The sequence below is a fragment of the Impatiens glandulifera genome, chromosome 1 (genome assembly GCF_907164915.1).
Source record: "Impatiens glandulifera chromosome 1, dImpGla2.1, whole genome shotgun sequence".
In the NCBI taxonomy this organism is placed as follows: Eukaryota; Viridiplantae; Streptophyta; class Magnoliopsida; order Ericales; family Balsaminaceae; genus Impatiens; species Impatiens glandulifera.
The window spans coordinates 2,341,115-2,413,203 of record NC_061862.1 but is presented as its reverse complement, the minus strand read 5'-3'; the positions used below and the strand labels follow the sequence as shown (position 1 = coordinate 2,413,203).

Genomic DNA, 72,089 nt, shown 5'->3' with positions numbered 1-72,089 from the left:
CCAGTTGTAGTTCTTGACCGTTCCTGCACAGTTCCTGCACAGTAAGTTCTTTTTGTTAAGTTCTTATTAACCGGTCAATTTTATCTAATAAATGGTTCTACTTGGTTTTAAGTATGGTAGACAAGTTCTAAGCATGCTTTAGGAATATAGAGTGCACCTGAAAAGTAGTCAAAGTTTGTTATTTTTAAAAAAAAAATCATACTTTGACTTGTTAAAATGTGCTCTGTTTGGTGTTCTTAATATTCTAGAAAAATCTTGATGATGATGGTTAAAATGTGCTCAGTTTGGTGTTCTTGATATTCTAGAAAAATCAGGTTTTTATATTTGAGATCTTGATGATTATGTTTGGATTGTATATGCTTAGAGTCACTAGAAAGTTGTAACCCCAAAAAAAGTCTTAAATTTCGGTTTCGCAGAAAGCTTGAGGTTCGAGAATTTCAACATTGTTTTGCGTGTCAGGAGTCTTTTAAAATAAAACATTATTTTAAAAGATTTAAATAATTCCTAATAGCTTTCGAAATTATTTTTAAAAATAATTCATTTTTTTCAAATTTGAATAATTAAGAGGATTTGCATTTAATCAAATGATAATTTGATTTTTTAAAAATTCGTTGCTTAACTTCATTAAAATAATTAATTTAGAAGATTATTTATTTAAAAATATAGGCACCAATTAATTGTTGAAATTCAATAAAAATGACATACATGTATAAACGTATTGTTTAGAGTTTCTTTTAGTTCGTAGTTTGATGATACTCGAGAAAGGGCTTTCGTGTTTCATTTTCTATACTCGTTTTAAAAACGGTCTCTACTTTATAAATTTGGCTTTTAAAAATCAATTGTATAACATTTTATTTTAACCAATTATTTTTCCAATCTTAGGCATGCATATATTTTAGCGTTATTTATTGTAACAACAATAATGAAATGTTAATACATGTTGCTAATGACAATTAGGGAAAAATACCTGAAGAATATCAGTCATTTAATGAAATTACGGTTTAAACATAAATCCAAAACAAGCCTTTATCAAAAATATTATTTGTGGAAATATCCCAAAAATATTTTGAAATCATTTTCTAATTTTTCGGAATTTTTAGAAAATGTTTTGATGTTCCAAAATTACAAAAATAATTTTGAATTTTAAAATGGGAACCAAACAGGCCTTAGAACCAATGTCCTAGGTCCTGTGTTCTTTTTATTGGTCGAGAGTCGCTCGGTTAGGGCTCAGGATACTCGGTCGGACCTATCAGTTTTAGCTGAAAAGCCTTGGTCTAAGTGCTAAGGATTCTCGGTCCTGATCTAGAACTCTTAGTCGGGTGTCAGAATTCTTGGTCCTAGGTGGAAGTCATCAATCTTGGGTTTTGGAGTTCTTGGTCTTGTGCGAGACTCATCGGTCCTAGGTCTATCTTCTCAGTCGAATGTAAAAATTAACGGCCAGACCTCTCAGTCCTACTTGAAATACATCAGTCGGACTTCTCGATCTTCGATGAAGAACATCAGTCGGACCTCTCCATCCTAGCTAAAAAAACCTCGGTCAGACCTCTCAGTCCTATGTTAAGTTTTCTCGATCGGACCTACTGGTCCTCAAGAACATCAAAATTGCAGGTTTTGCAATTTTCATGGGGGCATAGATTCTTTGATCCAAGGGCCTGGATAGCTTCACAAAGCTCTTAGGAACATTTAGAATATCATCTCAAGGTATCAATCAACATGGGTGATGATCAATACGTTCAAATCAGTTTGTAGCCAAAAATTGGGTTTCTAGCTTTAAAGTTGTTTTGAAGTAAAAGGTGCTTGCAAATAGCTTCATTATACTTCATATACTTGATTGGTACCAAAACAAGATCACTAGATATTCCTTTGCATCAATTCAAAAACTCAAAATTTTCATTTGTTTTGAAAATTTTGATTTTGGTCAAACATGATTGGGATAGATCAAACATGATCCAAATAATTTCCCAACATCATTAAAAACATGTTGGGATGCTTTCTGGGCAACTGTGCTTGATGATTAAACCAAGAACAACAAACTTGATTTTTGGATTTTCAAAAAATTAGAAGTTTTGAGCTTCAATGACGGATTTTCGATTTCTTCCGATTTGAGGCTTGAGATGTTTTGTCTTAACTTCCGATTAGTTCAAGAAGGCTATTTATAGCCTCCCGAAGTCAGTTGAGGAGCTCAAGTGGATCGAATCAACTAAAATTCATTAATTGAGTTTTGGTTGTTCTTTATCCAACTTGCTTATATAGGTCATGATTATGATCCTATATGTAGGGGAAATGATCACCGTGGTAGGGTGATCATTTCACCTTTTGAACGGAATCAATCCGTCCAGAAACGACGGAATTCAATCTTTGAAAAGTAAAAGACGGCTGTAGATGGTTATCCATCCGGCATCGCGATGAACACGATTATCGTAGAACAAAATGACGGTGTTTTGGGTATAAACGAGGACACAGAGCGTTCGATCCTCGTTTTGTCAGCCTTCCGTCGCGATCTGCGTGTTTAATTAGATTCTCAGCAAATAAGCATTAGCTGATCTAGTGCGGCGCGAGCGCACATTCCCTTTGTTGTAGCAGGCTACAGTGGCAGTCTATGACAATCCAATGCTCATCCGAAGGTTCTTGTCATTGCTGTAGTCGATTTCTATAATTTTGGCCGCACAAGATTACAGATTTAATTTTATTTTTAAAACCTTAAGGGTTTGTTTGAAATTTATTTTTTCTTTTACTCTTTTAACTTTAATTTTGATACTTTTAAATACACAAAATATTAAAATAAATATGACAAATATTTTTTCGATTTATTTTGTATATTTTTGGGTTAAATAAATAATTTTTAGGATCCAATCCTCACTCTAATCCAACCACCTTGACACTCCTCCACCAAGATCAAGTTTCCGAACTTCAAGTCTTTGTCTGTGAGTCTTTGTTTTTATTTTATATATGTTTAAATGACCTTTCAATTTATTAACCCATGCAATATCCTATATTTTAGATACAATTTCATATAATACACATAAAGATGTATATTCTGTTGGGTGAGAATTCTGTCTTTTCCCCATATAGGAAAAAAAAAAGCAAAAGTAGTAGATAATAAGTTTTTCCTTTATGATTCTAATTCCTTTCCTTCAAAATTCGTATGGCCGAGCACAAGAAGGGATCAAGTTATTTCTCAAGAGCCGCTCAAGCAGCCTATGGTTGACCTAGATGGCTACTTCAAAAGTGATGAAGAAGCGGTTGGAATTTTTAAACTAATTCTATAAATTCCATTAATAAATGAAAATTAGAATGTGGGTAATAAAATTAAATTAAATTCACATGAAATTCAAACATGAATTAAATGGTGAAATTTGATCCAAATGTTTGAATTAATTAATTTAAATTAATTAATTAAAATGCCTTGATGACCAATTAACAATATGTTGTTAATTTGTAGCGTGACTCACATGAGTTTGGTATTATTATTAATTGTTATGATAATTTAATATTATTATTAACAGATTAAAAAACCATGTAACGTGAGTATTGAAAAATAAATGTCTTCATTAATTTTGGCAAACAATTACCCTTCATTAAGAAGAAATATTAAGGAAAATTAAGAGGGAAGCAATGCCAACCGTTGGATCAATTGATGATTTAATTAACTGTTTATTATTTCAACAATCTAAATAGCCATTCTATCCCACACCATCCAATGGACAAAAAAAATACACATCACTTCATCCTTAATTTTTCTCACTCTATAATTTCAAAAGCCCTCTTCTTATTTTGTGAGTGTTCTTCGAGTTCTTCGCTCGACATTTTTCCGTTGAAACCCAGTGATAGTTCAGGTACACTGATCAAGCTCGACGAGTAGTGATTTCAGTGCAAAATCACTACTGGATTCGTTGTACCCTGGGAGACAGCCATCTACGATATGCTCCAGCACAAACGGGAGATGATGGAACTGTTTTAAGGGAAATGTGTCTAACACATGTTTCGAATCAACATCTCAATCGGTGATTTCGTTCTTCATATATTTTATTTGTTTCATTTATTTGTACATCATTTTATATATATTTTTTAATTTATTTCAAGACAAGATTTCTAACAATCTTAAAACATTTCCATGTGCTAAGTTATTTAGTAGTTTGTGCCATCGAAATTTTTGTCTTTCATATTTCAGGAATACGAGTTATGATGTTATAAACCAAATGAACGATTATTTCGACAAGATAATGTTGTTAATCTAAAAGAATAGAAGAATCTACAAATAAAAATAAGTCTTTATTGTATATATATATATAATGTTAATTATTATTAATATTATTTGTATGAAAGTTTACATTTATAAGCTAATATTCTAAAAAAATGACGTATATTTATTATACAAACGTTTTTTTAGAAAATAAATTAGAAAATAATAATTTATATTATTTTTAAATAAAATGTTTGTTGGTTATTAAAATTATTAATAATAATGAATAAAAATAAGAAAGTAACTAATATGTTAGCTTTCAATTTTCAGAAAATTAATGGTGTTAAAATTAATTATAATTGAAACATATGTTTCAGTTTTAAAATAATTAATTATTATATATATACGTTCTTAAATTAATTAAGTTTGATAATTAAAAGAATGTGATATTAAAATTAATAACTGAGAAGAGATAATATATTTATTTATATAAGTATATATATTGTCTTATATATTATATTTTGATTATGATGTTAAGTTAAATGTGTAATATATTTATTTGTTGACAGAGTTTAGTCAAATATAAAATATAATTTGTCTCCGAAAAGAAGACAAATTGTTGTAAAAGTGCTAGAATGATGAAAGGGCGTATTGACACAGTGATTCAAAATTCAGACGCAATTGTGTGTGGCGGAAGGGAGGACGCAGTGGTTCAAAGTTCAGACGCAATTGTGTGTGGCGGAAGGGAGGTCTCATGTTCGAATCCAGTTAATGAGATGATTTCTTTTGTAGAAATCAGATTTGCTAAAATGACTATGGTCATTGTTGTTAAAAACTATTCCAATTTTTTGTGTAGAAATTATGAGTTGAATAGGGGTAGTCAATGATTTCTTTAAATCAGACTAGCTAAAATGACTTTAGCAACCATTCCAAGTCATTGATGTGAAAATCATTATAATTTCTTGTGTAGAAATTATGAGATTAATGGGATCGATAATAACGATTTCTTATAAGAAATCTGATTTGTCAAAATAATATTAATCATTATTGTTGACATAATTATAATTTCTCATGTAAAAAAAAAATTATGAAATGAATTGGGGATCCTAACGATTTCTTATGTAGAAATTTAATTTGCTAAAATGACTTTGTCATTTATATTTTGAAGTATTTTAATTTCTTTTATAGAAATTATGTGATTAATAATGACAGAAAATGAAGGTCATATGTATAATAAGATTAAATAAGTTGTTTGTGCTAGAACTTATTCTAATCATGTATTTAAAGAGACTCGACTATGTTAGTCAAAATTGTCTTCGCCAAAATGTGTCTCGGTGAGAACAATTTTCCCAGATTTATTTTGAGCATGCATAATCGCTTCACGCCAATTATTGTTCAAAACATGGCAATGTAAGTGCTTCGATTAAGACATAAAATATATTTGTAGTTATATTTAATTTTATTATGTTGCTAAGTGATTATTAATATAAATCATGCATATTAGCTAATAATATGATGATTCATGTTCATTCATAATAAGTATGATCATCTAGAAATTTATATACATATATAAATAAAGATTTATTTTCTATCCAGTTTATTTTAACAGATAATTTTGAAATTTGCCACAAATTATGTATTCTTTGATGGACAAAGATTTCTTATAGAATGTTAAAGGTCATCTAATTAATTAAGAAACGAATAATTGATGACATGAATATTTATTTTTATAATTAGTTAGTTTTATATTCGATTAAAGATAAATGATCAACATTCTAATTAAGTGTAATAATTAATATTCTAATTAATTATTATGTATTTTTTAAACGGTATTTTTAATGATAAATGAAGATGTATATATATTTGTTTAATAATATATATGACATATTATTTATCTGATTACGTTTCTATGTTATTGACTATATATATTATAGTTGTTTTGTCATCGTGGTGACTAAAATGAAAGAAGCAATAATATATAATATCATATATATGGATATATTAATTTTGGTTTAATATAATATATTTGATATACATTGTTCAATTGCATCATTAAGACTTACTTAATTTGATAATTTTGAAATCAAATAATTACAAGCAAAGTCTTGTTTAATTTGAGAATAATGTGGCAAACGTGTTGATATTACGGGATGCAAACGTGCAACCGAAAATAAATGTTTAAGCGACTTCGGTCAAAGATGCTTGAAACATTATGATTTCTTTTGTAAAAATCATGTGATATGGTGAATATTTATTTGATTAAATATTCTAATTTCTTTTATAGAAATTAAGTATTGAAATAAATATTTTAATTGATTAAATATTTTTAATTTCTTATGTAGAGATTATGCGAAAATGATTTATATATGAATAAACATTCTAATCTCTTGTATAGAAATTATATTTTATTCAATCAAATATTTATGATATATTTATCTTATTCATTGTATAATAAGAATAACAAAAGAAATCTGTAAAAGAACTGTGTGAAAATTTCTTGATTAGAAAATCATTGATTTAAATCATACAAATGTGTGTGATTTAAAAAAAGATACCGACACGAATGTGGGGGCAAATATTTTTATTGATTATAACACAAAAAAATAATTGTGTATATTATGATAAATAAAAAGATAATTTATTGTTAGAGAAATATGTTCTCTATAAAAGATAAAGTTGCGCAACTTTACAAAAAGAAAGAAAATAACAAGAAAATGTCTTGTTTATATTTGCTGAATTGATGCTCAAATCGATATTTAAAATTTGAGGATTTTGAAATTAAGAAACGTGTCATATTTTGACATTACTTTCATAAATTTTTTGAAGAATCAATGTCTTCAAAAAGATTTTATGAAATAAATGAAAAGGAAAGTTTATAAAGTCTTGATATGACTTATAATAAATTTTATAATAATAATATGAAAATTTGATCATACTTTTATTAAAAAGTGGATGTGACAATTATATATATCATGAAGACAATGGAAATCATTTCATTGCGTATCTTTTGTACGATATTTTATCGTTGAAAATTACGATAAAAATGATAAAATCCATTAAGGATATGAATTGCACTAAACGAAATATCATGTTGTTATCAAATGATATATTGATATTATTAAATGAAAGAATTTACGTCTAAAAGTGAATATGTTTACACTTAGAAGTGCAATCCACGTATGGAAATTTTCTAAGAAACTAATGATGGATAGATTAAACGTTATAATCTATATTTTTTACTTATGTCGAAAAATAAAATATTTTTATGTAAAATATATAATCGTTTACACAAAGGCAGAATAGTTCAAAGACATTTTGTCTACTAGTTAGCCAAGTAAATAATATTTTCATAAAAAAATTAAATGATAAGCTTGTACGAATGACTATGCTTCTTATTAGAAGATGTTCCAAGGTTAACTAAGAATGTACCAATATAAATTTCTAATTATTGTGATAGTAATTTGAAATTGGACAAGCTTAGAGTCAATGACAAGTCTAGACATACACGTCTTAGACATAATGTTATTAGACTATACTCTCTAATGGAGTTATTAAATTTGACTATGTAAGTCAAAGATAACATTGTGGATCCACTAATCAAATTATTGAATAGAGAGATAGTTTGAAGTCTTTTGAGACATTAGCCTACTATAAGTTGGTATGAAGGAAAACCCAACCTATGCAGACTGGAGATCCCAAGAACTAGGTTCAATGGGACAACCTAATTGTACTGACTTGGAAAGTTATTGTTGAGGATTAATTCTATAACGAAACAATATATATTTTGACGAGGATAAGCATATCGCATTTAATGATTCTTTGTGAGCAAAGAGATCACCTATGTGAGGGAGAAGTGAGGCCGCTTCGAAAGAATTGCACGCTCAATTCTAAAACCTCTCACAGAACCAGACGCGTGTTCCATGGCCAAAATGGACACAACCATGAGAGCTTGACATGTATCAGGGATAATTTTATGTGAAAGTGTGTAATCGTTTACACAAATGGAAGAATAGTTCAAGGACATTGAGTCTACTAATCAGCTAGTAAAGTTATATATTTTCATAAGGAAAGGTTCAAAGGGTTACACCTACCTATCCTATGTACAATTCAACTGTTGAACCTTTCACCGAGTTAATCTTTTAATTTCCATTAATGTGGGGGATTGTTGAAAATTTTAAACTAATTCTATAAATTCCATTAATGAATGAAAATTAGAATGTGGGTAATAAAATTAAATCAAATTCACATGAAATTCAAACGTGAATTAAAGGGTGAAATTTGATCCAAATGTTTGAATTAATTAATTTAAATTAATTAATTAAAATGCCTTGATGACCAATTAACAAAATATTGTTAATTTGTAGCGTGACTTAAATGAGTTTGTTATTATTATTAATTGTTATGATAATTTAATATTATTATTAACAGATTAAAAAACCATGTAACGTGAGTATTGCAAAATAAATGTCTTCATTAATTTTGGCAAACAATTACCCTTCATTAAAAGAAATATTAAGGCAAATGAAGAGGCAAGCAATGCCAACCGTTGGATCAATTGATGATTTAATTAACTGTTTATTATTTTCTACAATCTAAATAGCCATTCTATCCCACACCATCTAATGGACAAAAAAATACACATCATTTCATCCTTAATTTTTCTCACTCTAGAATTCTAAAAGCCCTCTTCTTATTTTGTGAGTGTTCTTCGAGTTTTCGCTCGACATTTTTCCATTGAAACATGGTGATAGTTCAGGTACATTGATCAAACTCGACGAGTAGTAATTTCAGTGCAGAATCACTACTAGATTCGTGGTACCCTGGGAGACAGCCATCTACGATAAACTCCAGCACAAACGGGAGACGATGGAACTGTTTTAAGGGAAATGTGTCAAACACATGATTCGAATCAACATCTCAATCGGTGATTTCGTTCTTCATATATTTTATTTGTTTCATTTATTTGTACATCATTTTATATATATTTCTGCAATTTATTTCAAGACAAAATTTCTAACAGAAACAACCAAGGAATGTGTTAGTCTTATCACAGATGCTTGTATCATTGTATGTCTTAGCCATGGCCTCTTCCAAGTGATCAACCATGGAATTGATGCTAGTCTAATTAAATCTGCCCAGAAATTATATGGGATCCCGGATACTTATGCCCCATTATAACAATTTAGAAAAATTATCAGAGCAATGTTTCGATTCTGGGACAGGTCCATCATGCTTCCACTGCATATCGTCATCAAGGGCTACATCACGCAAAACAATTATGGGATAGATGGAGATGTCAATGGAAAACATAATACGTTAAAGCACATGATGGTGAAGAGGTAGCTATTAGGGCCAATCCCCCTCTGGAGATCGCCCTTAGTGATTGGCATTATCTTCTTGAACGTCATTTTTTCACTCCGGAATTCAAGGTAAGTTTATTTTTTTAACAATCCCTTACATTAATAATTTATTAAATACAAATCTTTTTTTATTTGCAGAAAACAAGTAATGTGAATTCGAGTAATAGGTCGCATGTTGTGTACAAGAATCATGTGGGCAGTGTCTCATTTTCTCAAGTCGAGGGGCAAATTGTGCGTTTTATATGAAGTTTCTAATGTTATTACGTTTTTTTTTATAATGTCAATTATTAAATTTGTTCAGGAGTGCGTTTTATATGAAGTTTCTAATGTTATTACGTTTTTTTTATAATGTCAATTATTAAATTTGTTCAGGAGAAGACTACCGGAACCTCGCCAAATTTTGCTGACTTATTTCTCCTCACTCATACAAAGAAACCAACTCTGCAAGATCCAACTCTGGAGGTCCCCCTATTATTTAAGAAAAAGTGGTAGGTCATGTTTATTATTTAATTTATTTTATATTTGTAATCAAATGTAATTTGTGTTAGTAGACTGCATTGCGAACTGCTATAGAAGAAGACCCGAGTAGGAATGAGCTTCAGTTGACTGAGTACGCGTTCGGGTCAAAGGGACATGGACGAGTCGTCGGTATGGGCTCCGGTGTCACGCTTACATCTTTTAGAGCAGATGCTCATAGGGGGTTCTTTTAGCACTCCGTGTAGTGACACGCAACAGATCCGTGAGGAAAATCGAGTTTCACTTGAGGAGATGTAGAAAATGCGAGAGGAGCGTGAAGAAGCACAAAGGGAGAGACAACAATCAATACAAGAGCGTGATCAAATGCGGAATGAGATGACCGAGATGAGTGAGCCTTCATCAAGATCAAGTTTCCGAACTTCAAGTCTTTGTCTGTGAGTTATTGTTTTGATAGATTTGTTTGATATATAATGCTACAGGTATTGACGAATGGGAAATACGAGAGCTGCGTCTGAGTCTGAGTCTCTGGTTTTCTTCTCATCTCCTAGAGAATATGAGGTGGTGAGGCCACAAGAGGAGCTCCTCTTTGTGAATGGTGATAACAATGATAATTTAGAAAAAGATGCACAAAAAAAAATCAAAGAATGTGCTGCAGTAGTAAGAAGAGGAAATACCCAGATTTCACATGGTCCGATTTGTTAGCTTTTACCCAAAATCATTACAGAGCTGATTGTTCTACTCTTCACAATTTCTTCGTCCATTTATATATATGCGTGTGTTTTAACTAATAAATTTAGTTAAAATATCTTAATTTTTAACTTTTTTTCAATTTAATTACTGAATAATGTCTTAACATTTTCAACATAAATCTTATTTATTTTCAAATTCATTTCAAAAATTTTAAGCCCACCATAACTTCAAATATTGGATACATTCTTTATTGTTGCAACATGTTTATAAAATTTTGGTTAAATCCTTATTTATAACATGAGAAGAGTGTTTTCTAATGTATGAATTATTGAAAAGATATATAATAGAAAAGAGATTTAAATTAATGTTTTTTTTTTTATCTTCTTTTAATAATAAATAATTATTTAATATAAATTATAAAAATATAAAATACATTTTAAAATTAACCGGACATAAAAATGAATTAATCGGACTTCAAATAAACTTAATAATGAATAACGGTCACACGCGGTTCAACTTAAAAAAAGTATAAATACAGTAGTCCGCCCATCTCTCTTTTCGGCCGATCGAAGAGGAGCTCTGCGTCAGGTTTACGCTAGTTAGAGGAAAAGCGAAGAATGATCCGTTCCTTCTAGATTATCCTCAGGTCAGTCTTCTCATTTCATTTCTTCGACAAACCCTAATTTCCCAAAACTTTCTTAGTTTGAACAATTTGTATTCGTCAATAATCATGATTCTTGATGAAACGCTAATCTGGGTTAGTAACCCCTGTCTGTCTGTCTGTACTCCATTAAATGATCTGTAGTAACCCATATATCAGCTTTTCCCTCCCGAATTAGTTCTACCAAACTCTTGTACTAGCCCATTAAATTCGTCAAGGGCCTTTTATGATCGCTCTCGATTTCGCTGCCGTTTTCTTAAAATGAATTTCCTTGATTTTGTTAGAAATATTCTGACTCGATGTCTGTCTGTATGCATATGCGTTCATCAATTTAATTATCCCCACCATGTCTGTATGTATAGCTGAAGAATTGATGAGGAATTCTGCTCATCAATTCTAGGATTCTTTAAAATAAACTTCATGTTCCTGTTGTTTGAAGTTATACTTATATAAGTCTTCAATTGTGAAATTCCCAAAATTTGAATTTGCTTTTTTTGACCCAACCTCTCGGATTAGTTACTTCAAAATTGTCCATGATAAAGCTTCTTGTTGTTTGTTTGTAGTCACATTAATTTTAATGCTTGTGAAACATTTGTTTTTGTTGGTTGTTACTTGTCAGGTTCGCATATGGTTGGATAAATATTTCATCTCCAACAACTTTCTCTTTTTTGACCGGCTGAAGTGAATGATCGATGATGATGATCATGATCCTTTGTGTTCTTCCTCTATTTTGTTGACAGGTATTGATTCAAGTTTTGCTTCTAGATTTTCCACAAACAGTGACTACATGACTACATTGCGAGACTTGTTGTTCTTTCATTTTTTTGGTAAGAAATGTGACATAGATTTCTTGAATATCTTGATGTAACACGTCAATTTGATTTGCATTGTTGCTTCTAATTTATTTGGCAGAGATCCTTTCAAGGTTTTTTTTTGCTCCCCAGTTTCTGAATGCTTTCATCGATGGTTTGACATTTCGACATCAAACTCTAATTTGGTAAGTAACATATCTCGAATAAAATTAAATTGGCGAGAACGAGATAGTCTAGGTAAGGAAGAAAAAGACCTGAGAGTCAATGCTCATGGTAGTTTTATTAAATGAGGAAAAATAATGTTTGAACATTCATAAATCATGATGGAAGAGTTTTATGATCTAGTCATTTAATGTTTTTAAAATTCAAAACTCATGATCTAACATTAAAAAATTGTAATCTAAGAGTTATACTTATCTAGTTATTTATACCTAGAGTAATGTTCAAGGTTGTGTTATTATTTTCCTCAATTAAAAAGTGTGGTTTTAATTTACTTTTTTCTCATTTCTCTAGTATATTTACGTGAGTGGATATTCTTGGTTGAACCATTCCCAATAAACAATTTATAAACCGGATCATTGTTAATTCTAAAAATAAAAAATTCGGTATGTTTTAATCTTTTTTCTTTGAGAAATCTTTTATTTTAATGTTACAGGCGTTGTTGTATATTAAATCAAAACTATGTGATATTGTTGTTGTGGAGTAGGGTTTTTGCGATGAAACTATAGAAATTGTACATGGACCGGCTGTGAACCAATGCTCAAAGCCTAAATAAATTTGATTCCTCACTTGGTAAGTTCGTTTTTTTGTTTTCTGTAATGTACTATAACCATTTAGATAACATAAAATTTAATTTTAATGGATAACTGCCATCACTTGATTACAATTTATTTGAATTAAGTACAAGTGATCAATTAAGGTAGAAAAAAAAAATTAAGTTCATAATGTAATAGTAATTCTTGGAGAGGGAAAAACTTCATGACTAATTAATCTGTTTGGATGTCTGAAACTTCTGTTACAATAATTCTTTCTAACAAAAAAAAAAGTCTTACCTAATTTGTTAAACACATATAATATATCTAAATAAATTTTAAGATTAGTATTATAAGAATGCATAAGAAGAAACTATAGATATAGATAATTAGTTAGACTAAAGTAGGTACATAGACATTAAATACAAGACAAAAATCTCCTATTCTATATATTTATTTTAAATTAAGTTTGATAATTATTTGAATATCTAACTCAATACATTCAATATTTTTCAATATTTTTTGAATTATTAAGAGCAATATCACTTAACTTTTGATTTTGAATTTGATAAATATTAATTATTAAATAATTAAATCATAAAGGTTAAAAATACATAAGTTTTGCCTATTCATTTTCTTAGTTTCTTTAGTTTTCTTTTTAAAAAAAATAATATATACTAAAATTATATTGTTGTCCACATGAATAAAACCCCAAACTTCTAAAAGATTAGGAACAATATCACTTAACTTAAGTGATTTTGAATTTAAGAGTATTAATTATTACATGATTAAATTACTACGGTTGATGATACTTCATTTATGTATATTTTCTTACGTACTTAGTTAATTTAACCTTAAAAATAATATATTTTTACCCGCGTGTATGAAAACACAAAATTTTAAAACGATTGTGAACAATATCTCTGGTTTTATAGTGATTGTGATTTAATGACTTATTAAATGACTTATAATTTGGGACGTATAATTATATTTGGTTTGAAAATATAAAAATTTTGTGTATTAGAATAATTCAGTTTTGTATATTTTCTACTTAGTTGGTTTATTCTTACAAATAATATGATAGGACAATATTATTGTCGCGTGGATAGAATCACAAAATTTTTAAAAGATTGAAAACAATCTTTACTAATGTAGATTTTATAGTGATGGTGATTTGGTGCTTTAAATTTGAATGATTTATGATTAGGACATCTAATTATATTCAGTTTGAAATTATAAAAAACTCTGTGTATGAGAATACTTCATTTTTGAATATTCTCATACTCAATTGGTTTAGTCTTACAAATAATATGATAAGACTATTGTTACCGCATAGATAGAAACACAAAAATTCTAAAAGATTAAGAGCGGTCATTTCCCATTATTGATTTATAGTAATTGTGATTTTGTGACTTGAGATTTGTGAAGTAAAATTATATTATGTTTGAATGATAAAAACTCCGTGTATTAGAATACTTCATTTCTGCATATTCTCATACTTAGTCGATTTAGTCTTACAAATAATATGATAAGACTATATTGTTTCTACATTGATAGAAACACACAAAAATTTAAAAGATTGAGAACGATCAATTATCGATGTTAGTTTTATAGTAATTGAGATTTGGTGACTTGTGATTTGAGTTGGGACGTAAAACTATATTCAGTTTGAAATTATAAAACTATGTGTATGAGAATACTTCAATTCTGCATATTCTCATACTTAGTTGGTTTAGTCTTACAAATAATATGATAAAACGCTATTATTGCGTTGTGGATCAAAATACCAAAATTTAAAAGATTGAGAATGATCACTCGCTAATGTTAGTTGTATAGTGATTTTGATTTGGTGGCTTTAGATTTGAATGACTTGTGATTTGGACGTATAATTATATTCAGTTTGATATTAAAAAACTATGTGTATGAGAATACTTCATTTCTGCATATTCTCCTACCTTGTTGGTTAATTGATCTTAAAAGTAATATGATAAAACTATATTGTTTTTGAGTGAATAGAAACACAAAAATTCTAAAAGATTGAGAAAGATCACTTAATAATGGTTGTTTTATAATGATTATGATTTAGTGACTTGTGATTTGAATGATTTTTGATTTGAGAGGTATAATTATATTAGTTTTAAAATTATAAAAACTCTATATATGAGAATGATAATTTAGTAATTTACCAATGCCGGTTTTATATTTATTGTAATTTGGTGACTTATGATTTGGGACATATAAATTATATTTGGTTTGAAATAATAAAAACTTCGTGTATGAGAATACTTCATTTTTATATATTCTTCTAATTAATTGGTTTAGTCTTACAAATAATATGATAAGACTCTATTGTTACCGCGTTGATAGAAACACAAAAATTATAAAAGATTAAGAATGATCACTTACTAAGTTTGGTTTATAGTGATTGTGATTAGGTGACTTTAGATTTGAATGTCTTGTGATTTGGGATGTATAATTATATTCGGTTTGGATTATAAAATTATGTGTATGAGAATATTTCATTTCTGCATATTATCTTATTTAGTTGGTTTATTTTTACAAATAATACGATAAGACTATATTGTTGTCGCGTAGATAGAAACACAAAAACTCTAAAAGATTGAAAACAATCACTTACTAATGTTGGTTTATAGAGATTATGATTTGGTGACTTGTGATATGAACGACTTGTGATTTGTGACGTAAAAATAAATTCGTTTTGAATTATAAAAAATAAGTGGATGAGAATGTTTCATTTTTGCAAAATTCTCCTATTTAGTTGATTTAGTCTTACAAATAATATGATAAGGCTATATTATTGTCGTGTGAATAAAAACACAAAATTTCTAAAATATTGAGGACGATCATTTACCAATGTTGATTTTATAATAATTGTGATTTGGTGACTTGTGATTTGAGACGTATAATTATATTCAGTTTAATCTTAAAATAATATTATAAGAATATAATGTTGCCTCGTGGATAGAATCACAATAATTCTAAAAGATTGAGAACGAATAAATTGATTGTGATTTGGTGACTTGTGATTTGAATGACTTGTGATTTGAGACTTTTTAAAATTATAAAAATTCTGTATACGAAAATACTTTATTTCTGCATATTCTATTAGTTAGTTGATTTAGTCTTACAAATAATAAGATAAGGCTATATATTAGACGCGTAGATAAAAACACAAAAAAATTAATAGATTGAGAACGATCACTTATTAATGTCGATTTATATTGATTGTGATTTGGTGACTTGTGATTTGAATGATTTGTGACGTAAAATTATATTCCGTTTAGATTATAAAACTATTTGTATGAGAATACTTCATTTTTGCATATTCTCTTACTTAGTTGATTTAGTTTTATAAAAAATATGCTAAGACTATATTGTTAACGCGTGGATAAAAACACAAAATTTTAAATTATTGTTAACGATCATTACAAATGTTGGTTTTATAGTGATTGTGATTTGAATGACTAGTGATTTGAGACGTGTAATTATATTCAGTTTAAAATTATAAATATTTAGAATACTTTATTTCTACATATTCTCCGACTTAGTTGGTCTAGTTTTACAAATAATATTACAAGACTATATTATTGTCACGTGAATAGAAACAAAAAAAAATCTAAAAGATTGTGCACAGTCACTTACTAATGTTAGTTTTATAGTGATTGTGATTTGTTGACTTGTGATTTTAATGACTTATTATTTAAGATATATAATTATATTCGGTTTGAAATTATAAAAACTCTATGTATGAGAATACTTTATTTCTACATATTCTTCTACTTAGTTGGTTTAGTCTTACAAATAATATGTAAGACTATATTGTTACCGCGTTGATAGGAACACAATAATTATAAAAGATTGATCGGGTTAACGACTATGTATGAAATGAATTTCCTTGATCTTGGTTAGAAATATTCTGACCACTCTGTGTAATCTTGAGAGGGATCTTATGATATGTTTAAAGAAGAATTATACTGATGTTTGTCTGTATGCATAGCTGAAAAGAGACCGATGGGTCATTAATTTAATTATCCACATTTTGTATGTATAGCTATGTTTGTATGTATAGCTGAAGAATTGATGAATAATTCTGCTATCAATTCTAGGATTCTTTAAAATAAGTTTCCTGTTGTTTGAAGTTATACTTAGGTCTTCAATTGTGAAATTTCCAAAAATCTAGATTTGCTTTTTTGACCCAACCTCTTGGATTAGTTCTTCAAAATTGTACAAACACAATTCTAGGATTCTTTAATGATAAAGTTTGTTGTTGTTTGTTTGTAATCACATTAATTTTATGCTTGTGAAACATCTGTCTTTAATCATCGTTGGTTGTTATTGTCAGGTTCGCATATGGTCGAATAAATATTTCATCTCCAACAACTTTCTCTTTTTAGACTAACTGAATTCGATGATGATGATGCTCCTTGTGTTCTTCCTCGATTTTGTTGATGGGTATTGCATTCAAGTTTTGCTTTTAGATTCGCCACAAACAGTGACTACATTGCGAGTCTTGTCGTTCTCTCGTTTTTCTTGCTACGAAATTTGACACATTCAGTTAGATTTTTTGAATATCTTGATATAACACACGTTAATTTGTTTTGCAATTGTTGCTTCTAATTTCTTTGGCAGAGATGTTTTCATCGCTTAAATTCTGAATGCTTTCATTGGTAGTTTTGGGATTTCGTCATCAAATTCTAAATGGGTAAGTAACATAACTTGAATATTTCGTTTTATTAGATGAGGAAAAATAATGTTTGAACATTCAAAACTCGTAATTGAAGAGTTTTATGATCTAGTCAATTTAATGTTTTTAAATTTCAAAACTCATTATCTAACTTTAAATAATCGCAATTTAAGAGTTGCTTATCTAGTTATTTATACCTAGAGTAATGTTCCAGGTTGTGTTTATTATTTTCCTCAATTAAAAAGTATGGTTTTAATTTACTTTTTTTCTCATTTCTCTAGTACATTTATGTGAGTGGATATTCTGGGTTAATCCATTCATGGGAAAGTTGACAACAACAATTTATAAACCGGATCATTGTTAATTCTAAGTGTAAAAAATTCGGTCAGTTTAATCTTTTTTCTTTGAACAATATTTTTTTTCATGTTACCAGCGTTATTATTCCTAGCCGGGATTATTGCGTTGGATTGATCAGCGAAGTAGTATATATTAAATCAAAACTATGTAATGTTGTTGTTGTGTAGTAGTGTTTTTGCGATGAAACTATAGAAATTGTACATGGACCGACTTGGAACCAATTCTCGAAGCTTAAACAAAATTGATTCCTCAGTTGGTAAGTTCGTTTATTTATTTTCTGTAATGTACTATAACCATTTAGATAACATAAACTTTAATTTTAAAAGATATCTGCCATTACTTGGTTACAATTTATTTGAATTAAGTACAAGTGATCCATTAAGGTAGATAAAAAAATATATTAAGTTCATAATGCAAATAGTAATTCTTGGAGAGGGAAAACTTAATGACTAATTAATCTGTTTGGATGATTGAAACTTATGTTACCTAATTTGTTAAACACATAATTATCTATGAGTTTAATATCAGTATTATAAGAATACATAAGAAGAAACTATAGATAATTAGTTAGACTAAATTAGGTAACAATAAATACAAGACAAAACTTTCATATTCTATATATTTTAAATTAGGTTTGATAATTATTTGAATATTTAAATCTATATATTCAATATTATTTTGACTTATTAAGAGTCAATATCACTTCAATTGTGATTTTGAAAAATATTAAGTATTAAATGATTAAATCATAAAGGTTGAAAATACATCAGTTTTATATTCATTTTCTTAGTTGTTTTAGTTTTAAAAGAATTAATAATATATAATAAAACTATATTGTTGTCACATGAATAAAAACACATAACTTCTAAAAGATTGGGAACAATATCACTCAACTTGTGATTTTGAATTTTCAACTTGTGATTTTGAATTTAAGAGTATTAAGTATTACATGATTAAATCACTACGATCGATGATACTTCATTTCTGTATATTTTCTTAGTTAATTTAGTCTTAACAATATTACGTACATGTTGTTACTTGCATGGATAAAAACACTAAATTTTAAAATGATAAGGAATAATATCACTTACTAATGTTGGTTTTATAGTGATTGTGATTTGGTGACTTATGATTTGAATAACTTATAATTTTAGACGTATAATTATATTAAATTTGAAAATATAAAATTTTTGTGTATGAGAATACTTCATTTTTGTATATTCTTTTATTTAGTTGGTTTAGATTTACAAATAATATACTAAGACTATATTGTTCTTGCGTGGATAGAAATACAAAAATTCTAAAAGATTGAGAACGATCACTTACTAATGTTATTTTTATAGTGATTGTTATTTTGTGGCTTTAGATTTGAATGACTTGTGATTTGAGATGTATAATTATATTCAGTTTGAGAACGATCACTTTATTTCTGCATATTCTCTTACTTTGTTGGTTTAATCTTACAAATAATATATATTAGACTATATTGTTACCGCGTGTATAGAAACACAAAAATTTTAAAAGATTGATAACAATTATTTACCAATGTTAATTTTATATTGATTGTGATTTGGGACGTGTAATTATATTCGAATTTAAATTATAAAATTTCTTTCTGAATATTTTTCTACTTAGTTGTTTTATTATTCTATCAAATAATATGATAAAACTATATTATTGGCATGTTGATAGAATCATAAAAATTCTAAAAGATTGAGAAAAATCACTTCATAATGTTGGTTTATAGTGATTGTGATTTGGTGAGTTGTGATTTTAATTACTTGTGATTCGTGACGTAAAATTATATTTTGTTTGGATTATAAAAATTATGTGTATGAGAATATTCTATTTCTGCATATTCTCTTACTGAGTTGGTTTACTCTTACACAAAATTTAATTAGACTATATTGTTGCTGCGTGGATAAAAAACAAAAGTTTCTGCGATGATAGAAACAAAAAAATTCTAAGAGATTGAGAATGATCATTATCAATGTTGGTTTTAGGGTGATTGTGATTTGGTGACTTGTGATTTGGGACATATAATTATATTTAGTTTAAATTATAAAAACTATGTATTAGAATACTTCATTTCTGCATATTCTCCTACTTAGTTGGTTTATTATTACAAATAATATAATAATACTATATTGTTACCGCGTAGATAGAATCACAAAAATTCTAAAATATTAAGAACAATCACTTACTATTGTTGGTTTTATTTTGATTGTGATTGGGTAGTTTTAGATTTTAATGACATGTGATTTTGGACGATTAATTATATTTGGTTAAAATTAGAAAAAAAAAATTGTATGAGAATACTTCATTTTTGCAATATTCTCATATTACTTGGTATATTATTACAAATAATATCATAATACTATATTGTTGTTGTGTGGATAGAAACACAAAAATTCTAAAAGATTGAGAACGACCACTTCCTATTTTGGTTTATAGTGATTGTGATTTGGTGACTTGTGATTTGAATTACTTGTGATTTTTTATGTATAATTATATTTGGTTTGAAAATATAAAACTGTGTATGAGAATACTTCGTTTTTGCATATTTATTTAGATGGTTTAGTCTTATAAATAATATTAAAAATTAAAAATTGAGAACGATCACTTCCTAATGTTGGTTTATAATAATTGTGATTTGGTGACTTGTGATTTGAATAACTTGTGATTTGTGATGTAAAATTATATTATGTTTGGATTATAAAAACTATGTGTATAGAATATTTCATTTCAACATATTCTCTTATTTAGTTGATTTAGGCTATATTTTTGACACTTGGATTGAAACAAAAAAAAAAAAATCTAAAGATTGTGATCATTTGCCAATGTTGGTTTTATAGTGATTGTGATATGAATTGGGACGTAAAATTTTATTCGGTTTGAAATTATAAACGTTATTTGTATAAAATACTTCATTTCTGCATATTATCATATTATCCTATTTATTGTTACGGCGTGAATAGAAACACAAAAAATTTAAATGATTGAGAACAATCACTTACTAATGTTAGTTTTTTAGTGATTGTGATTTGGTTGGTTAAGATTTGAATGAATTGTGATTAGAACATATAATTATATTCGGGTTGACATTAAAGCTATGTGTATGAGAATACTTAAATTCTGCATATTTTCATACTTAGTATGTTTATTAATCTTACAAATAATATAATTAGACTATATTGTAGTGTCATGGATAGAAACACAAAAATTCTAAAAGATTGAGAAAAATCACTTCCGAAGGTTGGTTTGTTGTGATTTGGGACGTATAATTATATCTAGTTTGAAATTATAAAAACTATGTGAATGAGAAAATACTTTATTTCTACATATTCTTCTAAATAGTTAGTTTATTCATACAAATAATGTGACAAGACTATATTGTTGTCGCGTGAATAGAATCACAAAAATTATAAAAGATTGAGAACAATCATTTACTAATCTTGGTTTTATACTGATTGTGATTTGGTGGCTTTAGATATGAATGACTTGTGATTCGGGACCTATAATTATATTTGGTATGAAATTATAAAAACTCTTTGTAAGAGAGTATTTATGATAAGACTATATTGTTGTCGCGTAGATAAAAACACAAAAATTCTAAAAGATTGAGATCGATCACTTCCTAAGTTTGGTTTATAGTGATTGTGATTTAGTGACTTGTGAATTGGAACGTATAGCTATATTCAGGATAAATTATAAAACCTCTATGTAAGAAAATATTGTATCCGCGTGAATAGAAACACAAAATTTCTACAAGATTGAGAACGATCACATATTAATGTTGGTTTTATAGTGATTGTGATTTGGTGACTTGATTTGAATACGTATATTCGGTTTGAAATTATAAAATTTTGTTTAGGAGAATACTTCATTTCTGCATATTCTCGTACTTAGATGATTTAATTTTTTAAAAATAATATGATAATAATATATATTGTTGCCGCGTGGATAGAATTACAATAATTCTAAAAGATTGAGAACGAAATTTTTTTTATAGTGATTTGGTGACTTGTGATTTGAGTTATTTGTGATTTGTGAAGTAAACTTATATTCGGTTTGGATTATAAAACTATGTGTACGAGAATACTTCATTTTTGTATATTCTCTTACTTAGTTGATTTAGTCTTACAAATAATATGATAAGACTATATTGTTTCCGCGTAGATAGAAACACAAAAATTCTAAAAGATTGAAAACAGTCATTTACCAATGTTGGTTTTATAGTGATGGTAATTTGGTGACTTGTGATTTGAATGACTAGTGATTTGAGACGTATAATTATATTCGATTAGAAATTATAAATCTCTGTGTATTAGAATACTTCATTTCTACATATTTTTCGACTTGGTTTAATTTTACAAATAATTTGATAATACTATATTGTTTCCGCGTAGATATAAACTCAAAAATTCTAAAAGATTGAGAACGACCACTTTTTATTGTTGGTTTATAGTGATTGTGATTTGGTGACGTAAAATTATATTCAATTTGAAATTAAAAAACTCTATGTATGAGAATATTTTATTTCTGCATATTTTCCTACTTAGTTGCCTTAGTCTTACAAAAATATGATTATACTATTGTTAGGATCTAGATCGCCGCTGGTGGACCGGGGGTTGGACCGGTTAGCGGTTCTCACTCGTAGGGTGGTGATTAATCCGGTTAGAGATTAACACCGGGGTTTCAATACTACACAACCTGTCACAAACCCTTGAACTAGGTTCAAGCGCGGAAGAGGTTTGCTTTCAAGTTGAAGCGGTACATGTGTATGATAGGCGGAATCGGTTTCGGATGATGGAGATTTGAAGAATGGTGGGTCGGTTTCGGTTATCTGGATATTCGGTATGGTCAGTATGGAGTCGGTTTGGAGCGGTATGGATAAATTAGTCGGTTATGTAATGAAGCCAACAGAAAGTAAATAACACAACAGATTTTATGGATGTTCGGAGATAAAACTCCTACGTCACCCCTTCCTCTCGAAACCGCGAGAAGGATATTCACTAAGGAATACAAATACAAGCCGATCGAGACTTATTCTCTGCTCGATAACACTCTTACAATTCACACCGAAATTGTAACACACACTTAGAATTTAGCACTTAGGCTTTCTTAGAATACCACACTGTTATCACTTGTAGTAAATGCACTTAATGTTTGTCTCACTTAGTAACTGCTCAATATCTGCTTTTTGTCCCGCATTTACTCTTCTGCAACTGCCTCCTTTTATAGGTGAAATATGCCAACGGTCATATTTTGAAGCCTTGAATCTGATTGGCTGATCAGAGATGCAGTGATTCAGTGTCTCAGACCTGCGGTCTTCTCCTCAGACCTGACGGTCAATCTCAGACCTGGCATCCTGTTTCAGACCTGCCGGTCTGTAAAGCAAACCTGCCGGGTTTGTCTTTTACTCAATGTAGGCACTGTCTGCTTGGACAGTTGTCTGTACTTTGAAGATTTCCTTTCTGGCTTATCCCGAAGTAGAAGGATCCGGTAGTACTGTCTTCTGCAGCTTACAGGCTTTCCTCAGACTTGCATGGATATGGAAGTATTCAGTCTGTTCCTTTGGTATCATTCTCAACAGATACCCAAAGTGTCTTCTTGTGCAGGTCGGCCTCTTGACTTGGCCTAGGTTGGCCGCTTGACTTGGCCGAATATCTTTTGATAGTGAAGTGACCGGGCTTATTCCGGTTATGTTTGTCTTGAGGGTTGATCGGCTATTTGATGGATCTGGCTTTTAGGCTTTGGCCGATCCTTCCTCTGTGCGGTCACGTACCGAATATTCTTGATCGGTTTGATAGCTTGACCGGTTCGGTTTCTTCAGTTGGTTTTCTTTTGTTCATCCGGTCCGGTTCCTTGTTCCTGCGTAGGAAGTTTGTTTAAGTTAGGTTTATTTGAACCGGTATGAATTTATCTAACAATTTCTCCCTTTTTGATTATTTTATTTAAAATTATCAAAATTATGTAAGTTTGCAACCGTAGGCCGGTTGTTTTATTTGGCCGGATTTTGACTTGGGAGAATTTTCGAAAAATTTTGGGAGAGAAGTTTTGGATGAATCTCTATCTTTTATCTAACAATATCTCTATCTTTTATCTAACAATTTCTCCCTTTTTGATTATTTTATTTAAAATTATCAAAATCATGTAGAAATGCAAAATAAGGCCGGTATTCAAAAATAACTTTATATATTCATAGATAACCGGAAAGTACTAAGCAAAAATACTACGGTAAGTAAGAAAAAGAAGGATAGTCCCTATTCTGAGTCCGTGAATTCGTAGGCACTCTTCTTTCTCTTTGGTGGTGGTGGCGGTTGCGGTTGGGAAGATCGTGGCCTTTTTGATCGGGACCGCAACTGTTCTACGACTTCCTCCTCGATTAGGTCGGCTTGCTGCGAGGGGCCCGTTTCTGCCGGTTCAGAGATCGTGTTGAGCGTCTCGAGAATTCGAACTTTCTTACTAGCCGGCCTCTTTCTTTTCTTTGATGCCGAAGCTGAGGCTGCCGGTGCTGAAACGGAAGTTGCTGGTGCTGAAACGGAAGCGGCTGCCTTCTTCTTTTTCTCATTTTCCTTTGCAAAGCCGGCCAGCGTTCGTGCTTCCCGTTCCAGTCGTGCGGCATCGTCCGCAGCCAGTCTGGCCGCTTTCTCAGCATATCCTGGGAATAAGGCCTCGCCACTTCTTACTCTTTCGGCCTCTATTTCTTCGTCGGTCATCTGAGATACTCGCTGCGGCTCTTTGTCCTTGCTGGCTTCGGCGTCCAGCCTTTCTTGGACCCTCTTTGCAACTAGAGCATCGGCCTCTATGGCCGCGGCATCTGCGTTTTCCTTGGCCTTCAGAATTTCGGCCATCTGCTCAGTTAGCGCCTTTACTTCGGCCACGAGATCATCGTTTTTCTTTTCCAATACCGAGACTCGTTCAATTGTCGGATCAACCCGTTCGAAATCCTTCTGTAATTTCGAAGTGAGACTCTCCAGAGCTAAAATATGATGAGCACAATTTTCTCGCTCACCGGCCTCTTCCCATAGTCCGGTGCTAAGTTGCTCCAGGCGCGTTTGATGGTAATCCACAACGTTCTTTGTCACATCGGCGAACTGCATGGCCGAATCGAAAACGGTCTCGCATCTATCCTTGAGCGGTTGAAGCTTGGAGACGTTGTGGTCAAGTATGCGGTCATCAATCTTCTCTGATATTGAAGTGTCAAACTGCCGGAGTCGGTCCTCAATCCGCTTCGAAACAACTACTTCAAATTTTTGAAATAGGTCATCAATCCATTCCTTAGAAGGAACTGAGACGGTGGCTGCCGGTGGAGGAGTGGGAGCGGACTGCTCGGTCTGATTAGGGTCGGCTCTCTCAACATCGGAGTCTAGTATTTCAACAACCTCAGTAGGTGTTTCCAATGTGACCGCATCCACCAAGTTTAGTGCCGCATTTTCCAGGATCGGTACCTCGACATCCTCTAAAGTTTGTACCTCAATAGTTCCTGGAGTCGGTACCTCGATTGTTCTTGGAGTCAATATCTCAACAGTTCTTGGAGTCGATACCTCATCATCTTCTGGCATCGGAGTCTCGATGTCCCTCGGTGTCGCGGTGTCTTCTCTCGAAGTTGATGCCCAGTCCATTTGAAAGTCTTCGATGACCGGAGCGGTATACACCGGAACTTGTTTCTGAACGCAAATTGCTTCTAACCGCGCTATCTCTTGGCGTACTTCCCATTTGCCTTTTTCAAGTTTTTCTATTACTCGCGGTACTACGGTAGACACCGATCCCCCTTCGGCATATTCTTCCTTAATCTTTCTGATACGCCTTCTTATCTGTCGAAGATGACTTCTCGGTATCAGTAGGCAAGTTCGGCACTGTACCTCATGAATGGTACCGGATTTTGTGAGGCTTAAGATATTGTCCTCTACGTCCTCCAACCTGGCGAAGCAATCCTCTTGGTTCAAGTCCGTCATCATGTTATTATAGTTCGTGTTGAAGCGGTGCTCATGCCACTCCAAGTACAAGTTTATAACGTCTTCATTCCGCCTGATGATGCCCTGAAAGATATTCTGGGCTAATCTTTCGGCCTCGGCATCATCGGCTTCTTCCCTGCTGAGGCCTTCATTATCGGCTCCCTCATGATTCCCTTCCCCACCCTCGGTGGTCTCAGGATTGAAGCTTTGTTCGGCATCGGTCGGACTCCGAGCCGAGAGATCGTCCTCATGGACCGTTTCATTTTCGGTTCCCTCTGTTTCGGCTTCCTCATCAGCCCACTCCTCATCCTCTGTTTGTTGAGGTAGGTCTTCGAAAACTACCTTTTCTTTTCTCTTCCCTCCGGTGTTTTCTTTCGCCGGGGTCTTTTTCTTTGCGGCTTTCTTCTTTCGGCCACCTGTGGAGCTGGAAGCCGACGGCTTTCGTGGAAGAAATTGCTTTGATCGGATGATGCTACGTTTTAGTATCCCAACACCGGGACCGACTTTGATCTTCAGATGTAAGAATATCTTGCCGAGTTGTACGGCGTATCCCCAAGACCTGTCCGAGGCCGGTCTCACCATTTCCATAAGGTTGCTGAACACCGCCCTTGCCCAGTTAATCTCTGTTCCATCCATCAGACGAAAAATCATTTTGATCTTGTCTTTGGTCAGATTACTGAAGTTTCCTCCCCTTGCCAGGATCGCCCTGGCAAAGACGTCACATGCCGAAATGAGCTCCGGTCTCAGCGTCTGTTTCTTTCCGGATGTGGTAAGCGGTTCGTTGGTTGCCGATAGAAGTTGGCAGGCTGTTCTATATGTATCCTCGTCCATCTCTTCCATAGCATCCATGCCGGTAGTTGGGAGACGCAAACTCTCGGCCACTACTGCTTCGGTAATCTCTACTTGAGAACCGCACACCGTTGCGAGGATCCTGTCGTAGGAGATGGTTGCGGTTTTGAAGAACTCTTCTACCGCTTCCTTGTATATTATGTGAGGACCGTCAAGTAGATGTTCCAAACCGGTGTCAATCAGCCGGTTAATTACTTCTTTTGCCTCGGCTGTTCCATGTTGCCGAATCTCCTCAAAGTCCACTTGAGAGTATAATTTGAACAATGCCGCATCACGACCCATGTTTTGAGGAGTTTGAAAGTGAAAGAAATCGGCTTCAAAGAGTTTAGAAATTTAGAGAGATAAAGTGAGTTTGTGTGAGAATGAAAAATATGACGAAGGCCCCCTTTTTATAGGCACGGTTTGGAAGCCAAACCGTCCCATCATGAATGGGCGGGAAATTTCCCTCCAAAACGAAAGGACGTGGTTTCGTGCGAAACGGTGTGCGGTGTCTTTGGGCGGGAGATTTTCCCTCCAAAGTTCTTTGCCTATGTCATCGGTCACGCAATCATTTCTTTGAGACCGAATGGCAGATCGGTTTCTAATAGTGTTTCAGATTTTTGATTGATCGGTGTTTAACAGTTTTAAGCATATTTTATGAAACCGGATACGAGCGATGTGAAGCCGGTTATGTTAGATAGATGCACAGAGTAAAGAGAAGCGATCAAAACTGAAACAGTATTTTATTAGAATGGAAACCGATAAGATCGAAAGGAAGACATTTAAATAAAGATGTTTAATCAGTAAACACCATTTTGGAGTACTTTTCCACCACGGCATCTCTATCGAGAATATTTGAGGGGGATGCCGGTGTGCCCGGTCCAAAGTCTGGCCGGTGCTTGAGAATCAACCTGCTGATGTGGGGTGCAAAGCCGAGTCCCTTTTTGGTCCGCACCATTTTCCTCAGGATTTGAAAGAGGACCGCTGCCCAATTGATGGGCGTGTGGTTGTAGATGTGGGTCATCATATTATAGGTATTCTTTGAAAACCGCTGATTTACAGATTGACACAGAATGGACCGAGTGACAATCTCAAGAAGTAACTGAGTGCTTCGACCGAGGCGGGTTTTTAACCCATAGGTTTCTACCGTCTCGAAGGTTCCTAAGCAGCGGTACATATAGTAGTATTCATCAGTGCCCTCCAATGCCGGAAAATCAGAAAACCCTTCTTTGGGCAGATTGAAGAGGGTGGCAAATTCGGCTTCATCAAGCCGGAAGGTATGATTCCTTACAGTGGTTACAATGCGGTCTCCCCAGTTGACAGCATTTCTAAAAAAATTCCTTGACATCCTCAGTCAGTATGGGACCGGATTCGTCAAGGAAAGCTTGTAGACCGGTAACAATGAGGCTTTCAAACATGTGTTTCTTTGGATGGTCATAATCCCATTCGGCCAAGCATGAGCCGAAGTCAACACTTAGAAAATTACCCAAAGTTCGGCTTGGCATGATTATGATGTAGAGAGAGAGAGAGATTCAAGAGAAGTGCAAGTGATTGTGGATGTGAGAAAGTGAAGGGAGGATGGCTCCTTATATAGAATCGTTTTTGGAGGGAAAATCTGAGCATTGATTGTTAGTTTTGTTTTATTAAGGAAAAGAATCTTTTCCTTTCCAAAGTGCATTGGGAAGTGGCGGTTTGCAGATCTCGAGGTAAATGTTTGTTGGAAAGTAACCAGATTAGTTGGGAATTAAATGTGCAGGTGGTTGGGAGTTATCTCATTAAATTGGATTATCTCATTAAATGCATTTAACACATAATGATATATATTAGATGGAGACCGAAGACGGTAGAGACAACACCGAAAATGACATACATAAATGATGAAGTTAAGGAAAGCACAAATAAAACCGAAGTGGACATGGAGGAGGCCGATATGGTTAATGATGCATCCGGTGCATGCAGCAAAACGACCGGATGCCAGATGAAGTGACTTAACGAGGAGGGTTGAAGTTTCTCCTCCTCCATTCTCTTTCAAACCGACTGTAGAAAGAGTCGGTCATTTCCCTAGTTAGCACTTGAGCCTGGTTCAGGCTTTCGCCAGGGCAAGTTGGAACGCCGAGTTCCACCAGAAGGGTGCTCATTTGGGGAATGAGACCGACTGACTGGACGTTAATCATCCAAACTAAGGTGTCGAACAGCACCCGGGACCAGTTTACCGGTGTGCCAGTAATGATGGCGGCCATCATGTTGAAGCTTGCCACGCAGTAGGTGTTAGTGACATCTCTTCCAAAGATGCCCCTTCCCAACACATCATTGAGGAGCTGGTACTCAGCCCTCAAGAGAGATTTAGAACCATGATCATTGACAGGTTCATCCGACCGGGCAAAGGCTAGGGATACCTCAGCCTTAATGTCTGCAGGAGGATTGAGATCTGTGATCCCTTGCTTGGGCAGACTGAAACACCGACCAAAGTCTTGTTCGGTGAAGTCGAAAATTACCCCCCCAACTTTGGATTGGATGTGGGTCTCGAAATGGGGTGTTCCCCGGAATACTCTGGCATTGTAGTAGAATTCCATAACGGATGCAGGATAGATAATTTGCTTATCATCCAGAAAATACTGGAGACCAGTATCTTCTAACTTCTTAATCATCCGATACACTTCATAGTGTTCGGTACCGGTACAGGATTCAAAATCTACTTGGAGAATGTTTGGGAATTGAGACATGGTTAGTTTGCCTTAGTGAGAGAGTATTCTTGTGACTTGTGAGTTTTGTGGTGAGTGTTGCCCTCTCTTAAATACTAGTTTAGGGGCTATCCTATTGTCCAGACATTAAATGGAATGACATGTATTAACTGCAGGATAAAAGGTTTTTCACCAAAATGGGTATGTTTGCAGTCTAGGTGTCGGTCATAGGCCTGAACCGTGAAAGATATCAAAAGATCTTCACGTCTTTTTAGGCGCGACCAGTTTTTCTTTGAAAAGGCAACATTTCAGAACAGATATCTATAAACATTGGTAGTTGTTCCACATCTGTGAAATTCAAATAATCTGGGATGACCTGCTTCCGAATCGGTCAGTCATCAGTTGTTCATCCCGATGCGGTTAGTTGGTGTTTCCACCAAGTAGCCGGTCGGTTTACTCTGTCTGATGAGCTGGGCGGTTCTTCCATAGGCATCTTGAGAATTCAAAGATCAGCAGCTTAAGAAGAACTACCTGTTTTATCTGTCGAAGCCGGTTTTCCTTTTAAGTGTCCTTAGGAAGGATCTGATTGATGTCGGTTAAACCGAGAGTAAGTCTAAATTGAGAGAACTTAGCTTCCTGTAGAGGCTTTGTGAAGATATCGGCTACTTGTTGATCGGTGGGTACGTATTCCAGCCGGATATGCTTCAGCGTGACATGCTCTCGAATGAAATGATGCCTTATGTCGATGTGCTTGGTTCTGGAATGGAGATTCGGGTTGTATGTAATCGCAATGGCACTTGTGTTGTCACAGAAAATTGGGGACTCTTCGGCTGTGATGCCGAAATCCTTCAGTTGCTGTTGGATCCAGAGAAGTTGAGAACAGCAACTTCCGGCCGCCAAGTATTCAGCTTTTGCGGTTGATGTAGCCACGGATATCTGCTTCTTGCTATGCCATGATACCAGTCGGTCACCAAGGAACTGACATGTTCCACTGGTACTCTTTCTGTCAATCTTGCAGCCTGCATAGTCTGCGTCTGAGTAGCTCGTTAGATTGAATGATGAGTCCTTTGGGTACCACAGACCGACATCAGGTGTGCCTTTTAGATACTTCAGTATCCTCTTTGCGGCTGTGTAATGGGATTGCTTTGGATTTGCTTGAAATCTCCCACATACACCAACTGCAAACAAGATGTCCGGTCTACTTGCTGTTAGATATAGCAGGGAACCGATCATGCCCCGGTATGCAATCTGATCTACTGATTGCCCTTCATCATCTCTGTCCAATTTAATGGATGAACTCATTGGAGTGGCCGCCGAGGAGCAGGTGTCCATACCGAATTTCTTTAGAAGCTCCTTGGTATATTTCGGTTGACTGATGAATGTTCCTTCCTTGAGTTGCTTAACCTGAAGACCTAGGAAGAAACTTAATTCTCCCATCATACTCATTTCAAATTTGTCAGTCATCATTTTTGAAAATTTGTCACAGAGCTTGGGGTCAGTGGAACCAAAAATAATATCATCTACATAGATTTGAACAAGTAGGATATGTTCCTTCTTTTCAAATTTGAACAAGGTCTTATCCACTGAACCGATGGTGAAATCATGCTCTAATAGGAATGCGGTTAGTGTATCATACCAGGCTCTTGGTGCTTGCTTTAGACCGTATAAAGCTTTGTTCAGCCGGTATACATGGTTTGGAAATGCAGCGTTCTTAAAACCGGGCGGTTGTTCAACATACACTTCCTCTCGTATATCACCGTTCAAAAATGCACTTTTAACATCCATTTGAAAAACTTTGAAATTTTTGAAAGCAGCAAATGCAAGAAAGATCCTAATGGCTTCAATCCTGGCTACAGGAGCAAATGACTCTTCAAAGTCAATGCCTTCTTCCTGTTTGTAGCCTTGAGCCACTAATCTGGCTTTGTTCCTCGTGACCAGACCGTCCTCATTGAGTTTGTTTCTGAATACCCATCTTGTTCCTATGACCGATTTATCTTTCGGTCTGGGAACTAAGTACCAGACTTTACTACTCTCGAACTGGTTTAGTTCTTCTTGCATTCCCAAGATCCAGTCCGGATCTGACAATGCTTCATCTATTCTTTTCGGTTCAATCTGGGATATAAAAGCAGAGTTAAAATATCCTTCCAGAAGTTGACTCCTAGTTCGAACAGGTTCTGAAGGGTCACCTATAATTTGCTCAGGAGGATGTTTACTGTTTCTTCTGAGATTCAGTTCAAGGGTGTCTACCAAGTTACCGTTTAATTGATCAAGGCTAGACATGTCGGTAGGCTGACCAAGATTGTCAGACCGACCGGCTTCCTCGGGTTGGACCGAAGTGTCAGCTTCCTGCTGTGAAACAGCTTGATCCGGCTGGGTATCAATATTACCCATTAGGTCATGGACAAATCCCCTGAAGACCGGGGTCTCATCTTCGCTATCAGAATGAATATCGTTATTTTCCAGTCTGTTATGTAGATCAAAGCATAAAGCAGTGTTGCTTTCAACCGATTCATCGAAAACAACGTGAATTGTTTCCTCCATGGTTGCAGTTCTATTGTTATATACTCTATATGCTTTACTTACCGACGAGTATCCTAGCATAATGCCGGTGTCGGTCTTTGCATCAAAAGCAGTGAGTTGGGTTTTACCATTATTATGAATATAACATTTACAGCCGAAAATCCTGAGGTATTTAAGTTTAGGAACTCTATTAAAATAAACCTCATATGGTGTTTTGTTGTGAAATCTGTTTATCAAAGACCGATTTTGTGTATGGCATGCAGTGTTGATAGCTTCAGCCCAATATTTCTGAGCAATGCCGGAGTCGGCTATCATGGACCGTGCGGCTTCCTTGAGAGTCCGGTTTCTTCTCTCGGCCAGGCCATTTTGTTGAGGAGTCCTAGCACTAGACAACTCGTGTCTAATACCGGATTCATCAAGATATGCAGTTAATGTGCTATTAGTAAATTCGGTACCTCTATCGCTTCGAATGCAATTTATACGAGTTGATTTTTCATTTTGCAAACGCTTAAGGAGGTTGATTAGGTTTGATACCGTTTCACGTTTAGATGGTAAAAATATGACCCATGTATATCTAGAATAATCATCAATAACTACCATGGTGTAGAGCATACCGCCTAGACTTATGACCTGAATTGGTCCAAATAAATCCATGTGAAGAAGATCTAAACATCGGCTAGATTGGAGATTTCCTTTGCTCTTAAATGATGACCTAGTTTGTTTACCCATCTGGCATGCTGAACAAACCTTATCCTGGTTAAATACTATATCTGGGATGCCTTCAACTAATTTCTTACCACGAATGTAGTTTAAGGTTTTCATGTTTAGATGGTTTAGTCTTTTGTGCCATAGCCAGGTTTGATCAGTTTTAGCTATCATGCATATAGGGTGTTCTACTCTAGTTTTACAGTCTACCTTGTAGATGTTACCTATCCTATTTCCGGTTAGTAGTACTATTCCTTGAGAGTTCTTAACTAAGCATGCATGTTTAAGGAATTCTACGGTGTATCCGGCATCACACATCTGACTAATGCTAAGTAGGTTAAAACGTAGGTTTTCAACTAGAAGTACGTTGTCAATAGTTAGGTTACCATGGACAATCTTACCCTTGCCCACGGTTTTACCTTTAGAGTTGTCACCGAAAGTGATTGGAGCACCGGTTACTGATCTGATGTCGATTATCAAATTGCTATTTCCGGTCATGTGCCTGGAGCAACCACTGTCCAAGAACCATTCAGAGTTTCCTAGCCGTTTCTTTGGATCCTGCAAAAATTACATATTTACAACTATTTGGTACCCACATTTACTTGGGTCCACATGCGATTAGTCCCTTAGGTACCCAAACCTTGATAAATCGAACGGTCTTCTTTGCTAAAGTTTCAACTGTTCTCCTCACACTTGGTCTGGTGTATTTCGGTTTCCCTACAGATGACCTAAATGATGATGGTCTTTGGTTTGATGATCTATAGTTTGATCTACGTGGTTCAGGGAAGTCTTTCTTATATTTGAGGATTTCTACTTTTCTTTTCTCAAGGTCAAGCCATGAATCGGTTGGCCCAACATAGTCATACTTTGTCTTTTCTTCCCTATAATACGCGGTCTCCTCTTCTTCAGCTGTACAGGTGCTCCTAAGGAATTTTATGAAGGGAAGGTTTCCTTTTGTAAGCTTTGCTTTCCATATGGGTTTTCGGTTTTTAGATCTGTTCTCTGTGTATCCTAGGCCATTCTTACAACGTGGATGCCTGTATTCTTTATTCAGGTTCTTTACTATATCGCTAGATCTCCTATAGGCGGCCATCGTATACTGAAATCTGGCATTCTCTTTCTCGGTTAGGTCTCTAGTCGGCTCACTAGGTTGTTCGATGTTAAGGTCTAATTCGGTTTCTAGGGTATGAGTATCATCAGGTTGTATGGCTTCCGGTTCGGTTATGATGAGTACCTCTGGTTCTACTGGGATAGGTACTATGGGATCGGTTTTGATGTTGAGGTGCTTAGGTAACATGGTCAATAGGTTCTTATATTCTTCTACCATGTCATTCAATGCTTCATATAACTCATCTTTAGTAAATTCTTCACAGGGAGAGTCAAATACCTGTTCCTCATTTGCCATGAGACATGTGAGGTCATCGTCACTGTCACTGTGAGCCCATAGGCTTCCTCCATCATCGGCTATCAGTGCTTTCGGTACTTCACTTCCTTCACCGATTTGTTGATAGTTGTTTCGGTTATTTTGGTAGTCTGGTTTCTGTGTATCTCTCCTTGGTTTCCTGCATTCCCACTTAAAATGTCCCATACAGTTACAGTTATAGCATCTTACATTGGATTTGTCACCATAGTAGTTGTTTGTCGGTTGGCTCCTTTTCATGAACCTCCCAAACTTCTGTGCAAGCATTGCCATGGCGTCCTCAGTAAACTGTTCGGCGGTTCTGATCGGTGCAGGTGCAGGAATCGGTACCGGTGCAGATGTAGATATAGGAGCAGGAACAGGTGCGGCCGGTTCCGTAGATGTGAACAGTGCTCTGGTTGACGTTGAGGCCGAGACTTCTTCTTCAGTTCTGGAATTCATCTCGAACTCATATGCCTTAAGATCTTCGAATACATCGTATAATTTCATCTTACGTAGGCTCTTTAATTCTCTCATGACCATCGTCTTTATATCCCAAGCACTCGGAAGAGATCTCAAGACCTTCATAATGACCTCTTTGTTGTCGTACTTCTTGCCCAGATTTGCCAACTCATCTAATACACCAGTGAACCGGTCACTGTATTCCTTCATAGTTTCCCCTGGTTTCATTTTGATGCTTTCAAACCTCTGTGTGGCCACCATTATTTTGTTCTCCTTTGTTCTTTCATTTCCCTCAAAGATCTGGATGACCGTGTTCCAAGTCTCCTTCGCGGTTTTGCAATCTCTGATCTTGCAGTATGTATTTCTGTCTACGCTGTTGGAGATCCGGTTTCTTGCATGGTTGTCCAGATTGTTCCTTCTCCTATCATCAGCTGTCCATTCTTTTCTGTCTTTATCAATGACTATCGGTCCTTCGGTTAGAACGAATTCCATTTCATCATCCAAGGTGACTAGATGTAGGTGCATGCGTGCCTTCCAGTTGGCAAAGTCATCACCTTCTAGCATTGGAGGCCTATCTTGATACATGTTTGCTTGAGTATTGAAACTAACTGCTCTGATACCAATTGTTAGGATCTAGATCGCCGCTGGTGGACCGGGGGTTGGACCGGTTAGCGGTTCTCACTCGTAGGGTGGTGATTAATCCGGTTAGAGATTAACACCGGGGTTTCAATACTACACAACCTGTCACAAACCCTTGAACTAGGTTCAAGCGCGGAAGAGGTTTGCTTTCAAGTTGAAGCGGTACATGTGTATGATAGGCGGAATCGGTTTCGGATGATGGAGATTTGAAGAATGGTGGGTCGGTTTCGGTTATCTGGATATTCGGTATGGTCAGTATGGAGTCGGTTTGGAGCGGTATGGATAAATTAGTCGGTTATGTAATGAAGCCAACAGAAAGTAAATAACACAACAGATTTTATGGATGTTCGGAGATAAAACTCCTACGTCACCCCTTCCTCTCGAAACCGCGAGAAGGATATTCACTAAGGAATACAAATACAAGCCGATCGAGACTTATTCTCTGCTCGATAACACTCTTACAATTCACACCGAAATTGTAACACACACTTAGAATTTAGCACTTAGGCTTTCTTAGAATACCACACTGTTATCACTTGTAGTAAATGCACTTAATGTTTGTCTCACTTAGTAACTGCTCAATATCTGCTTTTTGTCCCGCATTTACTCTTCTGCAACTGCCTCCTTTTATAGGTGAAATATGCCAACGGTCATATTTTGAAGCCTTGAATCTGATTGGCTGATCAGAGATGCAGTGATTCAGTGTCTCAGACCTGCGGTCTTCTCCTCAGACCTGACGGTCAATCTCAGACCTGGCATCCTGTTTCAGACCTGCCGGTCTGTAAAGCAAACCTGCCGGGTTTGTCTTTTACTCAATGTAGGCACTGTCTGCTTGGACAGTTGTCTGTACTTTGAAGATTTCCTTTCTGGCTTATCCCGAAGTAGAAGGATCCGGTAGTACTGTCTTCTGCAGCTTACAGGCTTTCCTCAGACTTGCATGGATATGGAAGTATTCAGTCTGTTCCTTTGGTATCATTCTCAACAGATACCCAAAGTGTCTTCTTGTGCAGGTCGGCCTCTTGACTTGGCCTAGGTTGGCCGCTTGACTTGGCCGAATATCTTTTGATAGTGAAGTGACCGGGCTTATTCCGGTTATGTTTGTCTTGAGGGTTGATCGGCTATTTGATGGATCTGGCTTTTAGGCTTTGGCCGATCCTTCCTCTGTGCGGTCACGTACCGAATATTCTTGATCGGTTTGATAGCTTGACCGGTTCGGTTTCTTCAGTTGGTTTTCTTTTGTTCATCCGGTCCGGTTCCTTGTTCTTGCGTAGGAAGTTTGTTTAAGTTAGGTTTATTTGAACCGGTATGAATTTATCTAACAACTATATTGTTGCCGCATAGATAGAAACACGAAAATTCTAAGATATTAAGAACGATCAGTTACCAATGTTCGTTTTATAATTATTGTGATTTGGTAACTTGTGATTTGGGACATATAATTATATTTGATTTGAATTTATGAAAACTTTGTGTATGAGAATATTTTATTTCTGCATATTCTCATACTTAGTTGGTTTATTTTTATAAATAATTTGATAAGACTATATTATTGTCGCGTTGATAGAATCACAAATATTTTTAAGATATTGAGAATAATCACTTACTAATGTTGGTTTTATAGTGATTGTGATTTGTTAGCTTTAAATTTGAATGATTTATGATTAGGAAATATAGTTATATTCAGTTTGAAATTATAAAAACACTGTGGATGAGAATACTTCATTTCTTCATAATCATTTACTTAGTTGGTTTAGTTTTACAAATAAAATTATAAGACTATATTGTTATCGCGAAGATAGAAATACAAAAATACTAAAAGATTGAGCATGATCACTTCATTTTGTTGATTTATATTGATTGTGATTTGGTGACTTGTGATTTGAATAACTTGTGATTTGTGATGTAAAATTATATTTTGTTTGAATAATAAAAACTATGTGTATGAGAATACTTCATTTCTACATATTCTCAAACTTAGTTGGTTTAATCTTACAAATAATATGATAAGACTAAATTATTGTCAATGGATAGAAACACAATTTTAGAACGATCAATTATCAATGTTGGTTTTATAGTGATTGTGATTTGGGGACTTAGTGATTTGAATTTGGATGTAAATTTATATTGGGTTTGAAATTATAAAACTTTATGTATAAGAATACTTAATTTATGCCTATTCTTATACTTAGTTGGTTTAATCTTACAAATAATATGATAAAACTATATTGTTTTTGCGTGGATATAAATACAAAAATTCTAGAAGATTGAGAACGATCACTTAATTATTTTATTTTATAGTGATTCTGATTTGGTGACTTTAAATTTGAATGACTTGTGATTTAGGATGTATCATTATATTCGGTTTGACATTATAAAATATTGTGTATCGGAATACTTCCTTTCTGCATATTCTCCTATTTAGATTCTTTAGTCTTACAAATAATATGATAAGACTATATTATTGTGGTGTTGATAGAAATACAAAAATTTCAAAAGATTAAGAAATATTACTTACAAATGTTAGTTTATAGTGATTGTGATTTGGTGACTTATGATTTGAATGATTTGTTATTAGAGACATATAAATATATTCGGTTTAAAATTTTAGAAACTCTGTGTATGAGAATACTTTATTTCTGCATATTCTCCTACATAGTTTATTTATTTTTTAAATAATATGACAAGACTTTATTGTTGACGCGTGAATAGAATCACAAAAATTCTAAAAGATTGAAAACGATCATTTACTAATGTTGGTTTATAGATATTTTGTGACTTTTATTTAAATGACTTATGATTTGGGACGTATAATTATATTCAGTTTTAAATTATAAAACTATGTGTATGAGAATACTTCATTTCTACATATTCTCTTACTTAGTTGATTTAGTCTTACAAATAACATGATAAGACTATATTATTGTTGTGTTGATAGAAATACAAAAATTCTAAAATATTGAGAACAGTCATTTACCAATGATGGTTTATAGAGTCATTTATCAATGTTGGTTTATAGTTATTGTAATTTAAATGACTAGTAATTTGAGACGTATAATTATATTCGGTTTGAAATTATAAATCTTCGTGTATTAGAATACTTCATTTCTACATATTCTCCGACTTAGTTGGTTTAAATTTACAAATAATATGATGAGAATGTATTTTTGTCGTGTAAATAGAAAACAAAAATTTTAAAAGATTGAGAACAATCACTTTCTATTGTTGGTTTATAGTGATTTTGATTTGGTGAAGTAAAATTATATCCGGTTTGAAATTAAAAAACTCTATGTATGAGAATACTTTGTTTCTGCATATTTTCCTACTTTGTTGAATTAGTCTTACAAAAATATGATTAGACTATATTGTTGCCGCATTAATAGAAACACAAAAGTTTTAAAAGATTGAGAACGATCATTTACCAATGTAGGTTTTATAGTGATTGTGATTTGATGACTTGTGATTTGGGACGTATAATTATATTTGATTTGAAGTTATATGAACTCTGTATATGAGAATACTTCATTTCTGCATACTCTCATACTTAGGTTGTTTACTCTTACAAATAATATGATAAAACTATATTGTTGTCGTGTTGATAGAATCACAATTTTTTTAAAAGATTGAGAAAAATCACTTACTAATGTTGGTTTTATAGTGATTGTAATTTGTTGGCTTTAAATTTGAATGATTTGAGATTAGAACATATAATTATACTCAATTTGAACTTATAAAAATTCTGTGTATGAGAATAATTCATTTCTGTATATTCTCATATTTAGTTGATTTAGTCTTATAAATAATATGATAAGACTATATTGTTACCGCGTAGATAGAAGCACAAAAATACTAAAAGATTGAGAACGATTACTTCCTATTGTTGATTTATAGTGATTGTGATTCGTTGACTTGTGATTTGAATTATTTGTGATGTAAAATTATATTATGTAAAAAAATTCTATGTATGAGAATACTTCATTTTTACATATTCTCATACATATTTGGTTTAGTCTTACAAATAATACGATAAAACTATATTATTGCCACATGGATAGAAACATAAAAATTATAAAAAGATCGAGAACAATCACTTATTAATGTTGGTTTTATAGTAATTGTGATTTGTTGCTTTAAATTTGAATGATTTGTGATTAGGACATTTAGTTATATTTAGTTTTAAATTATAAGAACTTTGTGTATGAGAATACTTTATTTCTGCATGTTCTCCTTCTTAGTTGGTTTAGTCTTACAAATAATATGATAAGACTATATTGTTACCGTGTAGATAAAAACACAAAAATACTAAAAGATTGAGAAAGATCACTTCCTATTGTTGATTTATAGTGATTGTGATTTGGTGACTTGTGATTTGAATGACTTGTGATTTATGACATAAAATTATTTTCTGTTTGAATGATAAAAACGTTGTGTATGAAAATACTTCATTTCTACATACTCTCTACTTAGTTGGTTTAGTCTTACAAATTATATGATAAGACTATATTGTTACCACATGGATAGAAACACAATAATTCTAAAAGATTGAGAATGATCAATTACCAATGTTGGTCTTATAGTGATTGTGATTTGCTGACTTGTGATCTGGACGTAAAATTATATCCGGTTTGAAAATTTAAAAACTTTGTGTATGAAAATACTTATTTTCTACACATTCTCATACTTAGTTGGTCTAGTCTTACAAATAATATGATAAAACTATATTATTGTCGTGTGGATAGAAATACAAAAATTCTAAAAGATTGAGAACAATCACTTAATTATGTTAATTTATGGTGATTGTGATTTGGTGAATTTAGATTTGAATGACTTGTGATTTAGGACGTATAATTATATCCGGTTTGACATTATAAAAATATGTGTATTAGAATACTTCATTTCTGCATATTCTCCTACATAGTTTTTTAATCTTACAAATTATATGATAAGACTATACTGTTGTGGTGTTTATAGAAATATAAAAATCCTAAAAGATTGAGAAAGATTACTTACAAATGATAGTTTATAGTGATTGTGATTTGGTGACTTGTGATTTGAATGATTTTTTATTTGAGACGTATAATTATATTCGGTTTGAAATTATAAAAACTTTGTGTATGAGAATAATTTATTTCTGCATATTCTCTTACTTAGTTGATTTAATCTTTTAAATAATATGATAAGACTATATTATTTCCGCGTTGATAGAATCACAAAAATTCTACAAGATTGAAAACAATCATTTACTAATGTTGGTTTATAGTGATTGTGATTTGGTGGCTTTGATTTGAATGACTTATAATTTGGGACGCATAATTATATTCAATTTTAAATTATAAAAATTGTTTATGAGAAACTTCATTTCCGCATATTTTCTACTTATGTTATTTATCTTATAAATAGTATGATAAGACTATATTATTGCTGTGTGGAAAGAAACACAAATATTTTAAAAGATTTAGAAAGATCACTTGTTAATGTTGGTTTTATAGTGATTGTGATTTGATAACTTGTGATTTTAATGGCTTGTGATTTGAGATATATAATTATATTCGGTTAGAAATTATAAAAACTATGTGTATGAGAATACTTCATTTCTTTATATTCCCTTATTTAGTTGGTTTAGTCTTACAAATAACATGATAAGATTATATTGTTGTCGTGTGGATAGAAACACAAAATTTTTAAAAGATTCAGAATAATCACTTATTAATGTTGCTTTATAGTGATTGTGATTTGGTGACTTGTGATTTGAATTATTTGTGATTTGAATTATTTGTGATTTGTGACGTAAAATTATATTTGGTTAGGATTAAAAAACTATGTGTATGAGAATACTTAATTTCTGCATATTCTATTACTTAGTTGATTTTGTCTTATAAATAATATGATAAGACTATATTGTTGTCGCGTAGATAGAAACTAAAAAATTCTAAAAGATTGTAATTTGGTGACTTGTGATTTGAATGCCTAGTGATTTGAGACATATAATTATATTCAGTTTAAAATAATAAATCTCCGTATATTAGAATACTTCATTTATACATATTCTCCGATTTAGTTGATTTACTTTTACAAATAATATAATAAGACTATATTGTTATCGCGTGGATAGATACAAAAATTCTAAAAGATTGAGAACGACCACTTTCTATTGTTTGTTTATGGTGATTGTGAGTTGTTGACGTAAAATTATATCCGGTTTGAAATTAAAAAACTCTATGTATGAGAATATTAGTTGACTAAGTCTTACAAAAATATGATTAGACTATATTGTTCCCGCTTGGATAGAAACACGAAAATTCTAAAAGATTGAGGGCGATCATTTACTAATTTTGGTTTTATAGTGATTTGATTTTGTGACTTGTGATTTGGGACGTATAATTAAATTTGATTTGAAGTTATAAAAACTCTGTGTATGAGAATACTTCATTTATGCATATTCTCATACATATGATTTATGACGTATAATTATATTCAATTTGAAATTATAAAAATTTTGTATATGAGAATATTTCATTTTTGCATATTACCTAATTAGTTGGTTTAGTCTTATAAATAATATGATAGGGCTATATTGTTGTCGCATAGATAGAAACACAAAAATTCTAAAAGATTTAGAACGAACATTTTCTAATGTTGGTGTATAGTGATTGTGATTTTGTGACTTGTGACGTAAAGTTATATTATGTTTGGATTATAAAAACACTTTGTAATAGAATACTTCATTTATGTATATTCTCCACTTAGTTGATTTAGTCTTACAAATAATTTGATAAGACTATATTTTTGCCGCGTCGATAGAAACAAAAAAATCTGAAAGATTGAGAACGATAATTAATCAATGTTGGTTTTATAGTTATTGTGATTTGAATTGGGATATATAATTATGTTCGGTTTTAATTAATAAAACTCGGTGTATAAGAATACTTCATTTCCGCATAATCTACTACTTAGTTGGTTTAGTCTTACAAATATATGATAGACTATATTGTTGCGATATTGATTGAAATATAAAAATTCTGAAATATTGAGAATGATCACTTACTATGTTAGTTTTATAGTGATTGTGATTTGATGATTTTAGATTTGAATGACTTGTGATTTGGAACGTGTAATTATATTCTGTTGGACATTAAAAAAACTCGGTGTATGAGAATACTTCATTTCTGCATATTCTCATACTTAATTAGTTTATTAGTCTTACAAATTGTTAGGATCGAGATCGCCAAAGGAGACTAGGGTCTCACAAAGGTGAACGCTTACACACACGCTAGTTGATAATAACCATGTTAGAGGTTAATATCGATCTCTATTCTTCGCAAATTGTCACAAACTCTTTAGCTGAGTTTAAGTGCGGAAGTGTTTGTTTTCAACTTGAAGCAACGAATAAACGGTTTAGAAGATAGTAAATGAAATAAGACACAACACAAGATTTATGGATGTTCAGAGATAAACTCCTATGTCACCCCTTCTTCTCAAACCTTTGAGATGGATATTCACTAGAATATTTGATCTGTTTACAACACGTACACAGACTTAGTCGAACAATCAAGGCTTAGTTATTGTTTGTTTTCGAACTTTCAATAAACTCACTTTATTGAACAAGAACAAATTCTGTCAACTTACAATGATCACCACTCACACAGAATAGGTAATATTGTAACACACTTGAGTTTCTAACACACTCTTTGAGAACTGGTAAGTTTCGAAATCTTGAGCGATTTGATAGCAAAGATTCAAGATGTCGAAATAATGCTTGTTCAAAGGTAAAAGTCCGGTGTTTAAGCATATGACTTTTGTCTTCTTCAGTAGGCAAATATATCAATGGATATATTTGTGACTTCAATGGCTATGTCTGCTTCAAGAAACCACTGTTCTTCTCTTTAATTGGTTGAAGTCTAGAATAATACAACATATGATATATTCTTTGATCTTGCATGTATTTTGATTATAAAAAGTTAAGATGACATTAATTAGATTATTATTTTCTAGGAGCATACAACAAGGATAATTTGTCTTTTAGTGTTCTTGATAGTCTGAATTTTGTTGGAAGACACTGCTATTAAAAGGACTTCCTCAAACTTGCACCAAAATGGAAATAAAAAGACTGTGGTAGTCTAAAGTTGATTTCTACAATTACCTGATATTCTTTCCCTTTGGGATATTATTTGGAATGTTAAAACTCCATCTAACATATTTTCTTCTTCTTTTCAGGTGAAGTGTCATTCATGGGATCCTCTACCATTGTCCATGAATATACACATTTTATTCTTTTGTAGATTGATATTTGAGCCAATATATAAATATATGTTTAAATGACCTTTCCATTATATAGAGTTCTATTTGAGAACAAATATGAATATTTTATTAGCCCATGCAATGTTCTATTGGTAGGGCCACAAATATGCTCAATTTTAGATACAGTTTCATGTAATGCAATGAAGATGTATATAAATAAATTCTTCTGTTGCGTGAGAATTCTGTCTCTTCCCCCATGAAGGAAAAAAAAACTCATTACTTCCCTTCACCCCTTCTCTAATGGAACTCACTAAAAAAGAAAAAAAGTAGTAGAAAGTAAGTTTTTCCACTATGATTCTAATTCCTTGCCTTCAAAATTCGTTTGGCCGATCACAAGAAGGAATCCAGTTATCTTCCAAGAGGAGCTAAAGCAGCCTATGGTTGACCTAGAGGGTTATTAAAAAGGTAATCAAGAAGCAACCAAAGAATGTGTTAGGCTTGTCAAAGAGGCTTGTAAATCTTAGCCATTGTTAAACAACAAAACTCATCATCGGTATCAACAACAGAAATTAACCACAAGAGTTAATTTATCTGTAGTTACTTTACTTGGGTATATCAAAGGTCGCATTGATTAATATATGTATATTTATTGATCATTATATTATGTATTTAATCATGTAGTGTAACCCCATCTCAATCTTTTTCTAACTCATATACTCCCACATTGGTTGAATCCACACCTATTCCTAGAAATCATCTTCCTCGTACTTCACTTGTTCGTGCCCCTACATGCTCCATTCATCCCAATGTCACTCGAGCCAAAAACCGGATTCATTCCTTAAATATCAACTTTGCCTCTAGTGTTGAACCTACATGTGTTTCATTGGCCAATAAAGACCCTGCTTGGAGGGCTGCCATGACATCTGAGTATAATTCTCTACTACAGAATAACACATGGACTCTTGTTCTGCGAACTTAGGCTCGCAATGTGGTTGGATACAAATGAGTTTTTAAACTTAAACGTAAAATTGATGGGTCAATTGAACGACACAAAGCACGACTTGTTGCAAAAGGTTTTCATCAACAATCTGGAATTGATTATGAGGAAACCTTGAGTCCGGTTGTCAAACCAACTACTATCTGAACCATTCTCTCACTCGCTGTTACATGACAGTGGTATATCCACCAACTTGATGTGAGTAATGCTTTTCTTCATGGCACATTACTTGAAGAAGTTTATATGGCTCAACCGCCCGGATTTATACATCCTGATTTTCCACATCATGTATGTCGTCTACAAAAGGTCATTTATGAACTAAAGCAAGCCCCGCGTACTTGGCACTCCACGTTATGTAGAGCTTTATTATCCATTGGCTTTATTGAATCCAAATCCGATACATCGCTTTTTATTTATCACAAAGGCGATATTTTGGCTTATCTACTAGTTTATATGGATGATATTATATTTACGGGAAACTCTTCACCCCATCTTATGTCTACGATATCTAAATTGTGTAAACTATTTCCTATTAAATACATGGGTGATATTCATTATTTTCTTGGAGTTGAAGCTACTCGAACTCCTACCGGTTTGTTTCTTAGTCAAGTTAATTATATTTCCACAATCCTTAAGAGAGCTAATATGGTGGATGCAAAGCCACTTCACACTCCTGATGCCACTGGGTCTTCTCTTTCCAAACATGATGGTGTACCCTTGAGTGACCCACTTCTCTATTGAAGCATTGTTGGCGCTCTTCAATATCTTACTCTCACATGTCCTGAGCTCGCCTTTGTAGTTAATCGAGCGTGTCAGTTTATGCACTCTCCCACCACTACTCATTGGGCAACTGTAAAACGAATATTACGTTATCTTCGGTATACACCGTATCATGGATTATAAATTCGGTCATCGTCACAACTTTCTCTTACAGCATATTCTGAAGCTTATTGGGCCAGATGTCCTGATGATCGTCGATCCACCACTGACTATTGTGTATTTCTTGGAGACAATCTCATTTCATGGAATTCAAAAAAGCAACAGGTTGTTGCTCGTTCTAGTACATAGTCTGAATATCGTGCCTTAACTCATGCTACTGCTGAACTTTGTAGGCTCCAATCTCTTCTAGGAGAACTTCACGTCACTCTAAATCGTCCTCCTATTCAATGGTGTGACAACATTGGTGCTGCATTTCTCTCTGCAAACTCTGTCTTTCATGCTCGTACAAAACACATTGAGATTGATTTTCATTTTGTTCGTGAACGTGTTGCTCGTAAGACACTTATCATTCAATACATCTCAACTCGTGATCAGATTGTAAATATCTTTACCAAAAGGTCTTTCATCTAAATGCTTTTCACTTTTTCGTGACAAGCTCACAGTCTGTGCCACCCCGTTTCTCTTGCGGGAGGATGTTAAACAACAAAACTCGTCATCGGTATCAACAACAGAGATTACCCACAAAAGTTAATTTATCTGTAGTTACTTTACTTGGGTATATCAAATGTCGCATTGATTAATGTATGTATATTTATTGATAATTATATTGTGTATTTAATCATGTATTGTAACCCCACGTATTCATCAAGGAAAACAGCCAAAAGTTATTTACGGCTAAAATAATTCTATCTATCTTTTATTTCTTTCTGCCATGGCCTCTTCCAAGTGATCAACCATGGAATTGATGCTAGTCTAATTAAATCTGCCCACAAATTATCTGGTGACTTCTTTAATTGTCCGATAAATGAGAAGCTCAATGTTCAATGGATCCCGAGTACCAGTTGGGAATATACTTATGTCCATTCTAACCGATATGCTTCTATGCTTCCTTAGAAAGAAACATTCTCATTTCAATTCCATCAAAATGACAATACCCAAGTGTTTGTGGACTACTTCAAACATAGGGTAAGTTAAGGCCTCAATGTTCAAAGGATACCAAGTACTAGTTGGGAATATACTTATGCCCATTCTAACCGATATGCTTCCTTCATTTTAACCGATATGCTTCTATGCTTTCTTGGAAAGAAACATTCTCATTTTAATTCCATCAAAATGACAATACCCAAGTGCTTGTGAACTACTTCAAACATAGGGTAAGTTAAGGCTTTTGTTTTGGTTGTTTACAATAAAAATAAATAAAAACTTCGAATAAAATATCAGAGTCAGGTTTCGACCCTTGGATCTGTGGGTTATGGGCCCACCACACTTCTGCTATGCCACTCTAATTCTTGTTGATTCTTATATTTGTTTGTGTCAAAACACAATAAGAATAATATGTGAAATTATTTATTTCGTTATGTCATCACCCACAATAGTCTTAAATTATCTTAGTTATTAGTTATTAGTTATTAATTATGACACCTACAACCATGACCATTCGCTTCCATTTAAAACAATTTTGATGAGAATCAAATCCGTAACCTTTTACCACTTAAATTAAATTAATTGTGGCCAAGCTAGCGGCCGACGAGGCACTTGAGAAAGCGAATGAGATCGCGGCCCAAAAGCTCCAAGAAGCTGAGAACGAGAACATGTGGATACTGAAGGAAAGAGAACAGGCGGATGTGAACCTGGCCCGACACGTTCAGGTGGTAGAAAATGCCAGACCGGGACAAGCAGTACAAGCGAATGAGGACGTGGCTCGGCTATTCCAACAAAGGATGATAGAAGAAGAAATAGCCGAAAGAAATAAACTCTCTAATCCGGCTGCTCCCTCAACCGGACCGATCACCAAAAAGAGAAAGGTCACTAGGAAGACAGCGGTTAAACGGGCTCAACAGTTGTTGGATGACATTGCTGAACCGACCGATGCTCCTCCAATCAACCCGGATTCACCAGAAGTTGAAGACGTTGAGGACGAGGCTATACCGCTGAGGAAGAGAGTGCGGTGCGCTAATGTGTTCCCACTCAGATCGGTCCCTCCACCAGCACAGGCTTCACCAACCACCGGCACCTCGGACGGTCAAGCATCCTCCTCCGGACTTGGCAGTGATCCGTGCAATCCGGGAAAGGGGATGATGGCTCACTATCTCCGGAAATATATGCCTAAAGACAACAAGAATAGGGAATAGACTTTCAATTATCTGTTCTTTATGTCAACTTTCTAATATTTCATATTTATATATATATATATATATAAAGTATTTTTGGAAACAGGCCTACATTTTATTCTTTACATGATTTTGAATATTTTAAATAAAATAATCAAAAAGGGAGAAATTGATAAGATAAAAAAAAATTTAAAGACAAAATTTTTTTCAAATTTTTCCAAAATTTTTCTAAATCTTTTTCAAAAATCCTTCCAAAACATTTTTTTTTTTAAAACAACCGGCCTACTTCTTACATGATTTTGAATATTTTAAATAAAATAATCATAAAGGGAGAAATTGATAGATAAATTAGATCGGTTAAAATAAGAACTTAACAAAACAAATTTCCTGTGCAGGAACGGTCAAGAACTTTGAACGGTCAGGAATCTAACCGGGCAAGTAATCAAACCGGTTAGAAGAAGAAGCAAATGATGTATCCAAAACCGGAAGTTATCCGGTTAATCTGAAGCTATGAACAACCGGTAGACATCCTAAACTGAAATGAAGTATTCAACCTAAAATCGACGAGGAGACTACTTAAAGAAAGAAGTCAAAGATATCAAATAAAGTACAATCTACAAATTGGTACAAACGAACACTTTGAGTATCTATGGAAGATGATATCAAAGGATCAGACTGTGACAATTGCCATATCCATACAAGTCTGATGATACTCTGAAGGCTGCAGAAGATTTCCTGAAGAAATAGTTACCATTTTGGTACAAGTCAAAGGTGCGGCTTTCCAGATGCAGGCAACTGGCCAACCGGCAGTTTCCATATTAAGTAAAAGACAAATGAAGTCGGTCTGCTCCATGCCTTGGAAGCTTAAACCGCAATTAATGCAATACTGAACCTCTGCTCAACCAATCAGATTCAAGGATTACCCTGAAGGCATCCGTTAAAGAAATGTGACCGTTGGCACATTTCACCTATAAAAGAAGGAGCTAAAGAGGAGTAAAGGCAGACACAACAATTCAGAGTGCCAACAACCAAAAGTTACAAGTTACAAGTTGTGTTTATCTCTCTACAAGATTCAAAGTTTAAGTGTGCATTTGAAGTGTGATTACAATTTCAACGTGTTTATCGAGCAGTAAATAAGTCTCAATTGTGTAGTGTGGTTGAGTATTCCTTAGTGAATATCCTTCTCGCGGTTTGAGAAGAAGGGGTGACGTAGGAGTTTTATCTCCGAACATCCATAAAAACATGTGTCTTGTTCTTTACTTTCTACCGGTTCCGCTTTCTAACCGACTCGCACTGTCATAACCGACTTACATCATTCTAACTGACTCACTAAACCTCAAACCGACTTTCTCCAAACTCTACCTCTATTCATCCTGTGTGTGTGTTGCTTCATTCTAAAATAAACCACTTCCGCACTTGAACTCGGTTCAAGGGTTTGTGACATCCTGTGTAGTATTAAAACTGGTGTTAATCTCTAACCGGATTAAACGTCAACCGTTGAGTGTTGTAGTGTTAGCCGGACCCCGGTCCTCCATCGGCGATATAGATCCTAACAGTTTCGTTGGCTGGCTATTATCGAGAGTAATTGTTTTGATAGATTTGTTTTATATATACTACATGCATTAACGAATGGGAAATACAAGAGCTGCGTACACAGGGCAATGGTTTTCTTCTCATCTCCCAGAGAATATAAGGTGGTGAGGCCACCAGAGGAGCTCCTCTTTGTGAATGGTGATAACAATGATAATTTAGAAAAGGATGCACAAAAAACAAATCAAAGAATGTGCTGCAGTAGTAAGAGGAGGAAATACCCATATTTCACATGGTCCGATTTGTTCGCTTTTACCCAGAATCATTACAGACTTGATTGTTCTACTCTTCACAATTTCTTCACCCATTTATATGATATATTTCTCTTCCCCATTAACAACTACTTTCAATATCAAAAAAAGGGATGAAACGGGGCTAATTAATCTAGATATAGCCAATAAGAAGAAGATTGGTCTGATCTTGTAGGGATTTCTCTAAGGAATGAATACAATACAATTAGGAACACAATTCTTTGTTTTATCTTTGAAACACAAAAATTCTTAAATATTGAATGATCACTTCCTAATGTTAGTTTTATAGTGATGGTAATTTGGTGGTTTTATATTTGAATGACTTGTGATTTGGAACATGTTTTTATATTCGATTAGACATTAAAAAAACTCGGTGTATGAGAATACTTCATTTCTGCATATTCTCGTACTTAGTTGATTTATTAATCTTACAAATAATATGATGAGACTATATTGTTGCCGCGTAAATAGAAACAAAAAAATCTAAAAGATTGAAAACGATCATATACCAATGTTGTTTTTAGTGATTGTGATTTGGTGATTTGTGATTTGAATGACTTGTGATTTAAAATGTATAATTATTTTTAGTTTGAAATTATAAAATCTCTGTGTATGAGAATTCTTCATTTCTACATATTCTCTTACTTAGATGGTTTAGTTTTATAAATGATATGATAAGACTATATTGTTAACGAATGAATAGGAACACAAAAATTATAAAAAAAAATTAAATTGTAATTTGTGACGTAAAATTATATTATGTTTCGATTGTAAAAATTTTGTGTAATAGAATACTTCATTTTTGTATATTCTCTTATTTATTTGATTTAGTCTTACAAATAATTTGTGTAAATTGTATTGTTGTCGCGTGGATAGAAACAAAAAAAAATTAAAAGATTGAGAACGATCATTTAACAATGGTTATTTTATAGTTATTGTGATTTGAATTGGGACGTATAATTATATTCGATTTGAAATTATAAAACTCTGTGTATGAGAATACTTCATTTATACATAATCTCCTATTTAGTTGGTTTAATCTTACAAATAATATGATAAGACTATATTGTTGCGGCGTGGATAAAAGCGTAAAAATTCTAAATGATTGAGAACGATCTATTTCTAATGTTAGTTTTATAGTGATTGTAATTTGGTGGCTTTAGATTTGAATGAATTGTGATTTGAACGTATAATTATATTGGGTTTGACATTAAAAAAAGTATGTGTATGAGAATACTTCATTTCTGCATATTCTCCTACTTAGGTTGTTTATTAGTCTTACAAATAATATGATAAAACTATATTGTTAAGACGTGGATAAAAAAAATTCTTAAATATTGAGAAATATCACTTACAAATGTTGGTTTTAGGTTTGAATAACTTTTGATTTGGGACGTATAATTATATTCGGTTTGAAATTATAAAACTATGTTTATGAGAGATATTTCGTTTTTACATACTCTTCTACTTATGTTGTTTATCCATATAAATAATATGATAAGACTATATTATTGCCGCGTGGAAACAATCACAAATTTTTTAAAAGATTGAGAACAATCATTTACTAATTTTGGTTTTATACTGATTATGATTTGGTGACTTTAAATATAAATGACCTATGATTTGGGACATTTAGTTATAGTTGGTTTGAAAATATAAAAACTCTGTGTATGAAAATACTTATGATAAGACTATATTGTTGCTGCTTAGATAAAAACACACAAATTCTAAAACTTTGAAAATGATCATTTCCTAAGTTTAGTTAATAGTGATTGTGATTTGATGACTTGTGATTTGAATGAATTTTGATTTGATTTACTTGTGATTTGGGACGTATAATTAAATTCAGGATGAAATTATAAAAACTCTATGTAAGAGAATACTTCATTTATGCATTTTTTCATACTTAGTTGGTTTAATCTTAAAAATAATATGATAAGACTATATTGTTTCTACGGGGATAGAAACAAAAAAAATTCTAAAAGATTGAGAACGATCATTTATTTATGTTGGTTTTATAGTGATTGTGATTTAGTGAATTGCAAACTAAGTGAAACCTTATGATTTAGTGAAACTGATCAGTCATGTTTTAGTTTACGCCATCTTCAAAAAGGATAAATAGTTTGTTATAATAAGTCGTGAAAAATTGAAAAATTGTTACAAGGTTATATAAGATCGTGACGAGGATATATACGATCGTGACGAACATGACAGTTACATGAATTGATGAACATGACAGTAACAAGGTTTGACGTACATAACAGTAACAAGGTTTGACGGAAAAAACTCATACTCACCTGAATAATCAAGACGAGGTTTGAAGGAACGACGAGACGAGTTTTGATGGATGAGTTGAGGCAGCAGTCATGATGAGCAACTAGAGACGGAGACGACGAGAGATGAAATCTTACAATTTGTTTGATGCACTATACAATTCGCGTGACGCACTATACAATCTGTGTGACGCACTATATATTTTGCGTGACGCACTATACATATTCGCGTCATGCACTATACATATTCACATCACGCACTATACATATTTGCATGACGCATAAGACATTATGGACATTTCACATGCTCAAAATATTATTTTCTGAAAACATTATTAACTTTGAATTATTTTTCAAATTTCACTTCTTATTGGTATCATTTCGTTAAATTTCCCTAAATATATGCAAGTCCAAGTTAACTATATTACAAATTTAAAGCTCCAATTTAAACAAAATCCCAAAAGAGAATTCAAAAAAAAAATGGCTCAAAGCTTGAGAGGACAAGTATAAAAGGTATATAGACAGTATTTATTAAATTCATACTATACGTGACTTTTTTAAATTGAATATTTTTAAAACAATTATTTTAAATAATTTTGATGGAAGAAGTTATTGATTACATTGATGGGATAATGGTTTATTTGAATTAAATACAAATAAACCACATCAAACTAGCTATCTAAATCAAAATGATGAGAAAAAATATGTTTTGAAATAACTCAATATGTGGTGGTTCATTGGGGCCATGGAAACAAGAAAGTATGCAAAATCCAGGCAGAAGCAGAAGAATAGAAAAAAATAGAGACTTCATTTATAACGAGTGTTTCTTGAATGTGTGTTTGGTTTATATGAATTATGTACAATTGAGAAAAATTCAACATGGAACTCGTGGACTTGCCAGAAGGAAAGAAAACTATTGGATTAAAATGGGTCTACAAAGTAAAGTACGGTGAGGATGGTTTGATTCAAAAATATAAATCTCGACTTGTCGCAAAGGGTTATTCTCAACAACCGGGAGTTGACTTCTCATAAACTTATGCTCCTGTAGAAATAATGGAGACAATTCGTACTTGTGTAACCATTGCAGCTCAGTTGGAGGTAAAAATACATTTCAACTTAATGTAAAATCAGCTTTTTTTAAATGGATAAATTCAAGAAGAGGTGTATGTTGAGCAGCCCGAAGGTTTTGAGATCAAAGAAAAAGAGAAGAAAGTTTATCGACTAAATAAGGCACTGTATGAGTTAAAGTGTTGGGAAAAACCCTGATAGAAACACAAAAGAAGAAAATAAATGAAAGAACACACTAACAGATTTTGATAACGGAGTTCGGCCAAAATGTTGTCTACGTCTCCGAGCACTAAGGCTATTAATTAATAAGGAAGAAGAGATACAAATATTGGGTGCAATAAAACAAAGAGGGGAAAGTTTCTTTTATACACTAAGAAACTTCCCCAACTCCCATCATCTTCCGATGTGGGATTTATTCTAATTGTGAATATAGTTTCTTTTATATACTAAGAAACTTTTTTCACTCTCATCATCTTCCTATGTGGGATTCTAATTGTGCCAAAATTAACAAATCTGCACATTGGCACAATATCCAAATACCAATCTTCAATATTAAAAATAGCTCTTCAGTGCTTCCAATTGGCGCTCTTCAACGCTGACTCAAATGCGGAATATTTTTACCAAATCTAAACAAAGTTCAAATTTGGTTTTTCCCATGTCTTTCATCTCCAACTTTTTACCCAATTGAGCCTTCAATTTGTCAATTTCATATTGGCTCTTTGATGCTATCAACATATCATCAACGTAAAAGAGTAAATAGATATAAGACTCATCTTGCAGTTTGCGCAAATACACACATGAATTGAATCTGCTTCTTGTGTACTTGTGCTCAATCATAAATTTGTCAAGTCGCTTTGTACCATTATCTCGACAATTGCTTCAACCTGTACAATGATCTGTTCAACTTGCAAACCCAATTTTCTTTATCAGCAACTTTGAATCCATCTAGTTGATTAATGTAGATTTCCTCGTTCAAATGACCGTGTATGTCTGCAGTCTTCACATCTGGTTGAGCTAGCTCCAAATTCATTTATGCTACTAAGGCCAACAAAATTCTAATGGAAGAGTGTTTAACAACAAGAGAAAGTACCTCATTATAATCAACTCCTTCCTTCTGAGCGTAGTCTTTAACTACCAATTTTGCCTTGTAGCGAATATCAAATTTTTCGGGAAATCCTTCTTTCTTAGCAAAGATCCATTTACAACCAATAGCCTTCTTCTCTTTTCGTAGATACATCAACTTGCATGTCTCATTCTTCTGAATAGATTGCAATTCATCTTCCATAACACCTCTCCTTTTTCAATTTTCAGTACTTCGACTGTCATCTAAAAAAGTGGATGGAACATCATTTACGACTAGAAGTGCATAGGCCGTCATGTCAACAAACCGACCTGGTTTTTGAATAACTTGTCTTGGCCTGTTCACAGCAATTGATTCATGTTGTTCTGAGGGTTCTTGGGTTGGAACATCTTCCTCATTTAACTCTTCGTCTGTCATCGGAGAGTCACTTATAGTTGGGCTTATCTTTATCTGCTCCAACTCCACCTGTTGCGGAGCACAATCAATCTTGTCTAGTGTTATCTTATTCAACATTGAATAATCATCAAAAGTAACATCTCTACTGATAATGGTTTTCTTTGCATCCAAACACCAGAGGCGATATTCTTTAACTCCCGTAGTAAATCCCATAAAAAAGAGTCTTCTTTCCTTGTAGATCCAACTTTGATTCAACTAAATAATAATATACAGTAGGACCAAAAATATACAAAAAATCATAATCAGTTGCGGGTTTTCCAGACCATACCTCTAATTGAGTCTTCTCACCAAGTGCAGATGATGGTAGGTGATTTACCAAATGTTTAGCGTATTACACAGTTTCTGCCCAAAATCTCTTGTCTAACCCAGCATTAGACAACATACATCGAACTTTCTCCACCAATGTCTTGTTCATACGTTCTGATACTCCATTCTACTGTGGTGTTTTCCTGACTGTGTAGTGTCGAACTATGCCACACTGTTGGCATAACTTCTGTAATGGATCATTCTTGTATTCTCCACTGTTATTAGTCTGGAGAACTTTGATCTTTCTTCCTGTCTCTTCTTCAAATTGAGTTTTCCATTTAAGAAAAATCTCAAACACTTCATCTTTGTTCTTCATAGTAAATACCCAAACTCTTCTTGAAAATATTCAATAAAAGTAACAAAATAATGTTTACCTCCAAGAGAAGGAGTCTTGGCAAGTCCCCAGACATCTGAGTGCACATAGTCCAAAATACCCTTGGTGTTATGGATAGTAGTGCCAAATTTTACTCGCCTTTGTTTTCCTAGAATACAATGTTCACAAAAATCTAATTTACAAACTTTTGTATCTTTTAGCAATCCTTCCTTGACAAGAGTTTGCATAGATTTCTCACAAGCATGCCCCAATCGCATATGCCATAGCTTTGTTGCCTCTAACTCCTTACTGCTCCCAGAAGTTGATACATTTGTTGTCACATTAACTATCATTTTCAAATTTCACATGTAGCTCTTTTGACTCCAAGGCCCCCAAAGAAATGAGATTCTTTTTCATATTCAGTATGTACCGAACATCTCTGATAATTCTGGTGGATCCGTCATCATTTCTCAGCTTGATTGAACCTATCCCTTTTATTTTACATGTACTAGCATCTCCCATTCAAACAACTCCAGCATCTAGCACCTTAAAGTCAAATAACCACTTTCGAACTGGTGTCATATGATAAGTGCAGGATGAGTCCAATATCCACGCGTCAGGATGTGATGTTGTGTGTGACATCGATAAAAAGTATTCTGAATCTGCATCACCTTTGTTTTCTGCAATATTTGCATCTTCAGAATCTTTCTCTTTCTTCTTCAACTTTGGGTAGTTAATCTTCCAATGTCTTTTCTCACGACCGAAAGCACATTCATCTTTGGCAACTCTACTTTCGGATCTACCTCCTTTCCCTTTTGATTTGCTTTGCTGACGGTCCCTGACCATCAATGCTTCATCTGCTGTACCTATTTTGCTTTTTCTTTTATCCTGCTTTCTCAATTCATGACTATATAAAACAGAACTTACAGTATCAAAAGAAACATTTCCCTTCCCATGAAGTAACTTTGTTTCTAAGTGTTCAAATTCATCAGGAATGGACGCTAGCAACATCAAAACAAGATCTTTATCCTCAAACTTAACATCAAGGTTTAAAAGATCTGCTACTAATTCATTAAACTTAGTAATATGTTCATTCATAGAAGTACATGATTGGTAGTCAAACCGGAACAACCGCTTCTTCATAAGGAACTTATTTTGACCACTCTTCTTTAGAAATTTGTCCTTCAATGCTTGCCACAGTTTTTGTGCAGAAGTTTTAATCTTCACAGCATACTTCTGCTCTCTGGACAGGCATGATTGAATTGTTCCGCACGTCAATCGATTCATGATACTCCATTATTTTTCTTCTATACCATATGGCTTTCCGACCTCAATAGCAACATCTAGACCTTGTTGAAAAAGACAATCTACAACCTCACCTTACCACATATCAAAATGCCCAGTTCCATCAAAGATTTCCACTACAAACTTCAAATTCGACATCGGTGTCCTCATCCAGGATGACGAAGGAGTTGACGCCCCTTTTTAAGACTCCACCATGCCAAGGAAGAACATTCGGCTCTAATACCACTTGTTGGAAAAAACCCTGACAGAAACACAAAAGAAGAAAATAACTGAAAGAACACACTAGCATACTTTGATAACGGAGTTCGGCCAAAATGTTGTCTACGTCTCTAAGCACTAAGGCTATCAATTAATAAAGAAGAAGAGATACAAATATTGGGTGCAATAAACCAAAGAGATGAGAGTTTTTCTTTTATACACTAAGAAACTTCCCCAACTCCCATCATCTTCCGATGTGGGATTTATTCTAATTGTGAATATAGTTTCTTTTATATACTAAGAAACTTTTTTCACTCCCATCATCTTTCGATGTGGGATTCTAATTGTGCCAAAACTTACAAAATCAATAGTTATTTCATCACGAAAGGCTTTAATCGAAGTAAATGTGAATCATCTCTCTATGTGAAGACTATTGAGAAATATTTCTTGATTGTATGTTTATATGTAGATGAGCTCATCTATTTTGGAACAAACAAAGCTATGATGGCATAATTTAAAAATCAATGATGAAAGAATTTGAGATGACAGACTTGGGACTCATGAAATATTTTCTTGGTATACAAGTTAAGAAAAATCCAGGAAGAATCTTTCTATCTCAAGAAAAATATATTAAAGATCTTCTCAAGAAATTCAATATGAGTCAATGCAAGCCCCTCTCAACTCCTATGGCGTTGAATGAAAATTTTCAAGTTAACGACGATGGTGAGAAAGCTAACTCAACTAGTTATAGAAAGTTGATTGGTTCCTTAATCTATCTCAACACAAGACCGGATATCACATATTCGGTAAGCTTGCTTTTTAGATTTTTAAATGAGCTAAGTCAAATTCATTTTGCAGCCGCAAAAAGAATCCTTAGATATCTTCAAGGATCAAAAACTCAAGACATTGAATTCAAAAAAGAAAGTGAATGTAAGTTGGTTAGGTATACAGATACTGATTGGGCAGGCTCGATTGATAATCGAAAAAGTAACTCCGGTTATATCTTTTGTCTTGGATCAAATGTAATATCTCAAGAAAACAGAAATATGTGGCATTATCATCAGCCAAAGTAGAGTATATAGCATGTACTGATGCAGCTTGTAAAGCTATTTGGCTTCAAAGAATTTTAAAGGACATGAAGTTTGAGCAATGTGAGCCGACAATTATTCATTGTGACAATATGTCAGCTATTGCAATGACAAAGAATCTCGTTTTTCATGTGGTCCAAACATATTGAACTACGACGTCATTTTATTTGAGATTTGGTTACTCAAGATGTAATTTCCATTAAGTTTATCAAGACGAATGATCAGCCAGCATATATCATGATCAAAGCCGTCTCGATTGACAAGTTCGACAAATTCAAAAAGAAACTCAAGATTACTAATTAAGAGGGGTATTAAAAATAATAAATAATTAATAATCTTGGAAAACATTAAGTGTGACGATGAAGCTCAAGAGTTGAAGATGAAGCGTGAGAGGAAGATGAAGCTCAAGAGATGCATTGTTTAATGTCAAGAATTGTATTTACTTTGAGTTCTAGATCTTTCTATCTTATCCTTTTAAATTGAGAATCACTCATTAATTTTTCAATATCAAAATTAAGTGAGTTGCAGCTACTTTAGATTTCTATCAATAAAATCTTATTTTCTTATTTATAATATTTTCCGCACTAACAATATACCCATTTATTATTCGGCCCATCAACAGAATAATAAATGATATTTCTGTTTTGACACAAATATATCCCCATATTTATTATAGATGTCTAAATATGCCCATAATCTTTAAACTTTAGTTGGACTTTAATCTTGATAGGATAACAACTAATACACGATTACTAAATAATATATGTACCCAAATATTAGAAATAATTCCAACATTCTACTCTATTAAAATATTGGAGACATGAAACAAGTAACATTCTACTCCATTAAACATATTTTCTTCTTCTTTTCAGGCGAAATGTCATTCATGGGATCCTCTACCATTGTCCATGAGTTGCTTAGGGAGAAGGGATTTACATTTTCTAAGAGATGAAAATACACATTTTATTCTTTTCTAGATTGACATTTGAGCCAATATATAAATATATGTTTAAATGACCTTTCCATTATATAGAGTTTTATTTGTGAACAAATATGAATATTTTATTAGCCCGTGCAATGTTCTATTGGTAGGGCCACAAATATGCTCAGTTTTAGATACAATTTCATGTAATACACATGAAGATGTATATAAATAGATGCGTGAGAATTCTGTCTCTTCCCCATAAAGGGAAAAATAAATCTCATCACTTCCATGCACCCCTTCTCTAATGGAACTCACTAAAAAAGAAGCAAAAGTAATAGAAAATAACTTTTTCCCTTATGATTCTAATTCCTTTGCCTTCAAAATTCGTTTGGCCGATCACAAGACGGGATCCAGTTATCTCCCAAGAGGAGCTAAAGCAGACTATGGCTGACCTAGATTGCTACTTCAAAGGTGATGAAGAAACAACCAAGGAATGTGTAAGGCTTATTAAAGAGGCTTGTCTTAGCCATGGCCTCTTCCAAGTGATCAACCATGGAATTGATGTAGTCTAATTAAATCTGCCCACAAATTATCTAGTGACTTCTTTAATTGCCAGATAAATGAGAAGCTCAATGCTCAAAGGATCCCGAGTACCAATTGGGAATATACTTATGCCCATTCTAACCGATATGCTTCTATGCTTCCTTGGAAAGAAACATTCTCATTTCAATTCCATCAAAATGACAATACCCAAGTGTTTGTGGACTACTTCAAATGAAAATTTGTTAAACTAGGTCTAACCGAAATGATTCTATGCTTCCTTGGAAAGAAACATTCTCATTTCAATTCCATCAAAATGACAATATCCAAGTGCTTGTGGATTACTTCAAATGAAAATCTGTTAAACTAGGTAATGAATTTCAAGAGGGTAAGTTAAGGCTTTTGTTTTGGTTGTTTACAATAAAAATAAATAAAATGATCGAATAAAATATCAGAGCCAGGTTTCGATCCTGGGACCTGTGGGTTATGGGCCCACCACGCTTCCGCTGCGCCACTCTGATTCTTGTAGATTTTTATATTTGTTTTTGTCAAAACACAATAAGAATAAGAGTTATTATAATTATGTGAAATTATCTATTTAGTTATATCATCACCCACAGTGTTAAATTATCTTAGTTATTAGTTAGTACACCTACAACCATGACCATCCGCTTCCATTTAAAACAATTTTGATGGGAATCGAATCCGTAACCTTTTACCATTTAAATTAAATTATCTATATATTATTATTTAATGAATCATGTAACGTATATATGTATAAGATTAATTTGCATGTGTTTGTTATAAGTCTGATGTTTGAATGGATGTTAGATGGGTATTCCAGAAGTACTGTAAAGCAATGGCGAACTATTGAGAATAAAAGTAGATCTTACATACCCTACTAAGGTAGCTTAATGGTAAGAGTCGGTTTAAAAGATAAAATGTTACGAGTTCGATTACATCTAAAAACGCTTTGAGTTTAAGCAAAGGACATAGTTGTGGGTTTTCATGCTAGTTCTCCTTTAATTTTTAAAAATAGATTTACAAGCTATAGGAGATTCTTGGAGGATGGAAGGTCTATGAGATGGAATTACTACCAACCCCAGGTTTCACTCTTGGAACCGCAAACCATTCCACCCTGACACTTTTGAAATCAACATCGGCAACACTTTCATGGTAAGTTTCGTTGGCTGGCTATTATCGAGAGTAATGGTTTTGATAGATTTGTTTAATATATACTACATGCATTAACAAATGGGAAATACAAGAACTGCGTACACAGGGCAGTGGTTTTCTTCTCATCTCCCAGAGAATGTAAGGTGGTGAGGCCACCAGAGGAGGAAATCAAAGATGGACAAAAAACAAATCAAAGAATGTGCTGCAGTAGTAGGAAGAAATACTCATATTTCACATGGTCTGATTTGTTTGTTTTTACCCAGAATCATTACAGAGCTGATTGTTCTACTCTTCACAATTTCTTCACCCATTTATATGATATATTTATCTTCCCCATTCGCAACTACTTTCAATATCAAAAAAAGGGATGACACAGCTAATTAATCTAGCTATAGCCAATAAGAAGATTGGTCTGATCTTGTAGGGATTTCTCTAAGGAAGGAATACAATACAATTAGGAACACAATTGTTTGTTTTATCTTTCAAGCAGCAATGGCATAAGTGATTGTCTCCATCTCATTCGGGCGCCACATTGTCTTCTGAACGCAAAGCAGACCTTCATTGTCGTTAGAGTACGTCAATCTTATCTCCCATTGCATTGCTCTAAACAAACTCTCCAGTTCGCTTATTATATCTACATGGTCCCGCACTATCAGCTTTCCTTCCGGTCTAAGTATACGGTCTGTTTCAGCTACCAAAGCCATGAAGTTGCATCTGTATAATGTACAATATTAATAAATACCAACTTAGTTTTCTGCAGGGGCGAAGCCAGGATTTGAAACCTACCCGGGCTAATTTTTTATTAAAAAAATCTATCCGGGCTAGTTTTATAGTTTGCTGTCACCAATGCCTTTTAGCGACGAAAAATAACCTTTTAGCGACGGAAAATAACCAATGACGACGGTAATTTACCGTCGTTATTGATAAAATACATAAGGCTACCCGGACTACAGCCCGGGCCAGCTTGCACTTGGCTCCGCCCCTGGTTTTCTGTAAGGAAGAAAAACACAAACAAGTAGCAAAAAGATACATACTTTCTCTTGATCTTTGAGAATAGATGATCGGCGTGAAGAAGATCGTATGATCTAGGATAAGTACTGAACGACTCGCACCAATCATGATACGTTCCGAATAAACCTCACTCGAAGATAATTGGAAGTGTATCTGGGGAGTCTATTGGGACAACATTCATCACCCATACGTTCAACTCCTTTAGAGCAGCAGCAAACCTAACAATAATATAAAGTTTAATAATATTCCCAAGTACAAAAGAAAATAAAGAATTTTAATTACATGCATACCCTCGGCCCTCCATAAATAGCTTTCATGTCCATCACATTCCTCACAGTGGACCAATTAATTCCCATTCCTCCAAGATATGACTTGTTCACCACCCGCTTCCAATGTTCATGATCTGCTGTGAAATCCTCCGGTGCTGGTTTGCCATACACTCCAATTTGAGAACCCAATAACCAATAAGGTGTCTTCGTTAACCTCTCTGACCATTGCTCTGGCCACTGAGATCCTCGTTCTGTCGCATCAGTTGGTAATTTGTGCATACACGCTTGCAATGGTACACTCCTGTGTTTATATACATAACACACCATTTTTAAGTGGTATTTCATGACGATCACAATTACATTGGTAAAGTACGATGGTTAAAATTGAAAATTACAAAACATGCCTTTTTTTTCCTTATTTTATTACAGTAAACGGTGAGAATAAGGAAATACGTGAACATACCAGGCTGCATTTGGATCATCAGATTCATGGCAGAGTGGAGGTTTATCTTCTGATCTTTGTCCATAGCATTCGTTTGTCATAGGCTTCTGATATATTGCTATACCAACTCCATTTACTCTGTCTTTCGTTATTGAAACCACTTCCCAACACATTCCCTTTGTTAGCTGTTTCATGGCTGCAAAGTAAAATCACATGTAACATATGGTGTTAATAACAACAACAATTGAATTGCAAAGTAAGATCACATGTAACATATGGTGTTAACAACAACAACAATTGAATTACTGTCAAGGAAACGATAATATACTGTACTAATATAATCATCTACCTTCCCAGATCTCAACATCTTCTGTAAGTTTTTGGTAAACAGGTGTAGCAGACCACACAAAGTAGCCTCCAGGCCGAAGTAATCGGTTCAGCTCCAACAGTAGTTTACCGCCTGCATGAAGTAACGAGTTGTTTTGTTATATATTCAGAAAAATATTATCATAAATCACAATGATTTAGAAAAATAATATAATCAGGATCTTCTAGAAAAAAAAAATGTCATAATACCGAAGTAAATAAAAAAAAAGTTACACTACAATTTGAATCATGGTCTAGAAAATAATTTGTATGCCAAATAAACAAAAATTGTACTATATAATCTTTTTTTGAAAAAGATCAACTTTCATAGAAAAAAAATAAGCGCAAGAAGCGTTCAATGGTTACAAGAAAAATCGTACTATATGATCCAGATCATGATTTAGGCATTGTTCAAACTTGGGTTATTTGGATAACCAGAGGGTTGTTTTCATATAACCTTGTCCAGTGTAGGTTATTAAAATTGATTATTTAGGTAAAAGGACATTAAGGGTGTACATAAATAATAAATAAACAGGATATTTTGGTTTATGATTTGAATCATGTTATTGATGGGGGTGGATGATTCAGTGGTGTGTTATTCGAGATTAAACACAAATAATCCAAACCTAACAAGGCCCTAGAAATATCTTAACCAAACGAAAAAAATCACTTTCAGTTTGAACTTTTGACAATTATTCAATAGGATCTTGATTGTGATAAAATACCAGTTTCTAACTAGGCTCAATTGGTTATGCAAAGAAATTAGCAAATTGTGCAGATAAATCCCTCCACATATTAAAGACAAATAGGAATCGTGGAATTCTTGTGTTTAAAGCTGAAAACACTTAAGAAACAAGTATCATAAAAGCTTAAGTTCCAAAGTCAACTAAGAAGATTATCGAAACCGTAATAAAAAAAATCAAGAGAGTACCTTCAATGTGCCAGGGGACCCTACAACGAGCACAATGGACAACATCAAATACTCTTGCAGGGTATGGAAGTCTCTTGGTGCCCATTACTGCAGATATAGCAGGGATGCCTCTTTCAAGTGCAAATTGAACTTGTGCTTCATGTTCATCTTTCGGGGCCACAGACATGGTGAGCACATCTTTATCAAAGAGATAGCCTCCAAAGCTAGCAACCCCACACCCAACATCTAATACCACCCGAGATCGCTTTCCCCAACCAATATCAGGTACAGACTGCAGAAAACAAAAAGTATATGTATCCATCATGCTAAAAGTGTACATTGGAATTTTTAATTCTAGTCAAAGGGAGACAAACAGTTTCAAAGCACTCAAAAACAATTCATTTAAGAATTGATCACACACTTAGGGTGTGTTAAAACTGAAAATTAAGTGTTGAACGTCGAATGCCTAATTCTAAGTGTCGAATTAGTCAAGTGTGTAAAATAAATGCCGAATAAACCAAAAGAAAATATCAAAATTTTAAGTGCCTGATGCAAGTTCATTTGATAAATTGAGGATCTAATGTAGGGAAGTAGTTATAGTAAAGCAAGCCAGAGGTCAAAGTTGTCTTCTGTACGATCTTACTATTTTGCAGATTTAAGACATTCATAGCTTATGAAATTAAGCCACATTTTTCAGCTTAATTATAATTTGAGCTGAATTTAAATAGTTAAGTGATTTTAGATGACAGTTATCATAATAAACTTAATTCAAATCAGCACAGTTATTTAGATTAAATAATAAATGTGTTGCCAAAAACTGCAGTAGTTAGAAAATCCAACCTGTTGTATGAAATCAATATAATGAAGTGCTCCATGTTTAAACTGGGTTCCACCACCAGGAAACGTAAGATAATCACCACTAACTTTCACCCAGTTCTGGTGTCCCTTAATCTCAGCAAGTTTCGTATGTGGAACATTATGATACCATATCTGCAAAAGACAAACATTATAAGAAATTCATCTTAAACAAATAAAAATAAATATACAGCACAAAAAGATAAGAAGAACCATGCACCTTTTCCCTGCTAGTAGGCCAATCAACGGATTTTTGGTATCCTTCTGGAAGAGGAACAAGACAGGTGGGAGGATCCTCTGGGCAATGTCTCTCCCTGTGCTCATAATGCTTTGTTGATCTTAGGCTCTTTATAGCTTGCAGGTTATCAAGACAAGGAATGTAATCTGGGCCAGCGGTGACATTGCACAATCTCCATTTATATCCACTTTGTCCATCAGATTCCTGTGATTCCTTTTCATTTTTAGACTCTGTATCCTGAGTTGTAAATGCCCCATTTTGGGTGCTGGTTTCATTTAAAAGCTCTGATTGTGGGCCTGAAGGAAATAGTTCAGCAGAAGACTCCTCTTTGTCTTGCTTCACCTTCTCTTCTGTATTCTCATCAGAATTGTCTGATTTATTCTCAGTCTCATTTGGATTTGGTTTGTTTTCATTACCACCTTCGGATGTCTGCGTGTTACTTCCATCACTATCCTTGTTTGTTGCAACATCAAAGTCATCCTTCTTTTCTATCTCTGTCTTGGAAGTCACCACGGTTGTCCTCAAATTGTTTATCATTATTCTCGTTCCCACTAGCGATCTCTTTAACCTCGCTTTCCTGGTCCTTCGAATCAATTCTCTTCTCTTGAGACGACACCTCATCGTTTTGGACAGGAACTACAAATGGGCCAGCATCTTGATTCTCCATAGGTGGAAATCATTCTTTCCATTGAACTTTTCTAGTTTGTAACTCGCCATGTTCTGTGAGTTTCTTGATCACAATGCTTCAATGCGTTCAAACCAATTCTTCGAAATCTTGATTCTCCAGTGTTTATACAACCACGAAACCAGACACGAAAAAAATGACTCTAATACCAATTTGTGCGGAAAAATAATCATACAGAGAGAAAGAACACATAGATTTTCTTAGTTCGGTTAAATTTCAAATTCTAGCTCCGTGTATTAATCTATCATAATTCTTAGTATGACCACATTTTCTAAGGGAAGAAAGTACCAATTTTTTTTTTTTTAGCAATGACACTTGAGCTAATATATATATGTTTAAATGATCTTTCAATTTATTAGCTCATGCAATGTCCTATTGGTACGGCCAAATAGATGCTCATGTTTTAGATACAATTTCATATAATGCATATGAAGATCTATATAAATAGATCTTCTGTTGCGTGAGAATTCTGTCTCTTCCCCATATAGGAAAAAAAAAAAGCAAAAGTAGTAGAAAACAAGTTTTTCCCTTATGATTCTATTTCCTTTCCTTCAAAATTGTTTGGCCGATCACAAGAGGGGATCAAATTATCTCTCAAGAGGAGCTCAAGAAGCCTGTGATTGACCTAGAGGGCTACTTCAAAGATGATGAAGAAGCAACCAAGGAATGTGTTATCAAAGAGGCATGTACGTCTTAGCCATGGTCTCTTCCAAGTGATCAACCATGGAATTGATGCTAGTCTAATTAAATCTGCCCACAAATTATCTGGTGACTTCTTTAATTGCCCGATAACCTTTTACCACTTAAATTAAATTATCTATATATTATTATTACTTAAATAATTATTAATATGTAATTTATATACAAGTTTAATATGAATTATAAATATATAAAATATATTTTAAAATTAACCGGACTTAAAATGAATTAATCGGACTTTAAATAAAGTTAATGAATAACGGTCACACGCGTTTCAAATAAAAAAGTATAAATACAGTAGTCCGGGGCCATCTCTCTTCTCTTCTCGGATGAAGAGGAGATCTGCGGAGCCAGGTTTACGCTAGTTGGAGGAAAAGCGAGGGATGATCGGATCATCCATCCACCCCACCGTTTCTACGCGTCTCTCTTCTCTTCTCTTCTCGGTCGGCCTACCGGAGGAGCTCTCTCTGCGCCAGATTTACGCAGTTTAGAGGAAAAGTGACCGGAGAGTGAAATCCACCCGACCGTTCCTTCTTTCTAGATTATCCTCTGGTCAGTCAGTCTTCTCATTTCATTTCTTTTCTTTTCTTCTAGATTATTCCATCCTAATTAATGGCTTAAGACAAACCCTAATTTCCCAATCTTTCTTTCTTGGTTTGATCAATGTATTCGTCAATAATTATGTTTCTTTAGTTGATGAAATTCGATAATGACCTGATTCTCCTTGATGAAACGCTAATCTGGGTTAGTAACCCCTGTCTGTACTCCATTAAATAATATGTAGTAACCCCATATGTCATCTTAGCCCTCCCGAATTAGTTCTACCAAACTCTTGTACTAACCCAATAAATTCGTCAAGGCCCTTTTATCGATCGATCGCTCTCGATTTCTCCGTCGTTTACATGAAATGAATTTCCTTGATCTTGGTTAGCTAGATTTATTCTGACCACTCTGTCTGTACTGGGAATATTGAGGGAGGAGGATCTTATGATATACCGATGTGTCTGTCTTTATGTATAGCAGAAAGAAAAGAGACCCCGATAGATAGATCATCAATTTAATTATCCCCATGTCTGTATGTATATCTATCTGACGAGTTATGCTCATCAATTCTAGGATTCTTAAAAATAAGCTCCTGTTTTTTAAGTTATACGTCTTTAATTGTGAAATTTCCAAAAACCTGAATTTTCTTTTTTAACCCAACCTCTCGGATTATTAGTTCCTTCAAAATTGTCCAGACACAATTCTAGGATTCTTTAATGATAAAGCTTCTTGTTGTTTGTTTGTAGTCACATTCATTTTTATGCTTGTGAAACATCTTTCTTTTATTTTCTAGGATTCTTTAATGATAAAGCTCTTGTCGTTTTCTTGTAGTCACATCAATTTTTATGCTTGTAAAACATCTGTCTTTTATTCTAGTTGGTTGTTACTTGACAGGTTCGCATATGGTCGGATAAATATTTCATCTCCAACAACTTTCTCTTTTTTGACTGGTTGAAGTCGATAATGATGATGATGATGCTCCTTTGTGTTCTTCCTCGATCTTGTTGACAGGTATTGATTCAAGTTTTGTTTCTAGATTTTGCCACAAACAGTGATTATATTGCGAGTCTTGTTGTTCTCTCGTTTTTCTTGCTACGAAATGTGACACATTCAGTTAGATTTCTTGAATATCTTGATGTAACATGTCAATTTGATTTGCACTAGTGCTTCTAATTTGTTTGGCAGAGATGATTTCGAGGTTGTTTATTCGTTTACCCAGTTTCTGAATGCTTTCATCATCAGTGATTTGGGATTTCGTCAACAAACTCTAAATTGGTAAGTAATATAACTCGAATAAAATTAAATTGGTGAGAACGAGATAGTCTAGGTAAGGAAGAACAAGTAGAAAAAAGAAAAAGACCCGAGAGTGAATGTTCATGATAGTTTTATTAGATGAGGAAAAATAATGTTTGAACATTCAATAATCGTGATTGAAGAGTTTTATGATCTAGTCATTTAAAGTTTTTAAAATTCAAAACTCATGATCTAACATTAAAAAATTGTAATTTAAGAGTGGTACTTATCTAGTTATTTATACCTAGAGTAATGTTCAAGGTTGTGTTTATTATTTTCCTCAATTAATGTGGGTTGAATCATTCATGGGAGGTTGACAACAACAATTTATAAACTGGATCATTGTCAATTCTAAATATAATAAATTCGGTATGTTTTAATCTTTTCTCTTTGAGCAATCTTTTTTTTTGTTACAAGCGTTATTGTATATTAAATCAAAACCATGTAATATTATTGTTTTGGAGTTCGTTTTTGCGATGAAACTATAGAAATTTTTACATAGACTGGCTGTGAACCAATTCTCAAAGCTGTGAACCAATTCTCGAAGCTTAAATAAATTTGATTCCTCGCATGTAAGTTCGTTTATTTGTTTTCTGTAATGTACTATAACCATTTAAATAACTTAAACTTTAATTTTAAATTATAGCTTCCATTACTTGGTTACAATTTATTTAAGGTACACAAAAAAATATGTTTGGATGACTTAAACTTAATCACTAATTAATTCTTGGAGGGAACAACTTAATCACTAATTAATCTGTTTGGATGACTTAAACTTCTGTTACAATAATTCTTTCTAACAAAAAAAAAAATAGTCTTACCTAATTTGTTAAACAAATATAATATATCTAATAGAGTTTAAGATCAGTATTATAAGAATATATAAGAAGAAACTATAGATAATTAGTTAGACTAAATTAGGTACATAAACATTAAATACAAGACAAAAACATCATATTCTATATATTTATTTTAAATTAAGTTTGATAATTATTTGAATATCTAACTCTATACATTCAATATTCTTTTGACTTATTAAGAGGCAATATCACTTAACTTGTGATTAAATCATAAAATTTGAAAATACATCACTTCTGCATATTCATTTTCTTAGTTACTTTAGTTTTAAAAGAAATAATAATATATAATAAAACTATATTGTTGTCACATGAATAAAAATACAAAACTTCTAAAAGATTAGGAACAATATCACTCAACTCAACTTGTGATTTTGAATTTAAGAGTATTAAGTATTACATAATTAAATCACTACAGATACTTCATTTCTGTATATTTTCTTACTTAGTTAATTTAGTCTTAAAAATAATATTGTTACCTACGTGAATACAAACACAAAATTTTAAAATGACTGGGGACCATCACATACTAATGATGATTTTATAGTGATTGTGATTTGGTAACTTTTTTAATGACTTATAATTTGAGATGTATAATTATATTCAGTTTGAAAATATAAAAATTTTGTGTAAGAGAATACTTCAGTTCAGTATTACTTAGTTGGTTTAGTCTTACAAATAATATAATAAAATTATATTGTTGCCGTGTGGATTGAAACACAAAAATTCTAAAAGATTGAAAATGATGACTTACTCATGTTAATTTTATAGTGATTGTGATTTGGTGACTTGATTTGAATGACTTATTATTTGAGATGTATAATAATATTTAGTTTGAAATTACAAAATTTTGTGTACGAGAATACTTCATTTCTGCATATTCCTACTTAGTTAGTTTAATCTTAAAAATAATATGATAAAAATATATTGTTGTCGCATAAATAAAATAACAATAATTTTAAAAGATTGTTATTTACTAATGTTGATTCTAAAATAAAATAACAATAATTTTAAAAGATTGTTATTTACTAATGTTGATTCTATAGTGACTATGATTTGGTGAATTTAGATTTGAATGACTTGTGATTTGTGATGTAAAAATATATTTAGTTTAAAATTATAAAAACTAAGAATATTTCATTTCTGCATATTATACTAGTTAGTTAGTTTAGTTTTACAAATAATATGATAAGACTATATTGTTGTCGCGTACATAGAAACACAATAGATTGAGAACGATCCCTTATTAATGTTGCTTTATAGTGATTGTGATGTGTGACGTAAAATTATATTCCGTTTGGATTATAAAACTATGTGTATGAGAATACTTCATATTTGTTTATTCTCTTACTTAGTTGATTTAGTCTTATATGATAAGACTATATTGTTGTCGCATGAATAAAAACAACAAATTCTAAAAGATTTAGAACGATCATTACCAATGTTGGTTTTAAAGTGACTGTGATTTGATGACTTGTGAATTGAATGAGTAGTGATTTGAGATGTAAATTATATTTGGTTTAAAATTATAAATTTTTGAGTATTAGAATACTTAGTTTTTATATATTCTCCGACTTTGCTGGTTTAGTTTTAAACCAATATGACAAGACTATATTGTTGCTGCGTCGATAGAAACACAATAATTTTTAAAGATTGAGAACGATCACATTCTATTTTGGTTTATAATGATTGTGATTTGGTGATGTAAAAATATATTTGGTTTGAAATTTAAAAATTTTGTGTATGAGGATAATTTATATATGTATATTTTTCTACTTAGTTAGTTTAGTCTTAAAAAAAATATGATTAGACTATATTATTACAGCGTGGATAAAAACACAAAATTCTAAAAGATTGAGAACAATCATTACCAATGTTGGTTTTTATAGTTATTGTGATTTGATGACTAATGATTTGGGACGTATAAATTATATTTGGTTTGAAATTATAAAATTGAGAATACTTCATTTATTCGTATTTTCATACTTAGTTGGTTTAATTTTACAAATAATATAATAAGATTATATTGTTGTCGAATTGATAGAATCACAAAAATTCTAGAAGATTGAGAACAATCACTTACTAATGTTGATTTTATAGTGATTTTGATTTGGTTCTTTAAATTTGAAAGATTTGTGATTAGGACATCTAATTATATTTAGTTTGAAATTATAAAAAACTGTGTGAGAATATTTTATTTTTAAATATTCTCATACTTAATTGGTTTAGTCTTAAAAATAATATGATAAGATTATATTGTTACTGTGTAAATAGAAACACAAAAATTTTAAAATATTGAGAACGATCATTTCCTATTATTAATTTATAGTGATTGTGATTTGGTGACTTGTAATTTGAATGACTTGTGATTTGTGACGTAAAATTATATTTTGTTTGAATGATAAAAACTCGGTGTATGAGAATACTTCATTTCTGCATATTCTCATACTTAGTTGATTTAGTCTTACAAATAATATGATAAGACTATATTATTTTCAAATGGATAAACACTAAAAATTAAAAAGATTGAGAACGATCAATTATCAATGTTGGTTTTATAGTGATTGTGATTTGGTGACTTGTGATTTGAGTGGGACTTAAAATTATATTCGGTAATTATAAAACTCTATGTATGAGAATACTTCATTTCTGCATATTCTCATACTTAGTTTGTTTTGTCTTACAAATAATATGATAAAATGGTATTGTTGCAGTGTGGATAGAAATACCAAAATTTAAAAGATAGAGAATGATTACTCAATAATGTTAGTTTCGTAGTGATTGTGATTTGGTGGTTTTAGATTTGAATGCTTTGTGATTTGGACGTATAATTATATTCGGTTTGACATTAAAAAACCCGTGTATGAGAATACTTCATTTCTGCATATTCTCCTACCTAGTTGGTTTATTAATCTTAAAAATAATATGTTAAAACTATATTGTTGTGGCGTGGATAGAAACACAAAAACTTCTAAAAGATTGAGAAAGATCACTTAATAATGTTGGTTTTATTGTGATTGTGATTTGGTGACTTGTGATTTGAATGTCTTGTGATTTGATATGTATAATTATATTCGGTTTGAAATTATAAAAACTCTATATATGAGAATACTTTATTTCTGCATATTCTTTTACTTAGTTGGTTTAGTCTTACAAATAATATGATAAGATTATATTGTTACCGCGTTGATAGAAAGATTAAAATTATAAAAAATTGAGAACGATCACTTACTAATTTTGGTTTTATAGTGATTGTGATTTAGTGACTATCTGAATGTCTTTTGATTTGGCACGTATAATTATATTCGGTTTAGATTATAAAATTATGTGTATGAGAATATTTCATTTTTGCATATTATCCTATTTAGTTGGTTTATTTTTATAAAAAATATGATAAGACTATATTGTTGCCGCGTAGATTGAAACACAAAATTCTAAATGATTGAAAACAATCACTTATTAATGTTGGTTTATAGAGATTATGATTTGGTGACTTGTGACTTAAAATTATATTCTCTTTGAATTATAAAAACTCGGTAGATGATCATTTACCAATGTTGGTTTTATAGTGATTGTGATTTGATGATTTATAATTTGAGACCTATAATTATATTCAGTTTAATCTTAAAAATTATATGATAAGAATATAATATTGCCGTGTGGATAGAATCACAATAATACTATAAGATTCAGAACGATTATAGTGATGGGAATTTGGTGACTTTAGATTTGAATATCTGATAAGGCTATATTGTAGTCGTGTAGATAAAAACACAAAATTTTAATATGATAAGACTATATTATTTTCGTGTGGATAAAATAATAAAATTTTAATATGATAATATGATAAGACTATATAATTTGAATGATCACTTAT

General features: G+C 33.0%; 2 protein-coding genes and 1 non-coding gene across 3 annotated transcripts; 1 reads left to right on the top strand and 2 right to left on the bottom strand.

Annotated features, from left to right (window-relative positions):
- Positions 1–57,001: 57,001 nt before the first annotated feature.
- On the top strand, positions 57,002–57,552 carry LOC124921861. The gene is made up of 3 exons (XM_047462560.1): positions 57,002–57,121; positions 57,174–57,245; positions 57,358–57,552. The coding sequence occupies exons 1-3, from the start codon at positions 57,002–57,004 to the stop codon at positions 57,550–57,552; spliced, it is 387 nt and encodes a 128-aa protein (XP_047318516.1).
- A 1,765-nt stretch (positions 57,553–59,317) lies between these two features.
- TRNAM-CAU lies at positions 59,318–59,389 on the bottom strand. Its single transcript has one exon. It is a non-coding gene; the product is annotated as a tRNA-Met (tRNA).
- A 1,088-nt stretch (positions 59,390–60,477) lies between these two features.
- On the bottom strand, positions 60,478–64,756 carry LOC124921841 (probable methyltransferase PMT26). Its single transcript, XM_047462541.1, has 8 exons — positions 64,118–64,756; positions 63,883–64,032; positions 63,064–63,334; positions 62,116–62,226; positions 61,788–61,962; positions 61,353–61,625; positions 61,079–61,273; positions 60,478–60,758 (listed from the first exon to the last, which is right to left on the bottom strand). The coding sequence occupies exons 1-7, from the start codon at positions 64,754–64,756 to the stop codon at positions 61,183–61,185; spliced, it is 1,710 nt and encodes a 569-aa protein (XP_047318497.1). The 3' UTR covers positions 60,478–60,758; positions 61,079–61,182.
- Between the last annotated feature and the right edge of the window lie 7,333 nt (positions 64,757–72,089).

Coding starts and splice junctions, on each gene's coding strand:
- LOC124921841 (XM_047462541.1), bottom strand. CDS start 64,756: ATGAGGTGTCGTCTCAAGAGAAGAGAATTGATTCGAAGGACCAGGAAA. Junction 63,335..63,882: donor ATATTGATTTCATACAACAG/GTTGGATTTTCT, acceptor TGTTTTCTGCAG/TCTGTACCTGATATTGGTTG. Junction 61,963..62,115: donor AGATGTTGAGATCTGGGAAG/GTAGATGATTAT, acceptor TTTACTTTGCAG/CCATGAAACAGCTAACAAAG.
- LOC124921861 (XM_047462560.1), top strand. CDS start 57,002: ATGGCGTTGAATGAAAATTTTCAAGTTAACGACGATGGTGAGAAAGCT. Junction 57,122..57,173: donor GACCGGATATCACATATTCG/GTAAGCTTGCTT, acceptor TTCATTTTGCAG/CCGCAAAAAGAATCCTTAGA. Junction 57,246..57,357: donor ATTCAAAAAAGAAAGTGAAT/GTAAGTTGGTTA, acceptor TCAAGAAAACAG/AAATATGTGGCATTATCATC.